Source organism: Schistocerca cancellata, chromosome 6 (genome assembly GCF_023864275.1).
Source record: "Schistocerca cancellata isolate TAMUIC-IGC-003103 chromosome 6, iqSchCanc2.1, whole genome shotgun sequence".
Classification (NCBI taxonomy): domain Eukaryota; kingdom Metazoa; phylum Arthropoda; class Insecta; order Orthoptera; family Acrididae; genus Schistocerca; species Schistocerca cancellata.
Window position 1 is genome coordinate 274,989,516 of NC_064631.1, and position 72,089 is coordinate 275,061,604.

Below are 72,089 nucleotides of genomic sequence, written 5' to 3' on the forward strand. Positions count from 1 at the left end.
GTTGGCAAGAGATCTGCTAGGAGAAGGAGATTTTCAGATAGTTTTACTATTGGTGTTTGCAATAGATGTGACCAACTGTCAGAGTCTAGTGGAGAGGAATCTCTAGTAGCTGTAGATGTAGGAAGTATGCAGCAGACCTCAGCAGTTACGGTGGCTAGGACAGTTGCAAAGTCTAAGAGAAAGAAGAAAGTTCTGCTGTTACGTAGTTCTCATGGTAGAGGTGTAGGCCAGCAGTTGCAGGAAGTGTTGGGGAGTGAGTACCAGGTCACCAGCATTGTGAAGCCTAATGCAGGATTGGCTCAGGTGACTGTTAACATAGGGAGATTATGTAGGGATTTTACTAAAGAGGATCAGGTAGTGATTGTGGGTGGGGCTGGTAATAGTATTGATAGGGATGGTGAGTATGACATAGATGGTGACCAGGAAAAGATAGCCACTCAGACTGGCAACACGAATGTGCATTTCGTGGAGCTGTTTCAGCGTCACGATCGGCCTCATCTTAATACAGCCGTCAGGCGTAATAATATGAGACTTGAGGGTGCGCTGATGACAGAAAGCATGGGTCACATTTGAGTGGTGTCGGTGGAGTCTGTCAGCAGGACGGGTTTCACTAGACATGGCCTATACCTCAACAGGTATGGAAAAGGGAGGTTGGCAAAGCCTATAGGTGACAGCATAGGTGGGGGTGGTGGGATCACCCATGGGAAAATTCCGGTAGTTGTGGGTGTTAGAGCTGTACCTTTTTTAGAATGAAGTAAGCTGATAGGTATTCCTGCTTAAGGGAAGTCTCTCTAACAAAGAAACCACTTTCGACAAAGCTTAGGTATTCGATTAATGAGGGAATTAGTATATTTCATCAAAATATACAAGTTATTAGAGATGAAGTTAGTGAACTGCTTATAGATGTTGACTCTGGCGTTATTGGTATATCTGAACACTTCTTAAATAAGGAGATAATTCAGAGGCTTCCTTTACCAGGATACAGGTTGGCTGGCAGCTTTTCTAGGAGCTCTTTGCGGTGTGGGGGAGTAGCCATGTACGTGAAAAACGGTATCCCATTTGAGTCAATTGATGTTCCAAAGTACTGCACTGAAAAGGTGTATGAATGTTGTGCAGGTGTGGTTAAATGTAGTGGAGCTAAACTTCTTACTGTTGTTATTTATAGATCCCCAGACTCTGATTTCACAACGTTTTTGCTAAAGCTAGAGAAGGTTCTTGGTTCACTTTATAGGAAATACAAAAAGTTAGTTATATGTGGTGCCTTCAATATTAATTGTACAAGTGATTGTGCAAGGAAAAGGATGCTGGTAGACCTCCTTAATTCATATAATCTTATGCAAACCGTATTCTTTCCAACGAGAGTGCAAGGGAACAGTAGAACAACCATAGACAATATTTTTGTTCATTCCTCATTACTAGAAGGGCATTCTGTTAGCAAAAAGGTGAATGGCCTTACAGATCATGATGCACGAATTTTAACTCTAAAAGATTTTTGTGCTGCAACACATGTAAAATATAGTTATCAACTTTTTAGGAAAGCTGATCCAATTGCTGTAGAGACCTTTGTAAACCTTATCAAGGAACAAGAGTGGCAAGATGTTTATAGTTCTGATACAGTAGACGATAAATATAATGCTTTCTTCAAGACTTTTCTGGTGCTGTTTGAAAGTTGCTTTCCGTTAGAACGTTCAAAACAGGGTACTAGCACAAACAGGCAGCCTGGGTGGCTGACTAAAGGGATAAGAATATCTTGTAGAACAAAGTGGCAATTATATCAAAACGTTAGAAACAGTCACAATCTAAATGCAGCAGCCCATTACAAACAGTATTGTAAGGTGCTTAAAAAAGTTATTAGGAAGGCAAAAAGTATGTGGTATGCAGATAGAATAGCTAAGTCTCAGGATAAAATTAAAACCATATGGTCAGTCGTAAAGGCAGTGGCTGGTCTGTAGAGACAGGTCGAGGATATAGAATCAGTGCATAGTGGGAATGTCCGTGTTACTGATAAGTTGCATATATATACAGTATTTAATAATCATTTTCTGAATGTAGTAGGTGAACTAATAGAAACCTAGTCCCAACAGGGAATCATATAGCGCTCGTAGAAAAAGTGTTCCGAGACTGTTACCTGAAATGCTCCTCCATGATACTGACAAGAGGGAGATTGAGTTAATAACTAAATCACTAAAGACCAAGAACTCTCATGGATATGACGGGGTATCTAGCAGAATACTGAAGTATTGTTCTATGTATGTTAGCCCAGTACTTAGCCATATCTGCAACTTTTCCTTTAGGAGTGGTCGGTTTCCTGATCGATTAAAGTACTCGGTAGTGAAGCCAATTTATAAAAAGGGAGACAGGGATAATGTTGACAATTATAGACCCATTTCTATGCCATCGGTGTTTGCTAAAGTTTTCGAGAGGTTTGTATTTAAATTCACATAATTTGCTGTCGAATGTACAGTTTGGTTTTAGAAATGGCTTAACAACTGAAAATGCTATATTCTCTTTTCTCTGCGAGGTTTTGGACGGATTAAATAAAAGGTTGCGAACGTTAGGTGTTTTCTTTGATTTAACGAAGGCTTTTGACTGTGTTGACCACAAAATATTACTGCAGAACTTGGACCATTGTGGAGTAAGGGGAGTAGCTTACAATTGGTTCGCATCTTACTTTAAGAACAGAAAGCAGAAGGTAATTCTCCGCAATATTGAGTGTGGTAGTGATGTTCAGTCCCAATGGGGCACTGTTATGTGGGGCGTTCCCCAAGGGTCGGTGCTGGGGCCACTGCTGTTTCTTATATATATAAATGATATGCCTTCTAGTATTATAGGTGATTCAAAAATATTTCTGTTTGCTGATGACACCATCTTGGTAGTGAAGGATCTTGTGTGTAATATTGAAACATTATCAAAAAATATAGTTCATGAAATAACTTCATGGCTTGTGGAAAATAATTTGATGCTAAATCACAGTAAGACTCAGTTTCTATCTCACAATTCAACAAGAACTGATAGTTTGATCAGACAGAATGGGCATATTATAAGCGAGACGTAACAGTTCAAGTTCCTAGGCGTTCGGATAGATAGTAAGCTGTTGTGGAAAGCCCATGTTCAGGATCTTGTTCAGAAACTAAATGCTGCTTTATTTACCATTAGAACAGTATCTGAAATAAGTGACATTTCAACACGAAAAGTAGTCTACTTCGCATATTTTCATACGCGTATGTCATATGGTATTATTTTTTGGGGTAATTCTTCTGATTCAAAAAGGGTATTTTTGGCTCAAAAACGGGCTGTTCGAGCTATGTGTGGTGTAAGTTCGAGAACCTCTTGTCGACCCGTATTCAATAGTCTGGGAATTTTGACAGTGCCCTCACAGTATATATTTTCTTTAATGTCGTTTGTTGTTAGCAATATTAGCTTATTCCCAAGAGTTAGCAGCTTTCACTGAGTTAATACTAGGCAGAAATCAAATCTGCATGTGGAATGCACTTCCTTGACTCTTGTGCAGAAAGGAGTGCAGTATTCTGCTGCATCCATTTTCAGTAAGCTACCACAAGAACTCAAAAATCTTAGCAGTAGCGCAGACACTTTTAAGTCTAAACTGAAGAGTTTCCTCATGGCTCACTCCTTCTATTCTGTCGAGGAGCTCCTGGAAGAGCTAAAAAAATTAAGCAAATTCCAGTGTTACATTGTTGATTTTCTTTATTTAAACTTACGACTCGCCTGAATATGTTTCAATATGTTTCTTATGTTTCATTTTATCTGTTTCTACAATCGTGTTATAATTTCATGTATTGACTCGTTCCGTGACCATGGAGGCTTCTCCTTAATGTGGTCCCATGGAACAATAAATAAATAAATAAAACCATTAGAGAATACCAAAACCGCCAGCGCCATCTGTTGCCTAGATATAGAGGTACGTGTAGAAAAAAAAGTCCTGGGGTCGGTCAGACACCACTAGACCAGTTAAGGGTTAACAGACTTTGTTGGAGCTAGACACATGAGATAATCCAGTTCGGAAATTTTTAGGGAATTAGATATTCCGAGATTCATAGTGTCAATAGTGTGCCGAGATACCAAATTTCAGGTGTTGCCTCTCACCACGGACAACGGAGCGGCCGACAGCCTTCACTTAACGGTTGAAAGCAGCGGCTTTTGCCTAGAGTTGCCAGTGCTAACAGACAAGCAAAACAGCATGAAATAGCCACAAAAGTCAGTGTGAGACGGACGAGGAACATTAGGAGAGGCGTTAATGGACTATGGCAGCAGACGACCAACGCGAGTGCTTTTGCTAACAGCACGACATCACCTGCAGCGCCTCTGCTGTGCTTGTGACCATATCGGTTGGATCCTAGACGACTGGAAAACCATGGCGTGGTCAGATGAGTCCTGATGTCAGCTGGTAAGACTTGACTGTAGGATTCACGTGTGGAGCAGACCCTCGCGAAGCCGTGGACCCAGGTTACTGCCCGACATGAATCCAATTGAACATATATGGGACGCAGTCGGAAGTTCAGTTCACAAAGTCTTGCACCGGCAGCAGTTTCGCAGTTATGGATGGCCATACAGATAGTATGGCTCAGTATTCGTGCAAGAGATTTGAAAACGATTTGTTGAATCCATGCCACGTCGAGTTACTGCACTTTTTTTGTCATCAGTCTTCTGACTGCTCCTCTGTTAACCTCTTCATCTCAGAGTAGCACTTGCAACCTACGTCCTCAATTATTTGCTGGATGATATCTCTGTCTTCCTCTGCAGTTTTTGCCCTCTGCAGCTCCCTCTAGTACCATGAAAGTCATTCCCACATGTCTTAACAGATGTCCTATCATCCTGTCCCTTCCCCTTATCAGTGTTTCCACATGTTTCTTTCCTCTCCGGTTCTACGCAGAACCTCCTCATTCCTTACATGATCAGACCACCTCATTTTCAACATTCGTCTATAGCACCACATCTCAAATGCTTCGATTCTCTTCTGTTCCGGTTTTCCCACAGTCCGTGTTTCACTACCTAACAATGCTATACTCCAGACGTACATCGTCAGAAATTTTCGTCCTCAGATTAAGGCTAATATTTGACATTAGTAGACTTGTCTTGGCCAGGAATGCCCTTTATGCCATTGCTAGTCTACTTTTGATGTCCTCCTTGCTCCGTCCATCATTGGTTGTTTTACTGCCTAGGTAACGGAATTTCTTAACTTCATCTACTACGTGACCATCAATCCTGATGTTAAGTTTCTCGCTGTTCTCATTTCTACTATTTCTCATTACACCGGGCATGGAGGTGTGGCACGATATTAGGAGGTATCCAATGACTTCGGTCATCTCAGTGTGTGGCTTAATGCGTAAGCAGTCTTCCTTAAAGAAGAACTTGTTAGACGTAGGTATCGCATTCACTCATAAGCTCAATCATGTTTCCATATCATATTAATTCGACTAGTTAGGAACCTCCCCTTTCTTATGTAAATTAATCTGAATGTAACTGGCCTAAATCACACGATAGTGCTTTTACAAAACATTTATTTTATTGGTGTTTCTGTGGAGGCATTAAGTTTGAGGTTTTCAATGTGCAGCAGATGAACTGAAGTGTAGCTGTTGCTTCTGTTGATAGTAAACTCACATCCTATAGATTTGAGAACAGATGATTGTGGTTTAACTGCTAAATAGAACAGTCGGAGGATTATGCTGTCCCATTGCAATATGCTCATATTCATCCTCTTTTACCGTGATATCGATTTGTTGCTGACTTCTAGGTGTAATACTAATGTTTTGATCGAATCGGCTAGTAACAAATTAGCAGCATCTCTTATTTTTTGCGAGCCTTTCGAGAAACATGAAGGATGTATGTTATAGTTTCCTGATAATGCTTTACAATTGACACAGCATATGGAAGACCTGGGATCGAAGCCTGAAACAGCTGTACACCATAAGATGTGCTTGCTGGGGAGTCTCACCGTTTAAATAAGGGGACGGGAGGGGAGTGTCTCCCCCTTTTGCCCTGTCTGTAGGAAAATTAATTGAGGCGGTTAGAGAGAAAGGGGTGTAAGTGACAAAACTGAATATTGGGAGATATGTGCACCATACTGTAGCGGAAGAACGAGTCTATTTGATGGCTATGGGATGTAGGTGTATCGGGTGATTTGAACTGCTTCCAAGAGTTTATTTGAAGAATTATTTAACAAGAAGTGTTTATCTCTTTGGATGCAAAGAGGTTCAAGAGGAAATACATCTCGTTGGTTCCAATGTTTTGTGAAGTGTTGTGATCAGATGGTTTGCTTTATTAAAAATTGGCTGATTAGAAGATGTTTTTATATTCGAAACATTGAAATAGAGAAATGGAAGCAGGTGAACATATAAAGAAGAATGGAAGTAATGAACAGACAGGCAGTGAAAAGGGTAATGGTGATGGTTTGCTGAGATATGTACAAGAACGTCCACAGTCTGTGATGGACCTCACCGGCTTTGGTGATAATACAGTGGTCAGAACCAGACTAAAAACATAATTAAGGTTTGGATGTGTATCGCAAAGTAAACCTCACTGAATACCACTGAGCACAAGTTCCGTATCTCAGACCACTCCTGTGGGGAATGTTTTATAACCACCCTGAATGATCACATGAATTTTGATTCCATTGATTTAAAACGATGAAGCCTAGGATGCCGAAGATGAGCGACAGTACAGTTAAGTGCACTGTCACCACCAGCCATAACAGAGGAATATCAGAATCTGCAGCAGTTGAATCCATTTGTGCCTTCAGTTCAGCATCCATTCTTTAAAAATCTCAAAAACAAATGAGAAACATGTTTCCAAACCACATAGGGAGTCATCAGGAAGTGAAGGGCACAGCACATGATCTGTTAGTGACGTGGTGCCTTCTGGTGATGCTATTTGGAACCGTGATTTTTTCGCTTACACTTCTGCTTTTAACCGTCTCAGCTATGATTTCTGGTCTGTCTTGACTACGTAAGGCAATAGAATTCGTCCCTACTTAACTGATTATTTATGAAACAGATGAGGACATAAGACACAAAGAAAAATTTGTCATTAAAATTTAATTATGTTAGAACTAGGAACTTCCATATTGCCGAGAATAACCTTTAGAAAAGTACGGCTGCAGCCAAGATTGCAGTGAAAATAGCCATAAGCAAAACACCAGTACTTGAAGGGGAAAAGGCCTTGAAAATAAATTACAAAGCAAGTAGTTGGCACAGATACTTTCAAGACAAACCAGAGAGATAGGGAGATGACTGCACTCGTGAGAGTTCGATCGAGGCAACAAACAGAGGTGATTATAATGTCTCATTACTATGTGGCGTTGTCGAAAGTGGCTGGCAGCATGCAGCGAGCTGATACATATCTGCTGCCCGAAACAATATTGTTGTTCACGTCACGTTAAAGCTGCGGTGCTGCATCGCGGGCGTATTTACTTGTCTCTGTCCAAGATATTAAGAAGCAAAACTGCCCCGAGACTCTTGGAGCTAAGTGTCCACACCTCAGTGCCTTAACCATTGGCGTCGTTTGGACCTTGCAGTTAGATAACTGCAACCGCTGTTGTCCACACAAGGAGGATGCGACGAAATGGCCGCATTTTGAAGTTTTTGACTTCGGAGTGATGGCCTTGTAAGCCTCCGATGCCAAATAATAGGCCGCTTGACAAATGGTCCGAAAGGCATGGGCCAAGTTCTGCCTGCTGGGACGTAGGAAGCAGATAACGTGTTCGTTTCTCAGAGATTTCCCATCCTGCTTTGACACCAACCGACGAAAGGAAGGACTTATCTGTCTGAAGACACACATTTCAAGGGAAAGGAGCCGTTCTAAGGGGAAGGCAAGTCGAAAATAAAGTATAATATGCGCATTTTCTACTTCTCGCGGTTTCATGAGTAAAGCATAAAATTTCGGACATGCAACGGCGCAAATACTACAACTTTTATGGAAGACTTCGAGGAGAAGCACTGGACTCAGCACGTTTTAAACAAACGGTCTTCTGGAGGTACGTGGACGACACATTTGTGGAAATGCCTCACGGGAAGGGCGAATTCCATCGATTTCTTGAGCATCTGAATACTGTCTGCACTAGTATTACATTTACCATGGCAATAGCAAAAGATGGCTGCCTTTCTTTTGCGGATGTTTTCGTTTGTCGAAAAGTTGATGGTAGTTTAGAACATAATGTGAATCATGAACCAACATATACGAATTTATATTTACATGCCAGCTGTTGCCATCACCCTTCATAAATTGTATGTGTCCTTAAGACCTAAGTGCACAGGGCACACTGTTAATAACAATTTGCAAGAAGAGCTCACATACTACAGAGGGTTTCTGAAGCGAGTGGATATTCCTAGCAACTAATTCGCAGAGCATTTAATGTCAATTCTAGACTGAATGAAGAAGCTAACACCTTCACGTGAAGCGAGTTCGTCGTTATGTGGGTGCTCTTTCCTCGAAGTTATGTCGTACTCTCTCGAGAGTATCAGAGCGATCTCCCGGCCTTCCACGAAAATTGCGGCTTTACTCGGTTCTGTGAAGGATAATTTACTGCTTTGTAAGGCGGGTGTGTATCAGATTCCCTGCGAGAATCGTGATATGTCATATATAGGTCAGACAACAAGCACCTCTAATGAGAGGTGCGTGGAACACCGAAGGGTGCCGGCCGGGGTGGCCGAGCGGTTCTAGGCGCTACAGTCTGGAACCGCGCGACCCCTACGGTCGCAGGTTCGAATCCTGCCCCGGGCATTGATGTGTGTGATGTCCTTAGGTTAGTTCGGTTTAAGTAGTTCTAAGTTCTAGGGGACTGATGACCTCAGAGGTTAAGTCCCATAGTGCTCAGAGCCATTTAAACCATTTTTGAACACCGAAGGTACATACTCCGCCTACAGTCAAACAAGTCAGCTATGGAAGAATATTGTATCGATATGGGTCATTCGATGAACTACAGCGATTTGAAGACTTCAACATCCTCCTCTTCCTTTTGAGATCCTATTTTCAAGGATTCGCAACATTCAGGGCCAACATTTAACTCAAAGGTATTTTGTCACAGAATCAGATAGCGAACGTAAATTTTATTGAATTAAGATTTCTTTCTCGCAGTCCTATTGATTGGTCATTCGTTCTAATCCTGCTCTGTAATAGTCCAGTCAAACTGTCAGAAGAAAAGCCTGTACCTTGCAAAAGGTGGGGTAGAAGATTTTATTTTTTTAACTCGTTCATATGGTTGGAAAGGTTAGAAAACCAAGTGTTGCCAACAAAATTTCTCTTGGGAAAACTTTCTGCAGTCGAAAAACTTTGAAAATTTCGGACTTTTTTCAGTTTTTTAAACATATCTCAGTTTTATTTGCTCCTATCGCTTTGACGTCTTTTTTTGCTTTTTTAAAGAGCACAAAATTCTCTACAAATTTGATTCTTACCATTTTTTTCTACTCCCAGTATCTAAGGCGCTACAGCGCGTCAAAAAATACCAATTTTTCAAATTTTGAGCAAAGTGGCAAATTACCTAATTTTTGAACACTGTTATTTCAGTTTCCATTTGTGTAGTATTTACATATTACACATCATGTTATTCATTGGAATTTACCATCTCACTCTGGTGCAGGGCCAGGACAAAAAGCATCATATTCAGTAACTACGGACACATTCACGTCGGCTTGCGTGAAGTATATTTGTGTTACAATATGTAATACGATTGCATGCAGGTGCCGTACATTTTCTACAGTTGATTGAAACAAGATGCGTTTGATCACGCTTCTTAAAAAGGAATTTCTGGAGTGTAGCATTGAAGTGCACCAGACACAAGAAGAGGCTGACTTTATGATTGTAACATCTGCCATTTCAAGAACCAAAGATTTTGGAAGTGTTGTCATTGTAGGAGACGATGTTGAGCTGCTTGTGCTCATTACCGGTTTGGGGCAAGGCATTGAAAACTTATTTTTCTTAAAGCCAGGAAGAGGAAATGCAGAAGACAAGTGGTTTTCCATTGCATCTTACAAGTTTGACAGTGAATATATTCTGTTCACTCACGCCTTTAGCGGATGTGATGCAACATCTGCTTTTTTTGGTCAAGGAAAAATTAAGTGCTGCAATATTGTTGCGAAAAATGAACACCTAACCTCAGCGCTTTGCACGTTCAATAAACCACATGCTACCCGTGAAGAAATAATAAAAGCTGGAGAACAGGTTACTATCGCATTGTATAGTGGAGGTTTCAGCAGTTCCCACACACTAGACCATTTGCGGTACCAGCTAATCACCAAGTCTGCCACAAAAAGCAAACTGAATCTTACACAGTTGCCACCTACACAAGTTGCTGCACAACATCATTCGTTGCGGACTTACTAACAAGTCCAAAGTTGGATGGGAAACTGGAAACCTCCTGAGAAATGGGGCTGGAATCCAGTGACCACAGTCCAATAACCGTTATAATGAGCCAAGATCCAGCACCTGTAACACTTCTTCACATTGTTTCATGCTCATGCAAGCTGAACTGTGGCGGAGAGTGCTCCTGCAGAAAAGCGGGTTTGAAATGTTCTTCCATTTTGCAAGAAATGTATTGGGGTCAACTGTGAAAACGTGCCAAAATTTTTATATGAAGACAGTGAAGAAGATGTTATGGAGGATGTCGAGGAAACCGGTGACGCAATCAACGATCTTGCTGAGGCTGACTCGCTGTTTAAGGAAGAGGTCAATCTGGGATCAACTCTATGTACAGACCCTGAATCCGTAACTCAAGGTATTTCTGGTGACACTGAGGAACCTGGCCCATCAAAACGTTGGAAGTGATGCTCATATCTGTCTCAAGTGCGCTAAAGTGCGATATTACAAGTACTACACACCCGAAACTTTCAACTTTTTTAGTAACTGAGAATGCATTTTAATTGTAATAAAGCCACCTATTTTTAATGTCAACTGTGTGGCTTTTATACACAAAAATAATTACGCACCTAATTAGGTTGCTTATTGCAACTAATAATAGTTCAGTTTCCTGAGACAACTTACTTTGTGTGCGTGTGTATGTGTATGTGTGTGTGTGTGTGTGTGTGTGTGTGTGTGTGTGTCTATGTCTCTTAATGATGTATTTTTATATTAATAGTTTTACAAATACCAGGGCTGAGGTGGCCCATAGTTAACTTCAGGTAGTGATGTAAGAATAACAATAGTTGGGTGCCCAGCAATCCTCATGTTGCATACAGAGAAATTGAATACCTGAAAGTGAGGTGGTAAATTCCAACATATAACATGATGTATCATGTATTTATACCACACAAACAGAAACTGAAAAAATAGTGTTCAAAAATAAGGTATCTTGCCACTATGCTCAAAATTTGAAAAATTGTTATTTTTTGAGACGCCTAAGATATTGGGAGTAGAAAAAATGGCAAGAATCAAATTTGTAGAGAATTTTGTGCTCTTTAAAAAAGAAAATAGACGTCAAAGCGATAGGAGCAAATGAAACACATATTTTGAAAAAACTGAAAAAAGGCCGAAATTTTCCGAGTTTTTTGACTGCAGAAAGTTTTCCCAAGGGAAATTTTGTTGGCAAAACTCAGTTTTCTAATCTTTCCAACCATATGAACGAGTTGAAAAAATAAACTCTTCAACCCCACCTTTTGCAAGGTACTCGTATATTTGCTATTTGACTGGACTATAAGTCTCCCACGACTCGCGGTTCTGAGTGACTCTTGGGACTCAGCTGCTATTCCCCCGCGGTCTTTCTTTCTCACCCCGTCCGGTTAGTTTCAACTGTCCGGGGATTCTCGGTGAGTATTCTGAACCCTACCCTTTGTACGAAACTTTTCCAGTGCCTTTCCCGGCGGAGGTTCGAGTCCTCCCTCGGGTATGGGTGTGTGTGTGTGTGTGTGTTTGTCCTTAGGATAATTTAGGTTAAGTAGTGTATAAGCTTACGGACTGATGACCTTACCAGTTAAGTCCCATAAGATTTCACACACATTTGACCATTTTTGAAGTTCCTTTCCCCTCACTCCCCTTTAATCCCTCTGCCGCAAGAAGGAGCCACTAGCTCCGAAAGCTTGCCTAAGTAAAACCTTGTTTCATATGTGTCTTCTCCTGCCGCCGCTATCTAATTACGTTATGCTGTCGAATAAGTTCCAGATATTTTCGATCAACATTTCTCAATTACTCAGTTTTGCATATTTTACCGTCTTAATTCACAGTTATATGATTGTTGAAACATTTTAAAGGATACTTTTAATGGCTCTTGATAATGGTCGAGCACGTTCTGAAAGACAGTAGATAAAAAAGGGCGGGCTTGAGTCATAGAGTCAGAGTGACTTGCTGAGTAATTGATGAAGATGTGCCATCTGGGACTTTTTCATGGTAGGACGACTAGAATGGGGTGCTCAGAGACTCATGAGGGCAACAGACGAGAGCGGACAGTGGCTAGGAGGGGGGTGTCTCCACCACATGCGCGTCCATTCCACTGGCATAGGATCACGAGGCAGTCGATCAACAACAGGCGGTCCTCAGATTCTGATCACGGAGTTTTGTGCATTGAAACGACGTCATACATGCAATGCGATGAGCTTGCATTGCCTGCGTAATTAACAACGCGTGCGTCAGTACGAAGCGCGGAAAACTGCAGAAGTTACATTACGTACATTCTCTACAAACGACAGGGAAGGTCTCGGCAGAGTGTATTTAACACTGTACTACCTGTTAAGGTTTCTCTCGGTTGAGGTTCACTATGGAACACAGGAAGAATGAGTGCTTAAGTGCTCCTGTGCACACTGTCCAGTCTTCTCCTCCTGGACACTACGGCAGCCACGCGTAGGCTTCTGAAGCATGTTTCTAGATTCTTGACATGATACTGGATCTGAAACCTTTGTTTTCTGTGCTTTCGGGGAAAAACAGCGTCTCTCTTGAAGCGTTTGCTAATTCAGTTTTCTGTGTCAAACACGACTGTGTCCATTTTTGCTGGCCTTTTTTGTATGTTCAGTGTCCCCTTGTAGTCCTTTCATGTATGAGTCGGACAGACCTGAACAGTAATTCAGCATGGTACACCGAAGTGTTTTGAAAGCAGTCTCCTTTGTAAAGTGACAGCAGTTCCTTCTGGTGAAACGAAATGTGCCACTTTCCTTACGAACGACTCAAGTTGTTATAACCGGGTATTTGTATGAGTTGACGTAATAGTATTGTGACGATCATATTTTTATCATAGGACAGGTATTCTTTTTCTTTTGTGAAGTGCGCAATTTTCATTTCTGAACATTTTAAGCGAGTTACCAAACTTTCCACCACGTCGAAATCGCGCCATGGTCTGCCGGGATATTTCTGCAGCTTCATCTGCGTCAATATCTACATCATACTCCGCAAGCTATCTAACAGGGCGAGGCCGAGGGTGCTTCTGGTACTACTAGCTGATCCCCCCTACCCTCTTCCATTCGCGAATTGCGTGTGGGCAGAATGACAGTCGGTAAGCCTCTACTTTCTGGAATTTTCTCTTCGCCTCATTGGGCGAGATGTATGTGGGAGGAAGTAATATGTTGTCCAACTCTTTTTGGAAAGCGCTGTCTAGAAATTCCAGTAGTAAATCTGTCCATGATGCACAAAACCCCTCTTGTAATAATATCTAAGAACGGAGTTCGTTGAGCACCTCGCTGACGCTCTCGCGCCGTCTAAACGATCCCGTAACAGAACTTGCCGCTCTTTGTTGGATCTTCTCTATTTCTTCTATCAGTCCTCTCAGGTATGGATTCCATCGTGATGAAAAATAGTGAAGAATAGGTCAAACAAGCGCGTATAGGCCACTTCTTTCGCGGATGACTTGCATTTCCTTACGATTAGTCGTATGAAGCTGTTTGACATCTACTTTTCTTAATATTTGCTTCATGTGGTCATTCCACTTAAGGTCGCCCTGGGTAGCAACTCCTAGGTATTTTACGCTATAAACTGTTTGCAGCAGATTGTACGAGCGCTGATAACCACGCAGTTGAGCCCCACAAACCAAACATAATCAAACTGTTTGCAGCAGTTTCTCATCAATAGTGTAGTCGTGCAGTAGTGGCTTTCTTTTACTTTGCACGCGCAATACTTTACATTTACTTGAGTTGAGGGCCAACAGCCATAGCCTGCACCATTCATCAACAGTCTGCCGGTCATTCTGCAAATCGATACTGTCTTCTGGCGGTTATATTTCGTTACAGATAACCGCACCATCTGCGAACTATGTTAAAGACCATAGAATGCTTTCTGCTAGATCATTTATACAGAGTTAACTGTAATGAAAAAGACAAACCGTAAGGACGAATTTCTGTCCGGAAATTGAGGAAAAAAGTCCTACGAATATGTGTCCGGAAAAGCATCGTTGAACCGTAGATGGCGCTGATAAATGAAAGTTCCTCTGACGACGTGCCGTGTGTTCCTTCTGTGTCGCAAGCTCTGTCATTGACTATAAGCAATTGAATGGTCCGGTATTCATGTCGGGAACACGCCGAAATGGAGTATGGGAAAGCAGACGGAAATGGTCGAGAGGCAGTATGGCTAAACCAGTACAAGTATTCTCACAGAAACCAACCACAACACGCAGAATACATTCGCCGCGCGGGATTAGCAGAGCGGTCTCAGGCCCTCCAGTGCGGCTGGTCCCGGCGGAGGTTCGAGTCCTTCCTCGGGCATGGGTGTGTGGTTTGTCCTTAGGATAATTTAGGTTAAGTAGTGTGTAAGCTTAGGGACTGATGACCTTAGCAGTTAAGTCCCATAAGAATTGACACTCACACACAACACAACACATTTCCAAGCTCTTTTTGGACGTTTGTGAGATCATGGGTACTTTCAGACAGACGAACGTGCACGGAGGCTGCGGACTATGCGAACACGAGATTTGGAGGACCGGGTTCTACAGTATGTCGAGACGAACCATAGTACAAGCTCCAGGCAAGTGCCCATCCAACATGATGCAAACCAAAGTTCGATAATGTGTATCTGTATCACAAACGCTGCTATCCCTATCACCTGCAGTGGGTACAAGGATTATCAGCAGCGGATTTTCTTCCACGGGAAGGACTTTGTCGATGGTTTTTGCACCAGACCATCAGACTTATAGGATTCCTATCATCAGTCCTCTTTACTGTCGAAGCAACCTTTATCAGAACTGGCATGATCAGAGACTTCTCGGGCAATGGTTGAGGCGTCTCATCAGCATCGGTTCAGCATCGGTGTGTGTGCAGGGATTCTAGGCGACCACGTACTTAGACCGGTTTTTTATTCAATAACCACGTACCTGGACTTCCTGCGGAATACTGTGCCTGGGCTGCTTGAGAGTGTGCCTTTGGAAATACGACGGGTTATGTGGTTCCTGCATGACGGAGCACTACCTCACTTCCACATTACAGTTGTCCGACACTTAACAACATCTTCCGTGAACGTTGGATATGATCCGGAGTCCCTGCTAAACCACTGAATTTAAACCCCTGGGTTTTTAACTGTAGGGGCATCTGAAAAGCGTTATGGTTGCTGAACTAGGTCCTGACGTGCATACCTTTCAACAGCGTGTTCGCGACACCTGTGGAGCTATTCGGAAAGAGGTCGGAACCTGCAAAAGAGTGCGAAAGTCCATGATGCGACGTATGAACGTGGGCATTGCATGCCATGGACGTCACTTGAAACATATGTTGTGACGTGGATATGATGCAGCTTTGTACTGGATTCCGGGACGATTCGTTGTTGCACGCACACCTTTCCTTCCAGGCAGGAATCGGTCGCTGCAGTTTGTCAGTTTTATTAATGTTCACTCTGTATATATTGTTAATAGTTGCGATTCTATCTGATAGCCTTGGGGTAGTCACCGAGCGATGTTGGGCTGGCTCTGAGCACTATGGGACTTAACATCTGAGGTCATCAGTCCCCTAGAACTTAGAACTACTTAAACCTAACTAACCTAAGGACATCCCACACATCCATGCCCGAGGCAGGATTCGAACCTACGACCGTAGCAGTCGCCCGGTTCCGGACTGAAGCGCCTGGAAGCGCTCGGCCACCGCGGCCGGCCCGAGCGATGTTGCACAGGGGTTAGCACTCTGAACTCTCTTTCGGAAGGACGACGGTTCAAACTGCGTCCAGCCATCCAGATTTAGGTTTTCCGTGATTTCCCTAAATCGCCTCAGCCAAATGCCGGGATGGTTCCTTTGAAAGGGCGCGGCCGATTTCCTTCCCCATCCATCCCTATTCCGAGATCATACATCGTTTCTAGTGGTCCCATAGTCTCCTCCTCCTCCTCGGGGTGATCCGGAAATTACATTTACATCTGTCGATTTTGTCTCGTTAAGAATTTTGTATGCAGAGACGTCTTGAATGCATTCGGAAAGTTTCTTTCAGATATTAGTTCATTACAGACAGGTGCATCCTCTGGTAAAAGTCTGAGGTTCCAATAAACAATGTTTCTCAGGTCATCAACACGCTACATGAACAACACAAGTCCCACCACACTTTCCTCAAGACACCTGAATATACGTAGACTTCTGGCGATGAATCTTCATTCGAGATAACAGGCTGCCTCTTCCATAAGCAGAAACCGTCAAGCCGAACACAAAATTCGTTTGATACCCTATACGGTCATACTCTTGTAAATAAACTTGGTATGGTACTGAGACAAATGCTTTTCGTACGTCGTGAAGTGCTACGGACAACTGATTGCCTAAATCCGATCCATCGCTCGTAGGATGTCAAATGATAAGTGATGCTTTTAGAATCCGTGCTGGTTGGCGGGCTGTGTGGGGAGCGATGCGCCCACCTCGGCCTAGGACAACGAGGCGGCGCGGTGCGATGTCGCCAGCAGTCAGCTGGAGAGGTATCGAGCGGCTGGGAGCGATGCGCAAACGCGGACGCAGACGCGTCCCACAGCAGTAACCGGGCCCCGCCAACACGTCGCGGCGAGCGCCCAGCCGGCCGGCACTGGGTCAGCGGGACGGGCCGTCACGCACCGTGCTTTCGAACGTCGGGTTTCAAAATGGTTCAAATGGCTCTAAGCACTATGGGACTCAACTGCTGTGGTCATAAGTCCCCTAGAACTTAGAACTACTTAAACCTAACTATCCTAAGGACATCACACACATCCATGCCCGAGGCAGGATTCGAACCTGCGACCGTTGCGGTCGTGCGGTTCCAGACTGTAGCGCCTTTAACCGCTCGGCCACTCCGGCCGGCAAAACGTCGGGTTTGACTTACTGCTGAACACACACGATGTCTCACGCACCGTCCTCCAGGAGCGCTGTCGAATGTACCTGGTTCGCAAATCACACTGTTTACGAAATGGGCAGGAGTAAAATTACTACGTAAGCTCTACTAAAACGTACATTTCCTCCCTCGTCTATATGAGAGTCAAGGTGTTCTGGCTGTAGTATATTTCCAGAGAGCTTTTCAGGTCTCAGACATCTACTATTTTTTTTTTTTTTGGCGACATAGTTGGGTCGAGGTAACAGCGATTGATTTATGTTGTTGTCAATCCACATATGGTCATGGCGGAGAATCGTTATGGTACGCCCTTACCATAACAACGAACGCCGCGCAGAGATGATATTACAGCAGACGACTTACACGAAGCGGCTACCATGGTGACAGCGTCCCAACCACACAGGCTAGGGGGCACTTGATATATACTATCGCTCATAGCAACGGCGTCCCTACCACAAAAGATAGAGGGCTCTACTCTATCCACAAATGATGTGAAAAATGAATGGGACAACAGTTAACTGAATTCTAAATAATTGTAAATTTCTCGAGATTTAATTAGTTATAATTATTATTTATTATGTTTTATATTACAACTGGAACAAACTTTAAAATTTACGATTGCTTGCTTAAGCATGTAACTACCGTTGGTTACCGTGGAGGGCGTTACCGTCTGCCCACGTGTTGTTGGCCGTTATTTAAACTCATGCAGAGAACCAATCATCGCCCTATCCTTTGCTGCGCCCACCCTGCCTGGATCTCCACTCCCCCTACCTTTTACAAATCCATTCAGATCCTAGAACGCCATGCTCTTCGCCTCGCCTATCACATCCGTTTCCCCTCCTCCACGCGGATCCTGTTCGACCTTATTCCGTCCCCCCCCCCCCTCCTCCTTTTCCTCGAACGGATACGGATCCTCTACATCTGCCGCAAACTCGATCCTCCTCGCCCGCTTGTCTCTCCCATCCTCTCCCGCCCCCGTCCGCTGCCACGCCTGTATTTCCACGTTCGACCTGCTCTCCATCTCTCCACTCTCCATACCCTCTCCCAAGGTGGCTTCCGCCAGCTCCCCCTCCATGATGATGCCCTCCTCCCCTACATCTACCCCTCCTACCAACTTTGATACTCTCTCCCTCTTCCTGTGTTTGTTCCTATGGGTACCCTCTCTCCTTTCTCTCCCCCTTCCCTCCCTCCTCCCTCTCTCACTCCTTCTCCCTCAGGCTTCCCCTACCCCCATGCCTTCATTCCTCCCCCCATCTCCTCTGCCCTTGGCATCTTTTCTCTCCCCTCTACCTCCCTCACCACCTTCTTTCCCTCATGGCAGGTCCCCAGGCTCGCACACGCTAAGTGGACATTCGCGCGCCGGAGATCATCGCCATCAGTTTCTTGTGTGTGCCATCGTGTTTGCGTTTAGTGTTTTTCGCCGTCACGCTCCTTCGTTCACCTGTACCGTCTCAGTCATCAGTGTTTGTGCGCAGTTCCGACAGTTTTTCGTGTTTTTTCGTCGAGTGTGAAAGGCTTCGTGTTTTTTAATTTTTGTCTCTACTGTTTTTAACCACCAACTTGTTACATTTTTCTCTTCATTGTCTCTTTTATTGCAATGCTTGTGGCTGAAGAGCGGAGTAGACTTATCCGCTGCCAGCCCACCTTTGTCAAAGGTGCAAAATAACAATAAAAAAAAACCAACCATGCATAGTTACCAACCGTACACAGGCAGGGTGACGACTACAGCGAGCGACCAAATGGGTATAAAAATATGTTTATTTATGTGACTTTTACTAATTGATTGTAGATTACGTACATGATTAGTTACTAGTATTATAACTTTACAGTGTAAATTGCCTTGTAGATGACCCCATCACAGGTTGAAACCGGTTGGCAGCAAAATAAATATTGCGATTGTGACTGTCATTTTGAATAATTGGTCAGACATCTACAGTGTATACATTCAGACTTACGTGACACATGAAAATTTGTACCAAGGCAGGGATACGAACCCAGGTCTTCTGCTCACTAAGCAGGTGCACTAACCACTACGCCACCCTGGCACAGTGACTTTGCACAACTACACGGACTACCTTAGCACGCCTCCCTCCTCATCCCAGGTTCACAGCTCGTTGGTGAATCCCCTACACTCGAACAGCATACCAAATGGGTCGAGACGTGAACAGGAATTTTGATTGAGGAGGACGGCGTGCTAGGGTAGGCCGCGCAATTGCGCAAAGCCACTGTGCCAGGGTGGCGTAGTGGTTAGCGCATATGCCTAGAGGCCCGGGTTTGGATTCCAGCCTTGGTACAAATTTTCATTTGTCGCTTTTGTCTGAATATACACATAGTATAAGGCAAAAGGGGAAGTACCATGCTCAGTCAGTAAGGTCACTGGGTAATAAGGGTTCCTTTGTAAATACTGCGATGGAAATTTACAATAGCTCTTCACATAAAGATAAAAATTCACACTTGTAAGTATGATACTAACGTCATTCTTACTAGTTCACTTTTCCTATTCGGTGGCAGAAACTTTACAATATCTCAGATACAAAATTTGAAACGAGAAAGTGAAAATATTTTGCTGCAAGTACTGCAAGCTGTCTTGTAGATGAGTCAATCGAACAAATTCACTCCCCAGCAGTAGCGCAATTGCAGTTACAAAACATTGAATATACTTCTATTAAACTAACATGAAAGTATCAGACCCTTGTATAAAACGCGATGGGTAGTTAAAAAGTATGTGGATCCAATGGGACAGGAACCATCAACACACCGTTTGCTGTAACATTAATCTTCATCTCTTCTCATTATTCTACATCTACCAAACATGATTTACGATCATACTTACCTTATTACCATATCCTGAAAGCGTTAATCATAGACATGTTATTAACTGACATTTAATTACAACAAACTGTACCAATGACAATGGGTTTTTGATATATCCTCAATATTCTGTTGCTTTGAAACGGCTCACTTTCATAATTCGCAATTACAATAATTATTTAACCACGGACATGACATTTCCTGTCGTTATATTTGAACAAATCGTACTCGGCGGGTTTTGGAGAGATCAGCAGTTTGCTTGTGCTTAGAAGCGGTATATATACACATGGAATCGAAAGCCAAAATGGCGTCTCACGTCTCTGCACCAGAGAGAGATGGTGTCACCTGACGGTAGCATTCTCCCATGTCACTAGTCTACGTTCAAACGCATGTTCATAATATCTGACTTACTAAATATTGTCCTACACGTTCTGAAAGACTCCTCAGTACGCTTTTTCAACTTTATGACGTCAGAAACTCGGCGCACCCAATTGTCAACGTTCGAATGCATGGTCGGTGTGCCAACGGCTCTAAGCCGTCCCCAAAGTGCACGAGTTAGCTAACGTTGGCGGGGAGCAGTACTTGTTTTATGACATCACTTCCTGTTATTTAACTTTGAGGAGCCACTGCCTCGCGAGGAAAACGAAATAAGTTCTGCGATATTTTGGCAACGTGCTACTACATTCGAAGCAATAAGGGGCAAGAATGCTCTCTATGTCACAAGCAGAGATTGCAAGACGTCATATTGTATTTGTCGTTTTCTGTTGAAGCTCATATTTGGTGAGATTTGTATTATAACTTACACCCTATGAATCTGTCCTCTTTCTATGAACAAGCACATTAAGGATATCCCGAAAAATATGTCGAAACTGGTGCGATTTGTTGTTATAAAATGGCGAGAGACGTCACATTGCAGGTTCAAGAATTTTCCTATTTAGTTATTTTCGTGTTATAGCTCCCGTGTTATGAAGTATGTCGTTTCAAAGCAACAGAACACTGAAAAGTCATAAAAAAACCGTTGTTCTTCGTAGGATCTGTTATAATTAAACATTAATTAATAAAATATCAGCCAATAAGGCCTTTAGAAGATCATAATATGAAATACAGAGTCGTTTGTTGTAGAAGTTCAGTGTGGTATAATTGGTGGAGGCGTTAAGTTACAAAGCAACGCGTGGCCGATTAGCGTCATACTGTGCTCCAATTTTTTTCACCTTCGCGCTTTCTAAAATATTGTGGGACTTTCGTATTAAATTAATAGAAATACTTTTCGTAATATTCGATGTTATGTAAATGTAAGTACACACACACACTCTCTCTCAGGAGTGAGTTTTTCTGATTTTGTGAAATTATGAAAAATATGAGACTTTCATTTTTATCTTACGACGTGTTCATGGGTACCGATGTTTAAGTTTTTATTTAAGCCTACTACACAGAGATGTACGTGATTACCGTATGGACAAAGGAGGGAATGAGGCGCCGATAAACACAAGGGCCTCAAGTACACTCTCATCGATTTTGATATTGTAGCACGTGTGTATGCTTCTGACATATGTTGATCTTAGAGTGAAACAGCTTTATCAGCGCTGAACCCACAAACTGTATATAAAAACATCTGCGAAAAACTACCTCGCCGATTTGTTTGATATTCCATATGAGCCCAAGGCGGAAATTTTCATTGCTGTGGGATGGATACACGGACTCCCTTTCCTTCATAAAAGCTGAAAGCTCTTGAAGGAAAATTCCACCACAACCTCACGTTCCATGGTTACAGCATTCTAGTCTGTAAAACGAACGCAGAAGATTTCAGAAACTTGCACAGTGTTATCAACTTCACTACCAATCCGAAGTTGGTGTTCGTGATAACAATCCGCATTACAGAAATTTTACGTTGATGAAGTTTTCTATATGTTGCCATGAACTGTTATTTAATGCAACGTATTCTTCATCGGAATAGTGGGACGCTGACAGATCATTCAAGTCAATTGGGGTAGACCACAATTTGTTATTTCTGCACTCTGTGTAGATGTCTTTCTGCACTCTGTGTAGATGTCTTGCAAAATCTAGTGCCCAAATATCTACATGGAAGGAAAATATCAAACTTGAAACACAAAGAGTTAACAAAATTATTGGATCAAACTTGAAACACACAGACTAAACAAAACTACTCGATTTTCTGCCTGAAGTGAACGGACAGTACTATTTGGTCCTTAAGCCAGAGAGTGTCCTTATTGAAAATAATGTGTTGGGACAGGTCATACTTATATGTTTGGTGCGTGTAGTATCTGTTCTTCATATTCTGATTACAGTTCCAGATTAATTACAAACTATACGACTGCCAGGAAGACATTATTGCCATTAGCAATATGTGAAAATTTTGTGGCTTAACATTAATAATCATACAGTAACCCTAATTAATAATTAAAATTTCGTAAGATAAATTCCATTCATAATTCTTTATAGGGAATATAGGATGTTGAGACTTGTTACAAAATAAGTCAAACCCATGAGATTTGTCATTTCCTTAGAAACATCTATTTTTTCACACATCTATTTTTCTCAAAACTCTATGTCTGTGCTTTGTGCCTTTATGGTTATCAGAGCCTCAAATGTATATTTTAATAGAGCTAACGGAGGGATTTCACGTGCTTCCAATTCCGTAAACAAACTGTGTGGTTTGCAAGCCAGATACAGCAAACAGCTGTCACTGAGAACTTTACAGTCGCAAATCGCGTTAACTATAGTGCATACGGCGAGAGAAGAGCTCTAACCAGAATGAGATTTTCGCTCTGCAGCGGAGTGTCCGCTGATATGAAACTTCCTGGCAGATTAAAACTGTGTGCCGGACCGAGATTCAAACTCGGGACCTTTGCCTTTAGCGGGCAAGTGCAGTGGGGATGGGGCTTGAGTCGTGCTTGGGTAGCTCAGTTGGTAGAGCACTTGTCCGCAAAAGGCAGAGGTCCAGAGTTCAAGTCTCAGTTCGGCACACAGTTTTAATCTGCCAGGAAATTTCAAGAGCTCTAACAGTTGACGCAGTCTTGACGCACGTGCTTCGTGCAGCCACGACTGCCAATCAGATCGTGAGCTTTTGTTTATGTCACTGTGGCAACGCCCCAGTGTTGCCGTAGTGCTTGGCGACCGCTGCTGGATCGGTGCCTGTCTGTGTCGAATACTGGCAACTGCGCTGGCAGTTGTCAGAGCTCTTCTCTCGGCGTACGGAGTACAGCACGTCCCATACCACTCGGGCGCTGTGTCTCAACAATAGCTGCCTCGTCCCGTGCGAGTATGGAATACCAAAATAATACGAGTAGGGCCATTGCGTGGCAATTGGAGGGTTCAAAAAATGGTTCAAATGGCTCTGAGCACTATGGGACTTAACATCTGAGGTCATCAGTCCCCTAGAACTTAGAACTACTTAAACCTAACTAACCTAAGCACATCACACACATCCATGGGCGAGGCAGGATTCGAACCTGCGACCATAGCGGTCGCGCGTTTCCAGACTCAAGCGCCTAGAGCCGCTCGGCCACAGTGGCCGGCTACTTGTATCATATTGTGAGTTACACAGGAGAATTCCAAGGATTAAATAGGTGGACGGAACGACTGATTGAGAATTACCGGTTCGACCTGGGGAGGAAACTGTCTTATGACACAACTTAGTGGGATACCTCACAGGATACCAACACGATTCTGCATAGAGGATGCAAGAAAACTTATTCTTCTAGCAGCAGTGAACAATACGTGACTGCAGGAGCGAGGCGCCCTTGGTGACAGGAAAAATCGCAGTTCAGTCCCGTTTTCAAGAAAGGTTGTCGAACTGACCCGCAAAACAATAGGCCCATACCTCTGACGTCGGTCCGTTGCAGATTTTTTGAAAATGTTTTATGCCCAAGTATTATGCCATTTCTGGAGACCGAAAATCTCCTCTGTAGTAATCAACATGACTTCCGAAAAAACGATCGCGAGAAACCCAGCCCATTGTTGGTCCACGAGATCCAGAAAGCAGCAGATATCGGAGCGACGCCCAGGTTGACGCCGTATTCCTTGGCTTTAAGAAGGCGTACGTTACAGTTATGTGCTACAGGCTAATGCACAAAATATAAGGGGAGATCAAATCGCCTTGAGCATTGTGGCAATCAACCTACCGACGTACCAGGCTGAAGATACCCGTTTGGTAAAACCCTGCTGCCTGCCGCACAGCCTCGCCCGGCAGGAATCGTCGACCCATTAATGACATTTTTAAGGGACCCGGGCATGATAACCTCAGGGTTGAGGGGGGGGAGGGGGGGGAGACCTGGAGTATACGGCGGGTGCTAGTGTGTCTGCCTCATGAATTGCTGTAACTTCTGCGTTACGACATTTGCACACAAGTTAAAACACCATTCTACAACGGTAGTTCTCGACAGACATGATGTACCATGCACGATCTACTGCATTCGAGCTGCATTGCATATACTCTTCAGCAATGCCTTCAAACGGACATTTTTATCCCTCCTTAACAGACGCGTGGAACGTCAGACAAACTGGGTGAAAGGAGTAAAGGTTTTCTAGCAGATTCGATATTTTGAGAGTTGGTAGTAAGTGTCATAAGAAAGGAGAAAGAAAAAGATCCCGTAAACGTAAAATCTAAAATGCGTACCGTAGAAACTACACTACTGGCCATTAAAATTGCTACACTACGAAGATGCTACAGACGCGAAATTTAACCGACAGAATGAATATACTGTGATATGCAAATGATCAGCTTCCAAGAGCATTCACACAAGGTTGGCGCCGGTGGCGTCACGTACAACGTGCTGACATGAGAAAAGTTTCCAATAGATTTCTCATACACAAACAGCAGTTGACGGCGTTGCCTGGTAAAACGTTGTTGTGATGTCTCGTGTAAGGAGGAGAAATGCGTACCATCACGTTTCCGACATTGATAACGGTCGGATTGTAGCCTATCGCGATTGCGGTTTATCGTATCGCGTCATTGCTCCTCGCGTTGGTCGAGATCCAATGACTGTTAGCAGAATATGGAATCGGTGGGTTCAGGAGGGTAATACGGAACGCCGTGCTGGATCCCAATGGCCTCGTATCACTAGCAGTCGAGATGACAGGCATATTATTCGCGTGGCTGTAACGTATCGTGAAGCCACGTCTCGATCCCTGAGTCAACAGATGGGGACGTTTGCAAGACAACAACCATCTGCACGAACAGTTCGACGACGTTTGCAGCAGCATGGACTATCAACTCGGAGACCATGGCTGCTGTTACCCTTGACGCTCCATCACAGACAGGAGCGCCTGCGATGGTGTACTCATCGACGAACCTGGGAGAACGAATGGCAAAACGTCACTTTTTCGGATGAATCCATGTTCCGTTTACAGCATCATGATGGTCGCATCCGTGTTTGGCGAGATCGCGGTGAACGCACATTGGAAGCGCGTATTCGTCATCGCCATACTGGCGTATCACCTGGCGTGATGGTTTGGGGTGCGATTGATTACACGTCTCTGTCACTTCTTGTTCGCGTTGACGGCGCTTTGAACAGTGGACGTTACATTTCAGATGTGTTACGACCCGTGGCTCTACCCTTCATTCGATCCCTGCGAAACCCTACATTTCAGCAGGGTAATGCACGACCGCATGTTGCAGGTCCTGTACGGGCCTTTCTGGATGCAGAAAATGTTCGACTGCTGCCCTGGTCAGCACATTCACCAGATTTCTCACCAATTGAAAACCTCTGGTCAATGGTGGCCGAGCAACTGGCTCGTCACAATACGCCAGTCATTGCTCTTGATGAACTATGGTATCGTGTTGAAGCTGCATGGGCAGTTGTACCTGTACACGCCATCCAAGCTCTGTTTGACTCAGTGCCCAGGCGTATCAAGGCCGTTATTACGGCCAGAAGTGGTTGTTCTGGGTACTGATTTCTCTGGATCTATGCACCCAAATTGCGTGCAAATGTAATCACATGTCAGTTCTAGTATAATATATCTGTCCAATGAATACCCGTTTATCATCTGCATTTCTTCTTGGTGTAGCAATTTTAATGGCCAGTAGTGTATGTGCACTTGCTCATCTTCGAGACTGCGAACCACATCTGTTCTATTGCAAGCTGTTTACTATCTATGTTTCTGGAGGAGGCAGTGCAGAACAAAAGAAAAGAAATTCAATAAACGTATGCTCTAAAATGGTTGCTTTAAGAGTCATGCATACCTGTTAATCTTGCCCACTGTGAAATGACCTTTTCTTCTGAACAGGTGCTCATAGCTCTTTGCGTATTCATTTTAGAGTCTATATTTACTGGAAATTTTTACCCATTTTGGTCCATAATACCTCATCCCAATCTATAAAAACAAACAATTTACAGTAAATGATATGTTCAAGGGTTGAATGAAAAGTAATGCCTCCACCTCCGTTAATTGGGTTTGGATGGGAATATTTTAACAAATCAAACGCAGAAATAATTCTTAGAATGTGATCTTTGATTACCAATATTCACTTTTCCACTTAATCACCAGCCAACTGAACACATTTCTGCCAAAGGTGAACAAGTTTTCTGAAATCGTCACGGAAGAAGTTTCCGCAACCACAGTCTCACAGTTTTCTCAACGTCTTCATCAGAAGCAAAATGAAGTCCCTGCAGATAGTCTTTCATTATCGGGAACAGATGGTGCTCGTAACGCGAGAGGAGTTTCGTTTCAGGAGTCAGCATCCAGGGTACCGATCGTGCACAGATCTTCCGATAGCCAAGCAAAGCAAGAATGTGACCCACCCGTTCTTGTGAAATACCGATTGTGCTTGCAGTTTCTCTCTGAGTGATACGACGATCGTCCTGAATCAATCTGTCAACATTATGCTTTTGAAACTCGGTGTTTGCTGTCATAGGACGTCCAACACTTTGTTTGTCACGCACGTCAGATGTTCTCGCCTCAACATCTTCAACCATACTCGCCCAACGACGCACACTACTCACATCAACACAATCACCATAACCTGCTTTCATTCTCTGATGAATCTCCTTTGGGATGACACCTACTGCTGTCAAGAGTTCAGTTACTGCACGTTGCTTTAATCGCATAGACCGACCGTCTGCGCAGGGTTCCATACTTTACACTGTAACAACACAATCGTTCAATGCTAAGACTTCCCGACAACTGGAGCTGTAGAGAAGAGGCTGCGGAACAAGCCAGTACCTGCCACATACCAGTGCCGCCAACTGTTGAGGAGTTACGAAGGTGGAGGCATTACTTTTCAGTCAACCCTCGTATTTCACTGTATCTAAGATAGGCTAGTGCTCATAGCTCTTAAGGTAAGCATTTTGGAGTCGATGTTGGACTTCTTTTCTTGTTTTGATGGCCCGCTTATCAAAATATTTGACTTTTTAACACCCTGCATAGAGAAGTCTTGACGCTAGAAATTGTACCGAAATTCTTGAAGTCGTGCAGAAAGTCGACGCTTGGTGCAGGTATTGGCAGTTGATCAACATGAACAAATGTGGTGAATTTCGGATAAATAGGCAGAAAGGCTTATTATTATATGATCACACCATTGCAGAACGATGTTAGGAAACATTAAAGTACATGAAATATTTAGAAGCGTGCGTACGGAAGAATTTACAGTGGAGGGACCACATAAAACTAATCACAAGTGAGGCCCTTCCGGGACTGAGACACATTGGAAGAGCCCTAATTAGTTTTAGTCTACCGACAAAGGAGGTAGCCCGCAAAACACTCGTTCGACCAGTAACTGAGAATTTATCGTCGGCTTGATATCCGTACCAGACAGGAGTTCATAGAGAGAAGTTAGTCGTGGTTGCAATAAATATAGATTTATTATTTCTTCATTCCACGCGTTTCTCCTGTATTGAAAGACGTCTTCCGACAATCTAGGAAAATTACAAAACCCAGTAAAAATATAATGATGACATACAAAAAATTCTTCAGTTCTACAACAAAAAAGCTACAGATCCCAAACTGCGTGTAGAGGGAGAGGGGGATGGTACCTAAGAGTGTATTAGCTCGATTGGTACGAAATATAAAATTTTAAAACTTACCAAATTATGGGAAAATAATCATCTCGTGAAATAAGGAACCAAACGCATAAAATTACGCCCAAAAGCATGGGCCAAGTGCAAGTATAACGTTAAATTACAGAATAGTGCACATAGTCGCAATTTGTACCTAAAACAAGAACGACATTACGTCGTCTAGAAGATTGTTGGCAACAGCCATAAACGAGAAATAGCAAAAGGCTACCTTGTGAAGGTTTACAGTAAAGTGGTAACACGCTAGAAGTCAGTGATCGTAATAATAAAAGAGAACTCTCATACGGTAAGATTAAAGGTGACTTTTTTTTTAAAATACTGGTTCTGTCAACAGAATAAAAAAATCATCTGGAGAATTAAAATAACTATGTTAAAGTATATAAACCATGACTTTATACAACAGGAGAAAGCAAACTGCCTGCATGTCGAAAGAGCTAAAACACTGACATTGTTTGACTTTGAATTTTGGACGGATCGCTATTATCTCAGCTGCTTTTCTGAAAACTTTCATGTAATTTTATACACAATATGTTATATTTCAAGCTAAAGTTTATGAAAAGGAATAACTTTATTTTAGATGTTATAATCGATAAATACTAGTTCTTAATGTACAGTTAAAACTATTTTTTTCAGAAATATTTGAAATTACGAACTATTTGGCACACTTAAAATTTTTATTATTAATTACACATTCTAGAACTGTTATTATTTTTATTTCTGGATTAATTTAGAAAATAATAATCGAAACTAATAGACATTCATTTGTCAAGAAAAACTGTAAACCCTCTGGAATATGGTTCTTACAGAAGAGTGAAGCAGTAGTAAGCATCCCTCTGATGTGATTGGACGTATTTTTGTATTTTGGGTGAACAATGTAATTTCGGTTTTGTTAATGTGAAAATTCAAAAGACTGTATGATATGCTAAAATGTGATAAAATATATTAAAGTAACAACAAAAATTCTGCAACAAAAATCGTTGTATTTAGATCAATTCAACCATGAGGAACTAAAATGTGAGAATTACAGCTTCAAGAATCAGACCCCTAGGCAAGAACAACTGGAGCCAACTCTACATGAAAAGCTAAGTAAACTAAAAACTTCATTGTAATCCTTGCTCGTCCCAAATTTTTCATAAAAGGCTTTGCTTATTGTGGACAATAGCTGAAATTAGGAAGGAGGAGGAGATTACAATATGACGCCCCTTAAACGTAGAATAGTGCCTGTTTGCATCTGTCATATATGCACAACTTTACGTGCTCGCGTTGGTCTGACTAGACGAAAAGTAAGGCCTATGGTTGCGCAGTACCGGGAAGCTGGGATTTCTAACTATGGAAGGCTGTGTAAAGACTCGGGAAGAATCCTCAGTGACTGAACTGATATAAAGTGATATATTCATTTGGAGATGCGCATCATTACATCGAAGAACGCCTCATTTCTCGACAATATCTGTTCGTTTAAAAGCTTTGTAGATTTTAAGCGAATACTTTTCGAAATTTCAAATTCCTCAATCAAATTTAATTTTCGCCCTTTATTTTCTACGTGCAGGATTACAAGATTTTCCAAACTAGCCGAATGATGGCCTGAGGCTTTAAGATGTTCGACGAAGGGCGAATATTTCTTAATTTGCCCTTTTCTCGCTAGCAAGTGTTCGCTGAATCTAACGTTAAATGACCTCCAGTCTGTCCGATATATTCGGCCGGATATTCTGGACTCCTAATTTTATAAACCTCCGATTTCAAAAATAAATGATTAATATGTTGCTCATTGTGGGGAAGAGCATACTGAATCGAGCTACTCCGAGAAAAACAGTTTGGACTTTGGTCTCTTCAAACAACTTCGCTAAATTACAAGAATAGGACCTAAAAACGGAATCGTAAATCGTGTAACCTCACATACCTCAGAAGTGGGGGGTGGAGGAGTGGCCCTGGTTTGCATGGCATTTTTGCGTTCGGAATGTAACCGGTGCTCCAACGATGGACGGTATCCATTTTTCTGTGCTACATAACAGAGATTGTTCAATTCTTTCGTAATCGGATTGTCAGTAAGGGGAAGTTCACAACTTCTTACAACACCAGCTCGAAAATGACAAAGCTTGTAGAGCCTTAGATGACTGGAAGAGGAATGTATAGCAGACACACTAGTGGAATAATTCCTAAAGATATCGGAAATCCTACTTTCCTTAAACTACTGCAACTCATGGAAAATAGGATTTCCTTCGACATTGTTAGGAATCCTTCCACTAGTGTGTCTGCTATACATTCCGCCTCCAACAATTCGAGGCGTTACATGCTTTATCATTTTCGAGCTGCTGTTGTAAGAACAAGAGGGTACAAAATTTGAGATATAGAAGAAAGCAGCGGTCACGTACGTAAAACAGGCGCACATTTCAGAAACCCTACGGTATGGAATCCACACATTAGGGTCTTTACACCACATAGTTGATACTTTTGTATGTTTAACAGTCTAAAGCAGAATGATTTCGTTAGAAATTTTTACGAAGGCTGTGGACCCATCATCATCAAACTTGTGGGATTTTATTATTGTTGGGAGGCAAAAGTCATTAATAGTCATGTATATGTTTATCATTTTTCTGTAAGTCACCTGACGTTTCAGCTTGCGGTACCACAACTTTCTGCAATAATTTTACTGTGCAGAAACACACATGTTGTTTGGTAACGTAGTTTTCGACACAAAAGACCAAAGACTAAAGTGCTTCCTTGTACCTATAACTCATGAGAAGTAACTTGTCTGTACACGCTGTACGTGTATCACTGCGTTTAACAACTTTCTTTCTAACATGAAGCTTTTGCCGATAAATGTTCTTTGTTTATACGATTACGAGAATGCGAAGTTGTCAGAAGCGTTTGCAGTGGTGGATGTAAGCAGGGACTGAGGAGTGGCAGGAGAGCGGAGAGGCACATGTGAGGTGTGGTATGAACAAGACAGGAGGAACGAGTGTATCATGGAAAATTAAAAGTTCAGAAAAATTTGCATTTCATCTCATTGATAATCCTGTTTACCAACAAATCAATAAATTTATCATATTTTCTATGGTTTAGCTGACTAATGTGATGGGGAATTACGTTCTGAATAACTTAATTTTTAGAAACAAATTATTCATTGTGGAAAATTGTGCTAATGAAATAATGTATGAAGCCCGTCCACAGCTGGATATCAGTCGCCTCTATTGGCAGTTCAGCATTATAATAGTACTGTACATTTCTGGGTTGAACCAGAACTCCAGAGAGGCTGTTCAGGGATATTTATGATTCTGAATATTTCCATGTACATTACCTGTGGTCCCCAATGTCTCATTACAGAATAATTTCATTTCCAATGATTTCTTACCATAATTTTTCTTTGTATTTGTATTACAGTGAGAACATCTGCGCAACAGTGCAAATGTCGACAGTATGCAAAGAGGTGTTGGGGCCTGTAGTCCACCGGCATAACGAACCACCGACGCGGGTTGCTGAAGTGAGTCCCTGTAAACACCGTGGCATTGCGAGACGAAGAGAAAGAGTTCTGAAAAAGACGACAGCACGAACGCCCTTTTGTCATGGGAAATTCCGGCTACGATCAGAGGTTCTCGCTTCGCCAAGAGGTGACATCGACTCAGCCATTAGAAAGGGCAGCTGCGGCAGCAATGTCACGTCGCCACAAGTAGTCCACACTGTATCCTTCTTCTGCGGTTGTATGTGGTAAGCCAAAAAGATTTTACAACTTTGGAATGATATAGAAATTTATTAAGCTAATTTACGTAATCGGTAGATGTGCTATTTTGTAGCAAGCAATCTCAAGTTTGTTTAACGTAGTGGATCAGCAATTATTTCACCACCAGGAGTGCTAGCGTTGTGCACAGTTAAAACGGCTACTTTCACTGGCGCGGATTGTGCTTGCTATGTGTTTTTGTATCATGAAACGAACTCTACAACAACTGTCGTCGTAAATTTCGCACCGAATACGCTAAAGGACCTCCAAGCAGGCCTACTATTTACTCTTGGCACAAGAACTTTGTTGAGACAGACTGTTCACTGCGACATGATAAATCACGAAGTACGGTCCTTTCTTCTTCGTGTATAAAACTTTTAATGGTATTGTGTATCTGAATATGGTTGAAAACTTTTTAATTTCACAGATCGATTAATATAGTGGGTTGGTTTACTACCAGGAAGACGGTGCACCACCTCATTTTCTTACGGAAGTTTGAGGTTTCCTCGACAATCGCTTCGCAGTTCGGTGGATTGGCCGTGAAGGGCCAATTGCATGGCCGCCTCGCTCCCTAGAGGTGACACAACTGGATTTCTTCCTCACGGGTTTGATTAAAGGCCACCCTACTGAACAATTTAGCCGACCTGAAAAATAGAATCTACACTGCTGCTGCACGAGTTATGCCCGATTTGCAGCAACAAGCATGGGAAGAAATTGATTACCGGCGGGATGTTTGGCCGCATTAGACATGGTAATCACATCGACCCAAAATGATACTTTAAACTTTTATGTGAAATCTGAGATTGTTTGCTACAAAATGACACATCTGCCGATTCTGTAAGTTATCTCAATAAATTTCTATATCATTCCAAAGTAGTAAAGTACTTTTTGACTTACTCCTTATTTAGGATGCCACATTTTCACAACCAGGCTGGCTGAAGCCGACTCACCTTTCTGGATACTATCGCCTTTGGAGCCCTCTAGATGCCACGGTGTGCAGCGCTCAGCGACTGTGGCTTCTACTGACTCCAGCGGCGAGACCTAACCAACCGACTTGGACTCTTCTGTGGTTGTGACTCCTGGACATGCGTCCAAGCAGTGGTCCGTCTGGGCATAGAAATTATACTGTTAGGTTCACAATGTTCCACTATGTTACTGTGACTGAATTAACTGTATTATTTGTCGATTAATGGGCAGTGTTCCATTCATGTTATTGCTAATAATTCATTGTTATTCGTCTACCTGGAATCTGATTCTTGCTTAGTGAGCTCTTTTCAGGTCACTTCATGCACTGAATGTCTTGTTCGCAAACAAACTTGTTCCATTTATTCATGGTACATGCTGTTGACTATAGTAATGCCCTCTCTACCTTTTGCCCTCAAGCTTGCGTTCAATACTGCTCAGTTCTATCCTCGAGTTCGTACTTCTGGCAGCGTTTGTTGCACGTTAACAGTGATGTGCAGCACTATAGATCAGCTTGCCCATTGATATGCACCACGTGTTTGCGTTAAACGAATGCAATGCAGCAAATGGCTCAACTAGGCTATGCTCAGCTGTTCCCGCAGGAATAGCAACCACATCGCAGTACTTTTGCGTTTGAGGACTGATGAATTACTTTGGGTTTGTGTTGTATGCTTTGCTGACTGAATATTACAGGCTTTTTCCCTGTTGTGAAAGTATTTTACAGAAACTTAAGTAACTGGTATACTAAATCATAATTACATTATTAATCTTTAACGAACCACACAAGACCACGTTTCTGTCATACGGAGATATTCAGAAAATACCCCTGAATAAATTCCGCAATTATTGGCAAAAAATTATTGTGTTGCGACAGGTTTTTCCATCACCAGTCAAATAATGTGAAACCGCTAACAAATAAAAAGTTACATTTAAAACAAACGGAAAATAATTTTTATTTAGTGACGTGCAGGACATGCAGTTTGTTGAAATAACACGCATATTTCCCTTAACTAAACGCGTTGTACAATTTGGCGAGATTCGGACCATGAAACCTTCTAATGTATTATTTTCACAGACCTTATATTCATTAGGACACAGGTGTTATAACAGATCGTGTGCTCGGAATTGAATCTAATACTCGGAAAAAAATAATGGTTGCACCTGAAACAGTAACATCTATAAAAGAAGAGAATTCAATTTTTTTATGAAAAGTTCGATAGTTCAGATATTTAACAGGCAGACTGATTAATGGGAGATGAAGCAAAAGAGAAATGGGAGGAACTATAACAAATGAAAGGAGAAAACGAAACAGGAAGACGTAATTGACCAAAAATGGAAAGAAAGAGTTACGTACCGTAAATAGTTCAAATGGCTCTGAGCACTATGGGACTTAGCATCTATGGTCATCAGTCCCCTAGAACTTAGAACTACTTAAACCTAACTAACCTAAGGACATCACACAACACCCAGTCATCACGAGGCAGAGAAACCCGTAAATGAAAAAGTAAATTATCATTTGTTTAAGATAGACATACAGAAATAATCATTATGTTATGTTTGTTGGGAAAAATTGCGGAGCGGAAATGAAAACTGGAAGTGCTTCAGATGTATCTTAACTGTAACTCAGTATGGAATTTTGAATAGAGTGCCAGGCAGCTTTTCCAGAGGGGATATGGAGGACATACACTCCTGGAAATTGAAATAAGAACACCGTGAATTCATTGTCCCAGGAAGGGGAAACTTTATTGACACATTCCTGGGGTCAGATACATCACATGATCACACTGACAGAACCACAGGCACATAGACACAGACAACAGAGCATGCACATTGTCGGCACTAGTACAGTGTATATCCACCTTTCGCAGCAATGCAGGCTGCTATTCTCCCATGGAAACGATCGTAGAGATGCTGGATGTAGTCCTGTGGAACGACTTGCCATGCCATTTCCACCTGGCGCCTCAGTTGGACCAGCGTTCGTGCTGGACGTGCAGACCGCGTGAGACGACGCTTCATCCAGTCCCAAACATGCTCAATGGGGGACAGATCCGGAGATCTTGCTGGCCAGGGTAGTTGACTTACACCTTCTAGAGCACGTTGGGTGGCACGGGATACATGCGGACGTGCATTGTCTTGTTGGAACAGCAAGTTCCCTTGCCGGTCTACGAATGGTAGAACGATGGGTTCGATGACGGTTTGGATGTACTGTGCACTATTCAGTGTCCCCTCGACGATCACCAGTGGTGTACAGCCAGTGTAGGAGATCGCTCCCCACACCATGATGCCGGGTGTTGGCCCTGTGTGCCTCGGTCGTATGTAGTCTTGATTGTGGCGCTCACCTGCACGGCGCCAAACACGCATACGACCATCATTGGCACCAAGGCAGAAGCGAATCTCATCGCTGAAGACGACACGTCTCCATTCGTCCCTCCATTCACGCCTGTCGCGACACCACGGGAGGCGGGCTGCACGATGTTGGGGCGTGAGCGGAAGACGGCCTAACGGTGTGCGGGACCGTAGCCCAGCTTCATGGAGACGGTTGCGAATGGTCCTCGCCGGTACCCCAGGAGCAACAGTGTCCCTAATTTGCTGGGAAGTGGCGGTGCGGTCCCCTACGGCACTGCGTAGGATCCTACGGTCTTGGCGTGCATCCGTGCGTCGCTGCGGTCCGGTCCCAGGTCGACGGGCACGTGCACCTTCCGCCGACCACTGGCGACAACATCGATGTACTGTGGAGACCTCACGCCCCACGTGTTGAGCAATTCGGCGGTACGTCCACCCGGCCTCACGCATGCCCACTATACGCCCTCGCTCAAAGTCCGTCAACTGCACATACGGTTCACGTCCACACTGTCGCGGCATGCTACCAGTGTTAAAGACTGCGATGGAGCTCCGTATGCCACGGCAAACTGGCTGACACTGACGGCGGCGGTGCACAAATGCTGCGCAGCTAGCGCCATTCGACGGCCAACACCGCGGTTCCTGGTGTGTCCGCTGTGCCGTGCGTGTGATCATTGCTTGTACAGCCCTCTCGCAGTGTCCGGAGCAAGTATGGTGGGTCTGACACATCGGTGTCAATGTGTTCTTTTTTCCATTTCCAGGAGTGTATTTTAGAATGTTTTCATTTTAAGAAATGATACAACCGGCTTACAGAATAAGTTAGATCTTGTGTTGTGAGAATGATGATATAATAGCTACTTTATCCTGAGCCAAAGTACTCAAGGTCGTGCACGCTGAGAAACGGTTAAAGTAGACACAGATTATGATTCTTAACTAATTTCTCTAACGTAAACAGAACATAAGACACTATATGATCAAACTGTTGGATATCGCAGATGTAATGCACACGAGTTTTCATAATTATCGCTGTTTACAGTGCTGGTGTCCTCAATGTGAGTTTTCTGCTTTTTGTTGTTTTTTTTGGTAAATGGCTGTTTGGTCATCTCGATAGGACGGAGGACATAGGTGCCCCAGTTCTGGCTTTTTACGGTTATTATTGTGAAGAGACAATGTGCAAACCTCCAAAACATCCGAAGTAATACTTTGCACTATATATGCTTCACACCTTTTCACAGTGATGAGAGCGTCATCATGAAACCAATAAAAAGTTGATATATTGATAATACACTTTACTGAGAAATAAATACTTTGAATCAATCTTCTTCCGTATGACATAAAATATTAATTGAGCAACTGTTTCAAGATGAGTTCCTGTACATAAAATACAAGCATATATTTTACATTTTCCTCATTCTGTTATCATGTGAATCATCAACACGGATCCGCCAAACTCTTATATAGCCTTGCAAAATCTTCTGATGCCAGTCACACATTATGTTTAGGACGTAGCCTAAGTGAAGACAATTATTCATGCAACAGTTTGTTCTTGTTTCATATTGAAATATTTCAATTTCTTGACGTGAATTTTTCTCAGGTTCAGTTGCATGAAATGTTCATCCACAACACTCACTAACTGCCCCAACTGCAATCAAAGCACTTCGAGACACAATTCAGTAGTTAGTTGATGGCAATACTTGCTGAACTTTGAACCACATTCGATGTCACTAAAGTGAAATATTACGTCTTGGAGCTGTTGCAACACTATGGTAATACGGCCACCGAAATCAGAAACGGATTTTCTAAAATGGCATCATATTCCTTCTTTGTGAAACATGAGTGTGTTTCCTGAGCAGCAGAGTTTCCGGTAAACATTACGTGGAGGCCATTAACAGAATGTAGCAGTAAACCTCTAGCTAAGACTCGCGAGGAAGAAATAAATCTCACGAGTTTCAGACGCAGCGAAATTTGTTAGAAGACAATAGCTGCGGGCGTCATATTTCCAGAGAAGTGGAGCAAATCGAAGAGAGCGCATTACAGCGTCCTCCTCAGAGCTCAGCTCTGGGTGCGGTGATTTATGAAATTCGCCCAACTCGGAGAAACTATTGCGGACAGAAAGGACTCGGCTGTCGTAAGCCGTGAGAAATGCTACGTCCGGCGGCTAAGGAGAAAACCTCAAAGTTTGCTGATGGGATCTCGTCCGGATCTCGGAAAATGTACCAAGCGCAGCTACGGCGAGAAAAATCTCAAGACACGTCCTAGTCACAGTTTTTAAAACTATCTGTAATTGAGAAACTTTTTCGTTAGCACGATTAAACGGCGCTTAAAACGTAGAGTTTTGTTACCCTGTCTGCTCTTCTTCAAATCAATCATTGCTCCATAAAGAATTAAATTAACGAAGGTTCCAATATAAGAAGACGAACGTTATTTTATTTAGTAGCCAAGTACCCGGTGTTGGTTGGGTATGTATTCCAGAATGAGATTTTCTCTCTACAGCGGAGTGTGCGCTGATATGAAACTTCCTGGCAGATTAAAACTGTGTGCCGGACCGAGACTCGAACTCGGGACCTTTGCCTTTCGAGGGCAAGTGCTCTACCAATTTTTTTTTTTTTTTTTTGTTCGTTATTGATCGTTGTGTTTCGTTGTGTTCGGTCGCAAGACATCCTGTTCAAGTTCGGTGGTTGATCCTTCCACTCAGTTTTTTATTACAGAGGCCAACCGGCTCTCTGACCGAACACGCTGAGCAACCGTGCGGGCACCAACTGAGCTACCCAAGTACGACTCACGCCCCGTCCTCACAGCTTTACTTCTGCCAGTACCTCGTCTCCTACCTTCCAAACTTCACAGAAGCTCTCCTGCGAACCTTGCTGAACTAGCACTCCTGAAAGAAAGGATATTGCAGAGTGAAAATCTCATTCTGGAAACATCCCCCAGGCTGTGGCTAAGCCATGGCTCCACAATATCCTTTCTTTCAGGAGTGCTGTTTCTGCAAGGTTCGCAGGAGAGCTTCTGTAAAGTTTGGAAGGTAGGAGGGGAGGTACTGGCAAAAGTAAAGCTGTGAGGACGGGGCGTGACTCGTGCTTGGGTAGCTCAGTTGGTAGTGCACTTGCCCGCGAAAGGCAAAGGTCCCGAGTTCGAGTCTCGGTCCGGCACACAGTTTTAATCTGCCAGGAAATTTGGTTATGTATTTTTTGTAATCTTCTAGCAGTCCATTTCCCCCTTCCCGCTCAATCTGTCTATCTCCTCCACCCTCACACTCTGTTCATCTCTCCTCCTGTCTCTGTTCCTTTCTACCTCCTCCTGTTTCTGTCCATCTCCTTCTCTCTTCTCTCTCCGTCTATTTCTCCCTTCGCTTATCACTGTCTATTTAATCCTTCTCCGTGTATGTGTGCTTAACTCCTCCGGCCCCTCGCTGTCTGTCTATGTCGTCATCCTCCCTTCTCTCTCCACACTATCACACTCACTCCAATAAGAGGCTGATGTTTCTTACCTCTAAAGTATTTCTATCCAGATTGTAACTAATATGTATACCAAATTTGATTGAAATCGTTCCGAGGATTTAGGATGAGCGTCTTAACTGTGGCTTTACCCGCATACGCACATGGCAAATATATTTCACATATGTTTAACATACACTCCTGGAAATGGAAAAAAGAACACATTGACACCGGTGTGTCAGACCCACCATACTTGCTCCGGACACTGCGAGAGGGCTGTACAAGCAATGATCACACGCACGGCACAGCGGACACACCAGGAACCGCGGTGTTGGCCGTCGAATGGCGCTAGCTGCGCAGCATTTGTGCACCGCCGCCGTCAGTGTCAGCCAGTTTGCCGTGGCATACGGAGCTCCATCGCAGTCTTTAACACTGGTAGCATGCCGCGACAGCGTCGACGTGAACCGTATGTGCAGTTGACGGACTTTGAGCGAGGGCGTATAGTGGGCATGCGGGAGGCCGGGTGGACGTACCGCCGAATTGCTCAACACGTGGGGCGTGAGGTCTCCACAGTACATCGATGTTGTCGCCAGTGGTCGGCGGAAGGTGCAAGTGCCCGTCGACCTGGGACCGGACCGCAGCGACGCATGGATGCACGCCAAGACCGTAGGATCCTACGCAGTGCCGTAGGGGACCGCACCGCCACTTCCCAGCAAATTAGGGACACTGTTGCTCCTGGGGTATCGGCGAGGACCATTCGCAACCGTCTCCATGAAGCTGGGCTACGGTCCCGCACACCGTTAGGCCGTCTTCCGCTCACGCCCCAACATCGTGCAGCCCGCCTCCAGTGGTGTCGCGACAGGCGTGAATGGAGGGACGAATGGAGACGTGTCGTCTTCAGCGATGAGAGTCGCTTCTGCCTTGGTGCCAATGATGGTCGTATGCGTGTTTGGCGCCGTGCAGGTGAGCGCCACAATCAGGACTGCATACGACCGAGGCACACAGGGCCAACACCCGGCATCATGGTGTGGGGAGCGATCTCCTACACTGGCCGTACACCACTGGTGATCGTCGAGGGGACACTGAATAGTGCACGGTACATCCAAACCGTCATCGAACCCATCGTTCTACCATTCCTAGACCGGCAAGGGAACTTGCTGTTCCAACAGGACAATGCACGTCCGCATGTATCCCGTGCCACCCAACGTGCTCTAGAAGGTGTAAGTCAACTACCCTGGCCAGCAAGATCTCCGGATCTGTCCCCCATTGAGCATGTTTGGGACTGGATGAAGCGTCGTCTCACGCGGTCTGCACGTCCAGCACGAACGTTGGTCCAACTGAGGCGCCAGGTGGAAATGGCATGGCAAGCCGTTCCACAGGACTACATCCAGCATCTCTACGATCGTCTCCATGGGAGAATAGCAGCCTGCATTGCTGCGAAAGGTGGATATACACTGTACTAGTGCCGACATTGTGCATGCTCTGTTGCCTGTGTCTATGTGCCTGTGGTTCTGTCAGTGTGATCATGTGATGTATCTGACCCCAGGAATGTGTCAATAAAGTTTCCCCTTCCTGGGACAATGAATTCACGGTGTTCTTATTTCAATTTCCAGGAGTGTATTTGAAATAGGTACATATAATAAAACTTGTTAATTTTAACGTATTATCCAGGAGCGTAAGTGATATATCGATTACAAAGATGTACATGTGAAAGAACGCTGCGAGGTAGCTATCGCTGAGGCAGAGTATGTGTAACAGTGAGCTTATGTTAGGTCGGGCAGGAGCAGACAGTGGTTGCTCGGGAGTAGCAGGAGCAGCGCGCCAGAGGATGGCAGGATCTGTTGCGATGCTCCGGACTGGGCAGTCGTTTAGTATTAAACATTAAGTGTAATAATTTCAGTGTTGTGCATTAATGATTTATGGAATAAGTAAGAATTGAAATTAAGTTAATTGAGAAAATGGTACAAATATTATTATGAAATCTTGTTAATGAATCTTTCTACACATTTTTACATAGATCTACAATAAGGTAATCAATATTCAAGTATTTATGCGCTTTTGCTGTAGAACGAATTTAAATGAGACCAGCTTTATATGTATCTCCACGCTTTTTATTGTATTTTTTGTAAAGATCATTTGTATGCGTAAATGTAATTTTTATGGTATGGCTAACCAATTGCAAGTCAGTTTCACAATATAGTAAGATTTTCAAGTAAGATATCACAGTCATTCTCCTCAGTCATGTTCTGCCTCCCAACACCAAGTCGTTTTTATTCAAAGAAATTCTACATCCTCAGTGAAAAATATTGATCTTTGGCTTTTGCAACTGTAATTAGTTTAGTAGTACTAAGAGCGGAACAACGCGTTATCCAAGGCGACACCAATACGAGGTAAGAAGTTTATTTCACACAGTTTCTGGATTTTCTCATAGGGACCACTTTTGTACTTACCTATATTTTCAGGGCCGTAGTAAGATCGAGTAGATGTATTTACCTCTAATTCGCCATTATCGCGCACGGGTTTTAATTAGTATTGCTTTCTTGCTAGCAGACAGATTATTTAAAACATGTTAGGTAAATATACGGATGCACGTAATCAGATACACAGTCAGCACACCACTTGATATAACTGTTCTTTGTTAGACATAAACATCACACCTTCCATTAGACTTAAACGTTACACATTTTCGTGTATTTGTACACCTATTTCACCTGTTCGTCTAGCGGGTTTCATCCTGAAGTTTCATTTTCACGCAGCTCAGCGTTAACGACGCTGTTTCTCCTGTACCAAATGCTGTACGTTGAATAATTTTGAAGGTACATCCAGTGGCATATGTGCCTACTGACAGTGAAATGTGTTGTGAATAAAGTTTGTAGTAAGGAACTAATAAATTAAAACATCATGCATGATGTGGCTGTTTCCCACGCAGCTCAGTGATTATGACGTCATATCTTCTGAACAGTGTGTCGTGCAATAATATATTTTTCTAGGTACGTTCTGCGGCTTATGTGGATACCGTTGTGAAACGTGTTGCCAGTAAAGTTAGTAGGAAAGTAGCAATAAATTAAAAAGGCATGCATGATGTCTGGTGGCTTCATTGGTATATGCTTGTACCGTCTGAAAGTATGTCACGAATATAGTTAGTAGTAAAGAAATAATTAATTACGAGGGGCATTCAAAAAGCAAAGCAACACCTTTTTTTCTGAAATTAGACTGGTTTTATTAAGGATTATAATATACCATATTATCCCTCAATCTTTTCGCTACAAAACCCTATTTTTCAACATAATCTCCGTTTAATCCGTCGGCCTTACGCAACCTTACAGGGTTGGCCTGTATGCCCGCGTGGTACCACTCTATTGGTTGACGTCGGAGCCAGGGTCTTGCTGCACCAATGACCTCCCCATCATCCACGTGTTGCTTCCCTCCGAGTGCATCCTTCTTCGAGTCAAAAAGATGGACGTCCGAAGGTGCGACATCCGGGTTGTAGGACGGATGAGGAAGAACAGTTCAGTGAATTTTGGTGAGCTCCTCTCGAGTATTCAGGCTTGCGCGACCTTGTTCCGATGATGAGAGATGCCTCGCCCATAGCCTCGCCGTGCTTTTGTTCACTGCAAGGTCTCTGTAGACGTTTTGCAAGCGCCTGTCTGCCATGCTCTGGTTTTCTGTCAAAAGAAACTCAATGAAAGCTCTTTGCTTGAATCGCACCTCTGTTACTAACGCCATTTTGAAGGCTGCGACAGCACTCCCACCAATCGGGACTTTATGAAATGATAAGGGTTGAAGCAGGAATATTGCATAATATCGCACAACAAATTCCGCATGTTTTCAATCAAAACTGGTCGTGTAAAAAACAGGCGTTGCAGTACTTACTAAACGCCCCTCGTAAACGCTTCATGTAGAAGTTTTACTGCATGAGTAGCGAAAATGTAACAAGCTTTTCTGTCATAAATTTGTGGAGGTCATCTGCGAGAAAAAGTTTAGTAGAGGCTTGAAATAGGGCGCAAAGTTTTTTGTAAGTCTCTAAGTGGTCCCACTCTCAAATACTACATGACTAGAGTATGGGTAGTAGCGTCGTTGAGTAGACTGCTTCTTCACTTCCACCCCCTCCCCTTTGATATGTGTGTAGTTCCTACCTCCATAGCGATTCTTTCCAGACAGTAAATAATATGTGTACCAAATGTGGTTGAAATCGGTCCACACAAACACACACACACACACACACACACACACACACACACTCATACAAAAGGACATACGTAGATCCATTTTCATAATTTGTATGGCTTTGTTATCCAGTGCAGGACACGTTTAATATCGTATGGCGCCTGTAGCAGTGAGATCGTATTCAGCAAAAAGTACCCGTATTTACTTTCAAAATATGCGTTAAGGTATTTCACTGACATGAGCACTTACAAATGCTGTAGATCTATATTTTTGAACCATTATGTGCTAAATATAATAAAAATTGCTCAAGGCATCAAAACTGTCCGTCACAGTTTTCTCTAATTAGCAAGCAGCACAACAAGGAGAACAGCTAGGACAAATTACAGTTACGAATAATCAATCTGTATTAATATAAGATTTTGGACTGCTTTGTTATTAGACAATTTATCACTGAAAAAAGCGGCCGTCGCGTTCTTACTCTCGTTTCAAATGAGTGGTAAGAAAGGCAAACACACTGTTTCTCATTTTTACTCTCGTTACAATTATTGACAAGCACAAGAGACAGTAATCGCCATTGCAGGCGCCGAACTGTGCAAACTATTTAGAAACAGATTTTTTTTTAGTATCGGTCTTCTGACTGGTTTGATGCTATGCCGGTCACCTAGCTATTCCGAATGGTATTTAAATTTTTTATATTGTTTATTCACTTTAAATTTTTCTGTAAAGTTTAAGTAAAGTGTGTTCCAAAATTAATGATTCATTTTCACGAAACGCATGTATAATATAGAAAAAAATATATCTGTACAACAACGCGCATGTGAGGCATTAGAAATCATTACAGTTCAACGTGGCCACCCTGTATTTCATTACAAACAGACGATCTTTCTGCTGTAGCCTGGAATACGTTTCATACTGCGTCAAGTGTGATGTTGTTAAGTGCCTTCACAATCCGATCACGCAGCTGACACAGGGTACTGATTTTAACCTTGTGCACATGGGAATTGATGAAACCTCAAGTGAAGAAGTCAGGTGGTAATATCACGTGCCCAAACCTGCAGTGAACCTCTATCGATTCACTGTCGATGCAATATACGGTTGAGGTAATCTCGAAGAGTGAGAGAAAAATGGGGAGCAGCGCCGACCTGCTCATACACAGCGGAATTCAGAATTCCATCAGACTCCAGTTGAAGTTCCAGGAAAAAGTAACTGTGGCCTGTTGTCGTCTGCTCTGCAAAAATGAATGGTTCATAAATCATAGTCTTGGTCATAGACTAATATCCGGAAGTTGTGGAGGTGCACAATATGTGTCCTCGTCTGAGCAGAGGAGCTTACCTAATACGTTTTGATTTTCCACACCCTACAGAATGTCAGCGCCCATTTCCAGAAAGGTGGACAATCTTCCTCCTCCAGAGAATGCACTACCAATGTGCGATACGCCGTCTTTTTCAGCGTAAAACAAAAAGTACATCGGACAATGGATAGTGGGATGTCCAACTCAGGACCCAACCGACGAACGGAAGTGCGTGGGGTTTCTTTGAATGGCCTCCTCAATGCTCCGGATTACGTCGTCAGATACTGATGGTCATCCAGGACGTTTCTCCGAATTTGTCGACTAGAAACTCTATTTCCATATTTTTGACAATACAGCTCACGCACATTCTCGGATATTTTAGCATAAAGTTTTCAGTAAACAAATGGCTGTTGTTTCTTCTACAGACAGCATCTCAAAGACCACTGTAATAAGCTTTGATCACATTCATTCTTTCATGAAAATGAATCGTTAGTTTTGGGATACCCTGTATAATGCATTGTGGCCTACGTGTCGAGCAGGATTCGACAAAGTCTTTTCCGTCCTGTGGAACGTGATCTGCTGAAACATGCTCACTATGCTCCTACTGTGGACAACCAATAGCAAGCATGGGAAAGAAATCACGTGTCAGCTCCTGGTCATTGCCAGACAGAACACTGGCTATGGCCCCTCCTTCCAGCTATCGAAGATGTGAATCCTCTCCTGCACTTTTCTTGGACTTGGTTGTGGCACCGTAATTAACTTCATGATCACCGTGGTTGGCTGCTGGCCTCAATACCGACAAGGCTCGCACGCCTATAGCTCATAAACTGCATATGTTGAACTTTTTTCATTTGAAAAAAAAATCCCTTCAGTTACCCAGATCCTTGCCAATTTGACCAGTATCTTTCGACTCCTGAAAAATAGGGCCCACCACTAATTCCTCTCCTGTGCCTTCATCACAGAGTAACTCTTGCACCAATTTCTTTCTGTCCCTACAGGTTTACATCTACTGTTCTCTCTGGTGCCATGGAAGTTATTGACTAGTACCGCGGGAGTTACTCTCTGATGTCTTAACACATGTCCTACCGTATTGTCCCTTTTTCTCATCAGTGTTATGCAATCCTACCTCTAGTAACATGGAAGCTATTTTCTGTTGGTTTAAAACATATCCTACCTCCAGAATGAGATTTTCACTCAGCAGCCGAGTGTGCGCTGACATGAAACTTCCTGGCAGATTAAAACCGTGTGCCGGACCGAGACTCGAACTCGGGACCGTTGCCTTTCGGGGCAAGTGTTCTACTATCTGAGCTACCCAAGCACGACTCACGCCCCGTCCACACAGTTTTACTTCTGCCAGTATCTCGTCTCCTGCCTTTCAAACTTCACAGAAGCTCTTCTGCGAACCTAGCAGAACTAGCACTCCTGGCAGAAGTACAGCTGTGAGGACGGGCCGTGAGTCGTGCTTGGGTAGCTCAGATAGTAGAGCACTTGCCCGCGAAAGGCAAAGGTCCCGAGTTCGAGTCTCGGTCCGGCACACAGTTTTAATCTGCCAGGAAGTTTCATATCCTATCTTCCTGTCCCTTATTGTCAGTGTTATCCTCTTGGTCCACTCCTCGCCGATTTTTCGGCAGAACCCCTCACTTCTCATCTGTCCGCTTAATTTTCAAAATTCAGCTGTAGCACCTCTTCCCAAACGCTTCGAGTCTCTTTTCTCCGATTTTCTTCCAGTCCACGAGTCAATTTCTTACAATGCTGTGCTGCAAACGTACATTCTCGGAAGTATCTTTCTCAAATTAAGAGTGTTGTCTGATACCAGTAGACTTCTCTTAGCCATGAATGCCCACTTTGCCTATTCTAGTCTGCTTTTTATGTCTTCCTTACGTCGTTTGTAATGTGTTGCTTCCAACATAGTTGAATTCCTTCTTTTCGTAGTCACCAATTTTGATGTTGAGTCTAAAACTAAAGTGGAACTGCGCCAAGCCGTGAAATGTTACCGCGTACCGAATGCGAAAGCACGATCTGCGTCATGCTTAGTAGTGGTGTCTGGAAACTTAACACTGTTACATTTTGCTAGAGAATGGGACTGAGAGTGAACCTACTGGCACATCGGAACATGTGAAACACAGAATCACGTATGAAAAGTTTACAGAAATTCGTTGAAACGTGGTAAAGAAAGATATTTTTAAGGCACATTGTGAAAGAAACGTAAAACAATATTGTCAAAATAGGTACAACTGATCTGTACTATCTCTACTCTTAACTCAAACGTATATGCCAGGTTATATTAAGTATTCTGGTTGTCTAACTTCTTCACTCGATGGACAGCGTCGTTAGTGAGAGAGTATGTCGGCACTATTATTATTATTATCATTATTATTAGTAGTAGTAGCAGCAATAGTAGTAGTAGCTGTTGTGCTGTAGTTGTAGGTGTAGTAGTAGCAGTTGTTCCTGTATTCATCCGTAAATCACTTTTGCAAAGATATTGAACATGTCATGGTATTACAATTTAAGAACAATAAGAATAACATAATTTGTGTATACAGACATTTACGTACTGACAAGGAATGGGAGGGTAGTGGGCCTTGCGTTTGTTATAGGAACTATCGCAGTGTTTGCTTGGAGAGATGTAGGGAAGCAACGGAAACACTAAATCAGGATGGTCGGATGAAGACTGGAGCCGCCACCATTCCGAATACAAGGCAAGCCTGTTTAAAACAATACCACTTCATTCGATTCATCCCTAGGACACAATACTGTTCTACAAATGAGTTGCCGGCTGCTGTGGCTGAGCGGTTCTAGGCGCTTCAATCCAGAACCACATGACTGCTACGGTCACTGGTTCGAATCCTGCCTCGGGCGTGGATGTGTGTGATGTCCTTAGGTTAGTTAGGTTTAAGTAGTTCTACGTTCTAGGGTACTGATGACCTCAGATGTTAAGTCCCATAGTGCTCAGAGTTATTTACATTTACAAATGGGTTCATTAATAGTGTAGAAAGGTAGTGGCACATTGTTCGTTTGTTTCTGCCTTCCAGTCAGTGCACACAGTACATGCACTACATACGTTATACAAATGTTTTTCATAAGATAACTATAAACACACTATCAGCTGATATCAGGACCATAGTGATGGTATTTGGTTTACATTTCCTGCACCACAACTTCCAAACTGCGAGTCTGAAAAACTGTGTCAATATGCATCTATAATGAGTGAGATGTTGAGCTTAGAAGAAGAAAATGTTCAAATGTGTGTGAAATCTTATGGGACTTAACTGCTAAGGTCATCAGTCCCTAAGCTTACACACTACTTACAGACAATCCCAAGAAATTAGTCTGTACCTTAGTCGCATGCAGGGTCAACAAATAAAAATAATTAAAGCTCCATGCTCCCTAGTGAGCCCTGCCTAGGTGCCTTCTGTTGTGGTTATAAAGACTGCGTTATTCATTGCCTTCCAATTTTTATGGGTAAATTAAACCCACCACTAAAAATTATTAATACCCCAGCCGTAACTCGCATGGGGCTGTATCTTCGTGGAATGCACGAGTTTTGTAAACCAGTACTGCAGAGGGTAACTTACAGAAGCGTTAGGACACGATAAGCGACTGTAAACATCCTACCTGGTAGAATTTTACCAGTTTCGTCGGTAGGTATGTTACGTTGCAGTGCGTACAACAACTGTCGCTTGGAACCAGAAGCAATGCAATCCCCGTCCGTTTCTTGACCAGCGCGAACCGCCATTCTTCGTGGAGCGGACTACAGCATTGACAATTGCACAATGAGGCCGATGACAGGCTAGGTCACTCTGCTCGTGCATTAATTACGCGCGTCTCCCCCTATGCATTTTTTCCAACTTAGTTTTTATGGTCACTAGATGTCCAGAACGGCGGCAACGAGCGGATTGAAAGGTACCACTGGTGGGGAAACCTCGGAGAGGGAACATAGCGCTTCAGACGGAGGCAGGTGGAACGCTTTAAATTACAAATCTAGTCCTCTCTGCGGGGAGAAGCGCTTGGAAATAATAACTTGTTGACACGATGTGAAGATATGTCTACTTCTATGTCTCTACTCCAGAAGCCACCTTAAGGTGTGTAGTTGAGGGTACTTTGTGCATCAGTAGCATGTCCCCATTTTTCTGTTCCACTCGCGTGTGATTCACGGGAAGAACGATCGCTGGCAAACCTCCTCTCTCTGATTTTATCTTCATGGTCTTTTCGCGAGATATATGTTAGAGGAAGCTATATATCTGTTGATTCTTCAAGAAATCTACGCTCTCCGAACTTTAACAGCAGACTATAATGTGATGCAGAACCCCTCTCTTGCAGTGTCTGTCTCTGGACGTGACGCTTTCACGCTTGCTAAATGAACCTGTAAGTAGGCTGTTTAGATATTTATATTGGTAACGCCATGTAGCGCTCCGTATGAAAATCACTGGCTGTGCTGTGTGCAGTCTGTGGCTAGTTTGGATTGTTGTTTGCTATTGTAGTGTTGGGCAGTTGGAGGTAAGCCGCCAGCAGTGGTGGATGTGGGGAGAGAGATGGCGGAGTGTGTCCATTAGAAAGAGTAAATTTGTATTATTGGATATCATGAACTGATATATATATATGTATATATATATATATATATATATATATATATATATATATATATATATATAATGACTTTTGAACACTATTAAGGTAAATACATTGTTTGTTCTCTATTAAAATCTTTCTTTTGCTAACTATGCCTATCAGTAGTTAGTGCCTTGAGTAGTTTAAATCTTTTATTTAGCTGGCAGTAGTGGCGCTCGCTGTCTTGCAGTAGCTTGAGTAACTAAGATTTTTGTGAGGTAAGTGATTTGTGAAAGGTATAGGTTAATGTTAGTCAGGGCCATTCTTTTGTAGGGATTATTGAAAGTCAGATTGCGTTGCGCTAAAAAAAAAAAAATATTGTGTGTCAGTTTAGTGTTGATCAGAATAGGTAAAGAGCGAAATGTCTGAGTACGTTCAGTTCTGCTCAGCTGTTTAAAAATCAAATAATGTAAGAGGTTTATCAGCACAGTAATTAATTAATTTTTTTAAGGGGACGTTTCATATGTCGACCCTTAGCCGAGGATACCTCACTGGAATCTTCTGATTTTTTCTTGTAGTTTGTGCAATTAGTGCAGCCTTTGTTTATTGCTAGCGCGTAATTGTAGAGAGAATTTCCTTTGTAGTTGTAGTTTTTCATTCTTGTACAGTAAAACAGTTGTGGCATGCATGTAGATTTGCACCAAGTATTTCCCAGCTGCGCTTGCAATTAACGAGATATTATTTTCAGTGCTATGTTAATGTGGTTTCTTATTTTGCTCTTCAAATTGTGCTTTTCTGTGTTGTCGTGTGGATTGTGACAATAATGGCGTGTGAAAAACGTAAGGCTCCAAAGTAAACTGAGAAATGACAGTGAAGACGAAAGCAGTGTGTTCGCGCCACCGTGTAATGAATTAACTAATGTTCAACGTAGTAATTTGGTAATTGTGCATAGGGAAATGGAGCGGGCTGCAAATAATGGTGTAGGCAGTGAAACAATTAGTGAACAGGGAAGCATTATCGATCGATCGGTCGGCAACAGCTTGCCTCAGGAATCCGAAATGACAGGACACAATCTTGCAAATACTGTAGATTCAGGTTTTGCGTCCTCACCATTTTCTCAAATAACTCAAGACACATTTTCTGCTTTTCAAAATGCGAATATTACCGGTTCAAATGCATTGCCGAATAGCACTGAGGAACATGTTTCAGACACCAGTGCATTGTTATTACAATTAATGCAACAAATGGGCCAAAAGTTTCAAAAATTAGACACAATGGAACAAAATCTTCAAAAGGTAGACACAATGGAACAACACCAGAGACAAACACAGCAACAGTTAGACACAATGGAACAAAATCAGAGACAAACACAGCAAAATCTTCAAAAGTTAGACACAATGGAACAAAATCAGAGACAAACACAGCAAAAGCTTCAAAAGTTAGGCACCACACTTGAACAAACACGTGAAGATTTAACTACTGAGTTACATAACATTGAATCGAAATGTCAAAAAGTCTGTAATGACGTAAAAACACAAATTTGTGAGCATTTTCAACCTATTTTTTCGCGGCATGAAAATGCATTACAGAACCACTAAGCAGCCATAAAAGAACTGCAAACCATTGTTCATGAAAATCATGAGACCTTGTGGGCTAAAATTGACTCAGTTGCATCTACCGATTCGGTTACGCAACTTGCAAAAACTCAGGAAAACTTAAAGGACACAGTAGATACGATTTCAACACAAATGGACACTCTGAAACTTGGTTCAGAAAAACACACTGAGGAAATAAGTACACTATCGGAGAAAGTAGCCGAACTTTCGGATCAGTTCACTAACTTATCTGCAAAGGTAGATGATGATCTGAATGACACAAGACCTGTAGCCATCACTGACACAGAAGAGTATGAACAAATTAAGAAAATAAAACAACATCAGAATCAAATTAATACGCAACACAAAAAGAGAAATCCAGGAAGTACAAGATCAGTTGGCACAAGTAATACAAAAATTACATATTTCAGAGGACACTCGCGCTCCAACACGGGAAGAGGGACTTATAAATACGGAAAAGCCGCAAAATAATAACACAGGGCATGTTGGATGTTATGAAAGAAATTGGCAATGTGCACCGAACTTTGAGATGGAACCGCCGACACGACGTAACAATGACCGATATGCGACTCGCCGACACGATGATTTTGACAATAAGCTGTTCTTTACTACACCTAAATTCAAAACATTTAAGAATTCCGGCAACGACATTCATCCACAAGCATGGTTCCATCAATTCTCTCATTGTTTTCCTCCCAACTGGTCATTATAGCACAGATTAGAATTTATGTGTGGCTACTTAGAGAATGAACCAGCTGAAAGAATGCGATCGGTCATTCACGATTGTCACAGTGAAGGAGAATTTTATCATGCCTTCCTCTCAGCATATTGGTCTCAAGCTACACAAGACCGAGTAAAACATAGCATCATAATGACGAAACATTTCGAACAATCTGAATTTTCCAGTCTTTTGAAATATTTTGAAGACATGTTGCACAAGAATCAGTACCTGTCAAACCCTTACAGCCCCTCAGAAAGCGTGACCAAAACAGACACCACCCATATGACAACCGTTGGCAGAGTAGTTATAATTACAGAGGAATATCGCATTTCCGTAGTAATGAATATGACAGAGACAATCATAGGAACAGACAATATGACAACCAGAACTATTATTATCACGGGAGACAGAATAACTTCAGACGCAACGGTCCACCGTGCAGCGATAATTCAGGGAGAAATTCTCCACCACTTTAACTGACAAGAAAGAAACTACAGGAACTACCGACATGACGACAGACGATATAATCGTAACGACAGATCTGAATTTCATCAGAACTGGTGGGATTCAAACAGGGCTGGGCCCTCTCGACAAGGTGAATTTGTAGAAGTTAGATCTCCAAATCCCAATAACGACACGCGCCAACAAAGAAACAGACAATGACTCGCACCACAGGCAGCCACGTGTGCCGGTTGGCTCAGAGAAAAATAACATAGATGCAGACCTTGAGAAAAATCACATATTCTTTACCGACGTATACCGCATGATAATTGCGTTCAAGTTGAAACTCTTGAGTACTATGAAGAGTAAAGGATTGCACCACATTTCACATGTAAAACCGTTTATTGAGAGATAATCTGTTTTTTAACTTAGTCTTTGCTATAAAACTTTTCACTTTACATTACTAGTATGCTTTGTCAGACTTAGAATCTGTTAATATGCAACAATGTTTGAAGTTAAATATCCAGTCAAGAATTAAGAGAACTTATTTAAACAGAAATTACGAATGCATTGTTATTGTGACAGACGACACAGTGTTATTGTGTGTGTACATTATTGCTTGTTAGTTGCACGATTACGTAACGACTATAAGGCTCACATACTTAGAACATTTACCAGTACTGCTAATGAGATTTTAATGCAACATTTTGGTTTACTTGAAAATACATTCTGGGTTTAAAGTACTTTCTGTGAGATACCAGATGACACAGTGGTTAGTTTATGTGACAGCTACACGATCTTATCATGACGCTACTAATGAGTGACAATTTACAATGTTGCTTTTGCGGTGTTTCTGTTTTATATCTGCACAGTTTTTCTGAATTATTCTGGAAAGTAAAACATGTTTTAGTAGTAACTTTTGTGGTATAGCTACAATGAGACAGCCCATTCTGTAGCACAACAATACGTTACAGCACAGTACTTTCTTCATCACGGCAATAAGCGTAATAACTAAGATATCAACACGCAAAGCATTTCACTTTTGTTTATCATGAGGTAAGTACATTGACTTCTGCAGAACATAGCTTTCGGAGGACGATAACTACGACACTTCCACAGAGATTATCTTACAACAAGACACACAGTTTAGCGCTACAGTACACGTATTTGAGTGATTGATTTTGTACTTAAAACATTTATTTTTAAAGTTATTTGAAGTACAATGATACAAAGGTTTTCCGTGATACATTTCATTCCATTCCTGTAATCTGTAACACCTGAGGGTATAATTATATTAATCCTCAGGGGGGTACACGCTTACTTTGTGTACCATGTGTTTGGCAAGCACAAGGAGCCCTAGCTAATATGGTATTTGTTTATACGACTTTACACATCGGTACCATATTTCTCTAACACATAAATTACACAGCTATCTGATCATTTCACTGAGAGAGACAAACATTTATTTTACTACATCAGTGACAGATGTTTACGTAATTACACTTTTGGATAACTTCACACTTACGAAATTGTATTTTGTCTGATTTTGTCTGTACTTTGTGAACCGTTCATATTTTTTCGGAACCATTGTGATATTATGAGAGCTTTGAATGATGTATTTGGTATGGGATCACGATTTTTAAAGTATGTTTAAGGTAGATGATACTATTGAAATGAGTAGAGGTTTTTTTTTGGGTTTTGACATAATTGCAGAGAGCTACGACGTTTTTGAGATTTGACTGAGGTGTCATGATGTTATTTTTACAACGACAATGTGTATTATGCTGTTGAGGTATGTTTATGATCAATAAGCTGATGCTATATGAGGAATTTGACTATGCTACGTATCTGTTATGATGAAATATTGAAGAAGTGTCGACGAATATGTATATGTATAATAAGGTAAGGAATAATGAGTAGTGGTTAGGGACTCTGATTTGTGTAAAAGGATGTTGGAAACCAAGAATCGTACTTTAGAATTATTAAATATGTGTACATGTGTGAATGTATCACAATGCCACTGAAAAGTTTTGGGACACTGTTGTATTTATAGGATTTTGTTTCTACACATTTGTAACTCAAGTTCTCGACCTCTGAAATTTTTTATATGAGACTGTCACTGTAGCGCAAACTGCTGTCATAAATATTTCGGTAGGAAAGTTACGTGACCTTCACGTAATGTGTGGTGGGCACCCAGCTGCGTGATAGTCGCCTGGGAAAAAGTCATTAGTGTGTGCCTTTCAGAGGCACAGGTGGAGAAAAAAAGAGACCATTAACCTCGCTATTGACATTCCTTTGTAGAAAGCATCGCAAATATGACACGCTCATTACTTCAAAACATATGATTACTTGTACTTTGTGCTACTTACTGTAATGCTTATGGATTGATGGGAAATATTCGTACATCTGTACACCTGATTATGACAAGTGTCTCTCTACGAGAATTGAGAGAATTTCTACTAACTTATGAAATGCCTCATGACTACTGAATGATTATTTTATGCTTTACTTTTGTACATAGTTGCTTATTTTATTTGATATCTGTTTTCCAGGTGTGTTGCATCATTGCTTTTATAAAATAAAATTAAATGCATTTGCTAATGTGAACACTTTCTGTCAACAGATCTGTTAGATAATAATTTTGTGATCCACATTCTTCACAAAAAAAAAAAATAATAAGGAGCACTTGGAAAGGAAAGAACAGTAAGAAGGGACTAATAACAGTAACTGCATACATAATTTACTTTTCAAGTACTTGGTAATATTTACGGTAGAATAAGTTGTGTGCACCACTTTAATTACATAGACATTAAGGGAACGAAGGGAGATCTCCAAGAAGTAAAGAAAGTTTTGTTTGCAAGATACTGCAGTAAAACAAACCCTGTCCTTTCCCTTTCTGTTATTCCGCTATGTGTTTGTGTACTGTTGTATATTTGTGTTCTTCCTGTCTTGATGTGTTTAGCTAATACGATTTATGTTGTAGAATTTTTCTAGTACTAAGGTACATTCGCTATGATGAGGAATACTGTTATCCTCAAATATAATTTGCATTAATAATATGTTATTCAGTTTGTAAAGATGTTTAGACATTATTAATGTTTCAATGCTCAAGTGTGAAATTAATGTTTTGAAAACTATTCTCATTATTTTATATATTTACTTATGTCATAATTCCTGTAACACTGATGTACATGTTTATTTCTATTCTTTTGTAAAGCCTGTTTTACTAAAAATGTTATCTGTATTGTTATATTCTTTAATGATGTATTTTGTACCTTTGTTATTGTATTCTTATGTTATAAAATTGTAATTGACACCAGTTCATCAAATTAAGTAACTTGACAATATGTGAGAAGTAGGAACTTATAGTGTTTGCACGTGTGTTAATAATTCAGCAACGGACTGGTTATGCACAAGTGGTGGTTTGTGGACTTGCTATATAGTACAAGACTCTTCGATGCTGATTGTGCACCTGCACAGTCGCAACAGATGGCTGCTAGCCATCTCTACAAGGACTGCAGTGGGTCTACACCTTTGATGACTCACCAACACCCTTATTTCTACAAGGACTGCAGTGGGTCTGCACCTCTGGTGGCCCACCAATACCATAACCTCAAACAAGACTACAGTGGTCTGTTCTGTGATGACCTACCTACCAATATTCTTTAAAACTTCGACTGACTCTGCTGTGGGTTTGCTCTGGTGTGGCCCATTACATGTCTGCATGTCAAGAGTCAGCACTGTCTTTCCGTTGGAAGGACAACACTACTTCTTCAAGACTGCATGGAAATCCACTACTTCCGTGTGCATTTTCTTTTACTGCTCAGACTTTGAGAAAAAAAAAACACTGCAATTTTACTGTGATGAATGATCAGGATTGTCTTTATGGACTGTGAGAAAATTTTAGCTTTTGACCAACATTGTATCAATAAGTATGTGCATTTGATTTCTTTGTCATTGTAATTATGAAAAAGTTTTCAAATCATTATTGGCCACTGCCCGAAACAATTTGTAAAATTTTTTGTGGGGAGCATGGGGGCTATGTAAGTAGGCTGTTTAGGTTTTTATATTGGTAACGCCATGTAGCGCTCCATATGAAAATCACTGGCTGTGCTGTGTGCAGTCTGTGGCTAGTTTGGATTGTTGTTTGCTATTGTAGTGTTGGGCAGTTGGAGGTAAGCCGCCAGCAGTGGTGGATGTGGGGAGAGAGATGGCGGAATGTGTCCATTAGAAAGAGTAAATTTGTATTATTGAATATCATGAACTGATATATATATATATATATATATATATATTATGACTTTTGAACACTATTAAGGTAAATACATTGTTCGTTCTCTATTAAAATCTTTCTTTTGCTAACTATGCCTATCAGTAGTTAGTGTCTTGAGTAGTTTAAATCTTTTATTTAGCTGGCAGTAGTGGCGCTCGCTGTATTGCAGTAGCTTGAGTAACTAAGATTTTTGTGAGGTAAGTGATTTGTGAAAGGTATAGGTTAATGTTAGTCAGGGCCAGTCTTTTGTAGGGATACACTGCTCGTCATTATAGGATCCGTATCAGATAGGACTAGTTGTTGTTGTTGTTATTGTTGTTGTGCAGTCCAGAGACTAGTTTGATGCAGCTCTCCATGCTACTCTCTCCTGTGCAAGCCTCTTCATCTCTGAGTAACTACTGCAACCCACATCCTTCTGAATCTGCTTAGTGTATTCAATTCTTGGTCTACGTCTACGATTTTTACTCTCCATGCTTCCCTCTAATACTAAATTGGTGATCCCGTGACACTTCAGAATGTGTCCCACCAACCAATCCCTACTTATAGTCAAGTTGAGCCACAAATTCCTAGGCCGTGCGGGGTTAGCAGAGCGGTCTAAGGCGCTGTAGTCATAGACTGTGCAGCTGCTCCCGGCGGAGGTTCGAGTCCTCCCTTGGGCATGGGTGTGTTTGTTTGTCCTTAGGCTAATTTAGGTTAAGTAGTGTGAAAGCTTAGGGACTGATGACCTTAGCAGTTAAGTCCCATAAGGTTTCACACATATTTGAACATTTGAACAAATTCCTCTTCTCCCCAATTCTGTTCAGTACCTCCTCATTAGTTTCGTGATCTACCCATCTAATTTTCTGCATTGTTCTGTACTACCACGTTTGCAAAGCTTCTATTCTCTTCTTGTCTAAACCAATTACCGTCGTTGTTTCACTTCGATACATTGCTACACTCCATATAAATACTTTCGGATAGGACTTCTTGACACTTAAATATATACTCGATGTTAATAATTTTTTCTTCTTCAGAAACGCTATCCTAGCCACTGCTAGTCTACACTTTATATCCTCTCTACTTCGGCCATCATCGGTTATTTTTCTGCCCAAATAGCAAACCTAATCTACTACTTTAAGTGCCTCATTTCCTAATTCCCTCAGCATCACCTGATTTAATTCGACTGCATTCCATTATCCTCGTTTTGCTTTTGTTAATGTTCATCTTATATCCTCCTTTCAAGACTTTGTCCATTCCGTTCAGCTGCTCTTCCAAGTCCTTTGCCGTCTCTGACAGAATTATAGTGTCATCGGCAAACTTCTAAGATTTTATTTCTTTCTCCATGGATTTTTATTCCTACTCCAAAATTTTCTTTTGTTTCCTTTACTGCTTGCTCAATATACAGATTGAATAACATCGGGGATAGGCTACAACTCCGTCTCACTCCCTTCTCAACCACTGCTCCCCTTTCGTGACCCTCGACTCTTATAGACGCCATCTGTTTTCTGTACAAACTGTAAATAGCCTTTCGCTCCCTGTATTTGACCTCGGCCATCTTCAGGATTTGAAAGAGATTATGCCAGTAAACATTGTCAAAAGCTTTCTCTAAGTCTACAAATGATAGAAACGTAGGTTTGTCTTTCCTTAATATTTCTTCTAAGATAAGTCGTACAGTCAATATTACCCCTCGTGGTCCACCATTTCTACGGAATCCAAACTGATCTTCCCTAAGGTCGGCTTCTACATGTTTTTCCATTCGTCTGTAAAGAATTCGTTTTAGTATTTTGAGACGTAACGTATTAAACTGATACTTCGTTAATTTTCACACCTGTGAACACCTGGTTTCTTTGGGATTGGAATTATTATATTCTTCTTGAAGTCTGAGGGTATTTCGCCTGTCTTATACATCTTGCTTACCAGATGGTTGAGTTTTGTCATGGCTGGCTCTCCCAAGGCTATTAGTAGTTCTAATGGAATGTTGTCTGCTCCTGGGGCCTTGTTTCGACTGAGGCCTTTCAGTGCTGTGTCAAACTCTTCATGCAGTATCATATCTCCCATTTTATCTTCATCCTGTTCCATTTCCATAATATTGCCCTCAAGTACATCGCCCTTGTATAGCCTCTCTATATACTCCTTCCACCTTTCTGCTTTCCCTTCTTTGCTTAGAACTGGTTTTCATACAGGTGGTTCTTTTCTCTCCAAAGGTCTCTATCTATCTTACTCTTAGTGATATATGCCTCTACATCCTAACATTTGTTCTCTAGCCACCCCTGCTTAGCCATTTTACACTTCCTGTCGATTTCATTTTTGAGACGTTTGTATTCCTTTTTGCCTACTTTATTTATTGTATTTTTTATTTTCTTTTTTCATTAATTAAATTCAGTATCTCTTCTGTTATCCAATTATTTCTCCTAGCCCTCTTCTTATTACCTACGTGATCCTCTGCTGCCTTTACTATTTCATCTCTCAAACCTATCAATTCTTCTTCTACTGTATTTCCTTCCCACGTTATTGTCAATCGTTTCCTTATGCTCCCTCTGAAATTCTCTACAACTTCTGGTATTTTCGGTTTATCCAGGACCCATCTCCTTAAATTCCCACCTTTTTGCAGTTTCTTCAGTTTTAGTCTACAGTTCATAACCAATAAATTGTGGTCAGAGTCCACATCTGCCTCTGGAAATGTCTTACAATTTAGAACCTTTTTCCTAAATCTCAGTCTGATCATTATGTAATCTATCTGAAATCTTACAGTGTCTTCAGGTCTCTTCCATGTATACAGCCTTCTTTCATGAAGTTTTAGCTATGATTAAGTTATGCTGTGTGCAAATTTCTACCAGGAGGCATCCTCTTCCATTCTTTACCCCATTCCATATTCATCTACTACTGTTGCTTCTCTTCCTTTTCCTACTGTCGAATTCTAGCCCCCCTTGACTATTAAATTTTAGTCTCCCTTCACTATCTGAATAATTTCTTTAATGTACCATACATTTCTTCAATCTCTTTATCTTCTGTGGAGCTGGTTGGCATATAGACTTGTATTACTGTGGTAGGCTTCTATCTTGAGTATAATAATGTGTTTACTATGTGCTCTTATTTTTTATTCAATATTACTTCACTGACTCCCACTATATCTAACTTTAATCTATCCATTCTCCTTTTTAAAGTTTCGAACCCACCTGCTCGATTAAGGGATCTGACATTCGATGTTCCGATCCGTACAACGCCAGTTTTCTTTCTCCTGATAATGACGACCTCCTGAGCAGTCCCCACCTAGATATTCGAATGGGGAATTATTTTACCTCTGGAATATTTTATCCAAGAGGACGCCATCATCATTTAATCATACAGTAAAGCTGCATGCCCTCAGGAAAAATTACAGCTTTTGTTTTCCCTTGCTTTCAGCCGTTTGCAGTACCAGCACAGCAAGGCCGTTTTGGTTAATGTTACAAGGCCAGATCAGTCAGTCATCCATAATATTGCCCCTGCAACTACTGAAAAGGCTGCTGCCTCTCCTCAGGAATCACCCGTTTTTCTGACCTCTCTACAGATACCCATCCATTGCGGTTGCCCTACGGTACGGCAATCTGTATCACTGAGGCACGCAAGCCTCCCCACCAACGGCTAGGTCCATGGTTAAGGGGGTGGGGGGTTGGACTTTTAGAGGAAACTTAAGATGCAAAGAGGATGTGCATGTTTCTCTGCAGTTTTGAAACGTCCCCTTAGAAAAAATTAATTAATTACTGTGCTGATAAACCTCTTACATTATTTGATTTTTAAACAGCTGAGCAGAACTGAACGTACTCAGACATTTCGCTCTTTACCTATTCTGATCAACACTAAACTGACACACAATATTTTTTTTTTTAGCGCAACGCAATCTGACTTTCAATTATGACGAGCAGTATTCAAGTATTGGTCGAACAAGTGTTTCGTAAGCGCCTTCCTTTGTTGATGTACTACTTCTGCTGAGGGTTCTTCCAGAGAGGCTCACTCTGGCATCTGCCTTACTCTGATTGATTTTATTTGGTCGTTGCACTTCAAATCGCTCCGTACGCATACTCGTGACATTTTATGAAAGTAACTGCTTCCAGTGAGTTTTCTGAAATTTTGTAAACGTGCAAAAAATGGTGTTTCTGTCTGTATATTGATAACACTTTACATCTGTTGATGTTGAGGGCCAATCGCCACTCCCTGCACGAAGATTCGGTTCTCTGCATGTTTTCCTGAATTTCTCTAAAATTTTCTAACATCGTGACTTGTCTGTGTACATCTTGCTTAGACGCTGGTCAACATCATGTAAAAATTTTACAAAATGCATAACACTGCTGTCTGTGATAATTTTATTTATTTTGCTACCGGTTTCGGTTTTAAAACATCATCAACGGCATCTGTACTACATACAATAGTGGACAATGTGACAATGCGAAACGAAATAAGATCAAAAACAGGAAAAACCGTTAAATCAGTCGAAATACTCGCAAAAATTATCGCAGATGTATGAGATGTCATACATGCTTTGACATAGGTTACCACTGAAAAACGTAATTGCCAATAAAAATGAAAAATTATAGCAAGAGTAAAATGTGATGGCCCATTGACAAAAGGGCAGAATGTGATGTAGAGCAACACAAGTCAAAGAACTGTACACTAGAAGATGACAGTCTTGACCAAATCCAAAGAAGATGCCATTAACACTCCTGATTAGAAAACAGAGGTATTAACAGTTCTACACTTGATTGGTATTACATAAAAACCTTAATAACAGGATTAACGAATGAAGGAATATGTAACATTTTACATTCCAGTCAAAAATGTAAGCATGTAAAATGCAGGCTACAGAGCAGACCATTAAATTACTTTCAGTCAAGGCATATCTGACGAAAATACACATTAAAGTAAACTACTATTAAGGAAATACAATTTTTAGGAGTGTAGGAAAAAACAAAAGCAATGTAGAATATTTTGATGGAAAACATCTAATTCTTTTTACATCTACATATTCTACATTGAACTGTCAAAAGCCTTCAGGAAATCTAGAAGTTTGGAATCAATTTGAGATCTCCTGCCGATAGCTCTCATTTCTTCGTGCGAATAAATAGCTAGTTGTGTTTCATAAGAACGATGTTTTCTGAATCCGTGCGAATTATGTAAGAATAAATAGTTTTCTTCGAGTTAATTCATAATATTCGAACACTATATACGTTACAAAATCCCACTGCAAATCGATGTCCCTGATATGGGACTGTAATTCTTAGGATTACTCTTATTTCCTTTCTTGAGTATCGATATTACTTGCGAAATAATCGAGGGCTTAGGTACGGATACTTCTAAGAGCGATTGGTTATTATGATTGCTAAGTACGGAGCTATTGCGCCAGCATAGCCTACTCCGAAAGGGATCTGGTATGAAGCCTGGACAGGAGGCCTTGTCTTTATTAAGTGATTGAGGCTTCTTCAGTACATCGAGGATACCTACTTCCAAGTTACTCATGTTGGCAGCCTTTCTTGATTCAAATTGTGGGATACTTACTCGGTCTTCTCTGTTGAAGGAATTGCGGAAAACTGTGTTTAATAACTCCACGAGGTATTGCCTTTGCCTTATTGCTGGTGTATTTTACATACTATCAGAATCTCTTTCGATTTTCAGCCAAATTTCGAGACAAGATTTTGATTTTCAGCCAGATTTCGAGACAGGGTTTCGTTGTGGAATCTGTCCTGCGACTGAACACAACTTTTTTAGAAACAGAATTGTGAAACGTAATATCCGTATAAACAATAGTTTATAAGATCACAATATTATTTTCTAATACTTCCTTGTATTGAGGGTGGTATGCAACATTATATTTCCTAGATTCTTTACTTCGTTACAAATGGTGTAAATGCATCTAACTGTACATGGCTTATTTTAATTTGAAAATTGTTTCGAACAGAGGTATTTGTAAATTTTTCCGAACACAGTGATAGGAAAAACAGTCATCTTTATAATATTATAAATCATTTCAATGCACACAGTTGTGATCGCATAAAGTTATTTATTTTTATTTTCAGATGACCGATTTCGATCTTCTAAGAAGTCATCTTCAGATCCTACATTCTGTGAACAGGAACAAAAAATAACGCTACAGTTACAATCGAAACGGACCTGAAATAAAATAATCGCGTAAAATTATATGTGATATACCCTTGATGACCGTAGGAGCCATCCGCTAGTACAGGTATGGAGAGCACTGATGGACATGGCTCGGCTGCCGGTAGTTAAATAGCGGAAATCCCCGCCCATTGTCTCTGGCGTAATGTCATTGGCAGCCAATGGACTTGAGATTCGATTAAATTGTGTGAAGAACATGACTACAAGGAGTTTGCTCTGTGAGGAAACAACGTGGGTTAGTATGATTTTATAGAGAAGAATATACGTCATAAAAAGCGACGAAATAGACAGTCACTACCCAATGACAGGGCTCATAAAACAGTGACATGGCCATCTCAATGATCAATATTACGTCTATTCAAACATAACGCTACAATAAACAGGAAATTATAGGTTGGTATATAAATATTTACCAAATGGCCATACAGGATAGCTTTTACTGTACCACCTTACTAATGTTATTAATTTTATTGCTCTTTGCGACTGAAATTTAAATCGGTCCGGAATCATGTACATTCCTTATATATGCATTTATCTTATCCTGGTGCAAGTGGCTGTGTGTCTTTTAATCCATAGTTTAGGTTTGTATTTTCCTTATAATCAGTGACTCGTTCATATAAACAAAGAAAAATTATATCTGGGAAAATGTAACGGCACAACAAGCAGCTAATTTACGTAAAATATGCATAACATAGAATGTGTTACAACAGCTACAGATAGTTACGTACATCTGTTGGCAGATGACGGTACTTACCAATTCCACATCGTTTCCGTGGTTACCAGCTGAATTCCTTCTTGCCGGTGTGAGTTCATACCATCTTTGACACGTGGTGGAACGCATACCACCTCCTTGTTGTGGTCCTACCTACCGTCTTTGCTACGTTCAAGTTAATCAGAAGGCCTGCAGAGTGGAGCCCATTTTTAAATGAGCTCTGTCATTGGGTAGTGACTATGCTTCTATTTAGACCCGTTTTTAACGTAAGTTCTTCTCTATAACATCATAATATCCTTCGTTGTTTTCTTAAAGGCCAAACTCCTTGTAATTATTCGTCTAATACATGTTCTTCACACAATGTAATCGAGTCTCACGTCCATTGGCTACCAATGTCGTTACACCAGAGACAGTGGATGGAGGTTCCGCTATTTAACTGCCTACAGTCGAGCCATGTCTAGCAATGTTCTCCACGCCTGCACAGATGGATGGTTCCTATCCTCACATCAGCTACAGTTTTTACGCCGGTATTTTATTTTATGTCCGTTCCGATTGAAATTGTAGCATTGTGTTTTATTCCTCCTCACAGAATGTAGGATCTGAAGACGATCTCTTAGAAGATCGAAACCGGTATTTTAAATACAAAAATAAACAATGTAAATACGCTCACGACTGAGTGTATTGGTAAAAGTTATAACATATAACAGTAATACATTTTCATAGAAGCAAACCAAGTCTCTATTGCATGTGAAGACACGCTTTCTTGGATGCACTGCTATATGGAAAGTGTAACTTGTGGAGTGTGTCACTGCAGTAACCTTTGTAGCTAGTGAAACTGAGATGTAGACATGTTAAAACACTCTTCTTTGTATTCGTGTCCTGGGAAGTTTTATAGTGCGTTGTATGGACCATTGGGACACGCAAGAATTGTACGACTGGCTTTCTCTGTCTGCGGCTAACGGAGTGAAAAGTTACTTCAAGTGATAAATCAATGACAAGCGGGAAGTTCGCAAGGTGGCAAGCGTCTGGAACTTTCCGGCAGAAGTGGCCCGAGATCCCCGGGCGGCCTTTCCCCCTCGGCTGACAGCGCGGAAAGCCGCCGGCTCCTCTCCCACTCCGAGGCCTCACTTTACTGTGTCTCCAACAGGAGGACACAGTCCACGCCATTTAAGCGTCAGTGTCGGCATCGACATTAAGTTGTTTTTGATAACATGTCTTGGAATAGGAATCGAGAAATCGATCAATTTTGATGTATTTTATTACTTCGTAGGCGACTCGGAATGTTGCCTTACAATCACAGAGTAAATATCAGTTAAAATACTTGAACAACAACAACAGTAATGTTCCATCAGTATATGATTTATGGTAAACAAGAATCTCAGAATTTATCTGGAAGACTGCTACTTAATCTAGGTCTAAAGTCACATATTTCTCATTTCAAAATTTTTACATGTGCCACCAGTTACGAGGAGAAAGGCGCTTATTAGTAACATGTCACAGATATATCGCCAGCATTTCGCCATTCACAATTCTGGTGCTGTAAATGGAAGAGTTGGAAAATCTGCCTATTATGAAACATGATAACTCAAATTTTAGTTGTGTTTCGGTTTCGTAATAGGCTAATGGTAATGAAATCCTCGCTTGACGTACGCCTTTCCGTAAGACAGATAAGAAGCGATAGCAAACGCGATGAACGGCTTCGTAAACGTAAAAAATATTCGTACAGTGGCCACAAACGTAGGTAATGGTTTCACTTACTGATAGTGACACGTAGGTACACTACAGGACATCAAAATTGCTACACCACGAAGACGACGTGCTACAGCCGCGAAATTTAACCGACAGGAAGACGATGCGGTGATATGCAAATGATTAGCTTTTCAGAGCATTCACACAAGGTTGGCGCCGGTGGCGACACCTACAACGTGCTGACATGAGGAAAGTTTCCAAGCGATTTCGCATACACAAACAGCAGTTGACTGGTGTTTCCTGGTGAAACGTTGTTGTGATGCCTTGTGTAAGGAGGAGAAATGCGTACCATCACGTTTCCGACGTTGATAACGGTCGGATTGTAGCCTATCGCGATTGCGGTTCATCGTATCGCAACAATGCTGCTCGCGTTGGTCGAGATCCAATGACTGTTAGCAGAATATGGAAACGGTGGGTTCAGGAGGGTAATACGGAACGCAGTTCTGGTTCCCAACGGCCTCGTAACACTAGCAGTCGAGATAACAGGCATCTTATCCGCATGGCTATAACGGATCGTGCAGCCACGTCTCGATCCCTGAGTCAACAGATGGAGACGTTTGCAAGACAACGACCATCTGCACGAACAGTTCGACGACGTTTGCAGCAGCATGGGCTATCAGCTCGGAGACCATGGCTGCGGTTACTCTTGACGCTGCATCATAGACAGGAGCGCCTGCGAAGATGTACTCAACGACGAACCTGGGTGCACGAATGGCAAAACGTCATTTTTTCGGATGAATCAAGGTTCTGTTTACAGCATCGAATTGCATCCGTGTTTGGCGACATCGCGGTGAACGCACATTGGAAGCGTGTATTCGTCATCGCCATACTGGCGTATCACCCGGCGTGATCGTATGGGGTGCCATTGGTTACTCGTCTCGATCACCTCTTTTTCGCATTGACGACCCTTTTAACAGTGGACGTGACATTTCAGATGTGTTACGACCCGTGGCTCTCTCCTTCATTCGATCCCTGCGAAACCCTACATTTCAGCAGGATAATGCACGACTGCATGTTGGAGGTCCTGTACGGGCCTTTCTGGATACAGAAAATGTTCGACTGCTGACCTGGCCAGCACATTCTCCAGATCTCTCACCAACTGAAAACGTCTGATCAATGGTGGCCGAGCAACTGGCTCGTGAAAATACGCCAGTTACTACTCTTGATGAACTGTGGTATCGTGTTGAAGCTGCATGGGCAGCTGTATCTGTATACCCCATCCAAGCTCTGTTTGACTCATGCCCAGGCGTATCAAGGCCGTTATTACGGCCGGAGGTGGTTGTTCTGGGTACTGTTTTCTCAGGATCTATGCACCCAAATTGCGTGAAAATGTAATCACATGTCAGTTCTAGTATAATATATTTGTCCAATGAATACCCGTTTATCATCTGCATTTCTTCTTGGTGTAGCAATTTTAATGGCCAGTCATGTAATTTTGTTCATCAAAGTATTAGTTTGTTAGTATATATAGGTTTGTCGTATACGATAATTCAAAGGAACTGTAATACATAGATTAAGGGGTGTTTTATCTTATCTACGAAGTCTTGCCCAAGAACAGGGAGGGACTGAAAATGAGTTATGTGTCTCACAGACAGGCCATGATTCACATTCTCACTGCTCACGGTCCTTATCCATAACACCTGCAATGAACCCAGTAACTACAGAGACCACAATATGACAGTGGTGTAAGTAATTTAATAACTGGGGCATGAAGCGTTCATTTGCCTGTGGTAACAGAAAATACCATAACAAAATTCGCATACACGTTATGTACTTTATTCACACTTAACTGTGGTATTACAACATTGCTTTGGGAGGAGGACTATCGCTTAACTGTATTCCCTTATTTCGTCGATCAACTGAAGTATTTGTTTTGTTATCTTTGTTTTTTTTTCGCAGTTACCTTCGTTGTATCTACGACTTCGTCTTCAATTGGCCATTTAAAGATGCCCATTCCTCTTCAACTGATCGAACTGTCTACTGAGATATTCATTATTGCTGAGTACATAGCCTCAGAGAACTTCAAGCGTACCTCTTCATTCCTTGATAACTTCCGTATTCCACTACTTTGGGCATTTATTCTTCCTGATTAATCTTTTAAACTTCAACTTAGTCCTTATTGCGCTTGGGTACGCCTTACGATCTGTACTGATTTCAGAATTTCTGCCTGGCCATGAAATCTTCTTGTATTTGTCGGCTTTTTCCAAGTATCTTGTCTTCTCTTCTGATTCTTGAATAGAGTCTTCGCTATTAATAGCTGAAACTTATTGCGGAACACAATTAGTTTTCCTCCTCTCTCATTCCTAGTACCAAACCCATAATTTTCCATAACTTTCTGTTGCGTCCTTCTCCTACATTCGCATGCCAATTCCTCATGACTATTAGATTTTCCACCTCCCTTTACGCACTCAATTATCCTGTCAATATCCTATCTCTTCATCTTCTGCTTGCGTCGTCATCATGTGTACCTCAACTATTGCCGTCGGTGTCAGTTCGACGACGATTCTGATGAGAACAACCCTATGACTGAACTGCTCACAGTAGCTCACCTTTTGTCCTATCTTCCTATTCATAACAAATCCTACACCCGTTATACCATTTTCTGCTGATGTTAATATTACCCAATGCTCGTCTGACCAGAAATCCTGGTCTTTTTCCATTTCATGTCATTGACGCCCACTACATCTAGGTTGAGCTTTAGCATTTTCCTTATCAGATTTTCTAGCTTCCCTACCATGTTCCGCCGGCCGCGGTGGTCTCGCGGTTAAGGCGCTCAGTCCGGAGCCGCGCGACTGCTACGGTCGCAGGTTCGAATCCTGCCTCGGGCATGGATGTGTGTGATGTCCTTAGGTTAGTTAGGTTTAAGTAGTTCTAAGTTCTAGGGGACTGATGACCACAGATGTTAAGTCCTATAGTACTCAGAGCCATTTGAACCAACCCTACCATGTTCAGACTTCTGACATTCCACGCACCAACCTTTCGTTGGTCATTCAGTCTTTTTCTCATGGACATATTCCCCTTTGCAGTCCAGTCCCAGAGATCGGAATGGGAGAATAGTCCTGAATGATATATTTTCAGTTACAGGTTACATATCCTGCGGAACAAGCTATGTGTCTTTAATGCAGTGGTTTCCATTGCGTCCTCCGACATCATGCCGTTGATAATAGCTGGTTCTTCCACCGCTTAGGACAGTTTTCCAGCCCAGGGCGTGTGCCCCGACCCCTGGCCACTCTTATGCTCTCTTTGACAACGCGTACACACCCATTTGATGATGATGAGAACGCTACCGCGAGACCATGAGCTGCGGACACATACCCCGTTTAATAATCATATAAAACACTCAGTATTTAACTTAAACCTGATAATTAAAAGCAATTTACTTCTTAAGCACTATCTAGACCTTTCCCCTTTAAATGGTCTGTTTCTAAAAACTTTAGCAATTGCTCTTCCTTTCTGACTTTACATGAACAAGACAACAATACCTAATAGAGATTATCAAATTACCAGCCGTCAGCTGCAGTAAGGCAAGAGTGCTGCTGCACTGACACTCAGATTCTACCGGTATTGAGTAGAACTATAATATACGTTGTCTTCGCGAGTACAATCACATGGCAAAAAATCGCTTCACTGATTATTAAATCTGCCAGTTCCTCAGATTCACGTACCATCTGTCTTAGCACGTAAGCTGCACGTTCCTCTGGCCACGCTATGCCTTTCCAGTCCACCCACGGCGATATACGATCAGTCTTTTGACTGGTTCGATGCGACAGGTAACGAATTCCTATCCTGTGCTAACCTCTTCATCTCAGAGTAGCACTTGCTACCCACGTCCTCAATTATTTGGTGAATGTATTTCAATCTCTGTCTTCATCTACTGTTTTTGCCCTCTACAGTTCCCTCTAGTACTATGAAAATCATTCCCTCATGTCTTAGCAGATATCCTATCATCTTGTCCCATCTCCTTATCAGTGTTTTCCACATATACCTTTCCTCTCCGATTCTGTGCAGAACCTCCTCGTTCCTTACATTATCAGTCTACCTAATTTTCAACATTCGTCTGTAGCACCACATTTCAGATACTTCGATTCTCATCTGTTCCGGTTTTCCCTCAGTCCATGTTTCACTACCATACAATGCTGTACTCCAGACATTCATTCTCAGAAATTACTACCTCAAATTAAGGCCAATATTTGATATTAGTAGACTTCTCTTGGCCAGTAATGCCATTTATGCCATTGCTAGTCTGCTTTTGATGTCGTCCTTGCTCCGTCCGTCATTGGTAGCAGAATTCGTTAACTTCACCTACTTCATGAGCATCAATCCAGATGCTAAGTTTCTCGCTGTTCTCGTTCCTGCTGCATCTCATTACTTTCGTCTTTCTTCAATTTACTCACAGTCCATAATCTGCACTCAGCTGATTGTTCTTTCAGTTCAGTAGGTCATGTAATTCTCCTTCACTTTCACCCAGGATAGCAATGTCATTTGCTAATCGTATCATTAATATCCTTTCTCCTTGAATTTTACTTCAACTCCTCAACCTTTCTTTTATTTGCAACATTGCTTCTTCGATATGCAGATCGAACATTAGGGGGGAAAGACTACACCCTGTCTTATACCCTTATTAATACTGGCACTTTTTTTCGTTCTTGGTCGTCCACTCTTATTATTCCCTCTTGGCTCTTGTACATATTGTATATTACCCGTCTCTCCCTATAGCTTAACCCTGTTTTACTCAGAATTTCGAACATCTTGCAACATTTTACATTGTCGAAGGCTTTTTCCAGGTCGACAAATCTTATGAACGTATCTTGATTTTTCTTTAGTATTGCTTCCATTATCAACTGCAACGTCAGTGTTGCCTCTCTCGTGCCTTTCCCTTTTCTAAACCCAAACTGATTGTCATCTAGCACATCCTCAAGTTTCTTTTCCATTCTTCTGTATATTATTCGTGTCAGCAACTTGGATGCATGAAATGTTAAGCTGATTGTACCATAATTCTCGCACTTGTCTGCTCCTGCAGTCTTCGAGATTGTGGCGATGTTGTTTTTTCGAAAATGATATGGTATGTCGTCAGACTCATACATTTTACAACCCAGCGTGAATAGTCGTTTTGTTGCCACTTCCCCAATGATTTTAGAAATTCTGATGGAATGTTATCTATCCCTTCCACCTTATTTTTTGATAAGTCCTGCAAAGCTCTTTTAAATTCTGATTCTAATACTTGGGTCCCCTATCTCTTCTAAATCGACTTCTGTTTCCTATCTTCCTCCTCATTGAGGCTTTCAATGTATTCTTTCCACCTATCCGCTCTCTCCCCTGCATTTAGCAGTGGAAATCCCATTGTACTCTTAATGTTGCCACACTTGTTTTTAATGTCACCGAAGATTGTTTTGACTTTTCCTGTATGCTGCCTCTGTCCTTCTGACAGTTATTTCTTTTTCGATTTTTTCACATTTTTCATGCAGCCATTTCATCTTAGCTTCCCTGCATTTCCTAATTATTTCATTCCTCAGCGACTTGTATTTCTGTATTCCTGAGTTTCCCGGAACATTTTTGTACTTCCTCCTTTCATCGATCAAATGAAGTATTTCTTCTGTTACCCACGGTTTCTTCGCAGTTACCTTCTTTGTACCTATGTTTTTCTTTACACCATCTCCGATAGCGCTTTTTAGAGACGTCCATTCCTCTTCATCTGCAGTGCCTACTGAGCTATTTGTTATTGCTGTATTTATAGCCTTAGAGAACTTCAAGCATATCTCGTCATTCCTTAGTACTTCGGTGTCCCACTTCTTTGCGTATTGATTCTTCCTAACTAATGTCTTAAACTTCAGTCTACTCTTCATCACTACTATATTGTGATCTGAGTCTCTATCTGCTCCTTGGTACGCCTTACAATCAAGTATCTGATTTCGGAATCTCTGCTTGACCATGATGTAATCTAACTGAAATCTTCCCGTATCACCCGGCCTTTTCAAAGTATACCTCCTCCCCTTGTGATTCTTGAACAGAGTATTCGCTATTACTAGCTGAAACTTGTTACAGAACTCCCTCATTCCTTGTCCCAAGCCGATATTCTCTTATAACCTTTTCTTCTACTCCTTCGCCTACAGCTGCATTCCAGTATCCCTCGAGTATTAGATTTTTGTCTCCCTTTACGTGTTGTATTACCCGTTCAATATTCTATCTCTTCACCTTGTGCTTACGTCGTTGGCATATATACCTGAAATATCATTGTCGGTGTTGGTTTGCTGTCGATTCTGATAAGAACAGCCCTGTCACTGAACAGTTCACAGTAACACACTCTCTGCCCTACCTTCCTATTCATTACGAATCCTTCTCCCGTTATACCATTTTCTGCTGCTGTTGATATTACCCTATAGTCATCTGACCAAAAATCCTTATCTTGTTTCCGTTTTACTTCACTGACCCCTACTATATCTAGATTAAGCCCTTGCATTTCTCTTTTCAGATTTTCTAGTTTCCCTACTACGTGCAAGCTTCTGGCATTACACGCCCCGATTCGTAGAACGTTATCCTTTCGTTGATTAAATCTTCGTTCCATGATCACCTCCCCCTTGGCAGTCCCCTCCCGGAGATCCGAATGGGAGACTATTCCGGAATTTTTTGCCAATGGAGAGATCGTCATGACACGTTTCAGCTACAGGCCACATGTCCTGTGGATAGACGTCATATGTGTTAAACACAGTGGTTTCCATTGCCTTCTTCATCCTCATGCCGTTGATCACTGCTGATTCTTCCGCGTTTAGGGGCAGTTTCCCGTCCTTAGGCCAAGAGAGTGCCCTGAATCTCTGTCCGCTCCTCCGCCCTCTTTTACAAGCCAGTTGGCAGAACGAGGGTCACTTCTTATACCAGAAGTCATCGGCCACCAATGCTCATTATTAATCAAAATTTAAGCAGTGGCGGGATTCGAACCTGGGACCAAAGACGTTTAGATTACTAATCAAAGACGCTGCCCCCCCTTTTTCTCATTTTGATCGTTATGATTCGTTGCATTTCGTCGTATCGGACGTCACATGATACCCGCTGAAGTTCGTTGTTGATCTTTTCACTCAGTTTTTTTTTTTATGACAGAGGCCAGGCAGCTCTCTGACCAAAAACGCTGAGCTACCGTGCCGGCACGCCTAGACCACGGGTGCGTTTATTGGATAACCGCCAGCAACTGACGGATACAACTAGCGTTCCCGAATGTTCGCCTCGCAACCAGCCGCCGAGTCCACCGTTCTCCTCGCTGCGTGAGTCGCTGCTCAGCGGTGCCGTACTTCTCGGTTCGACGCGCCCTCTCCCAGTGGCTACAGTTGCTAGCAAACAGCCACTCCACGCTCGTTCTGGCCCTCTCTCCACAACTCTGCTCTCCTGCTCAGCTCCCTTTGCTCCCCATCTAAAACGCCCAGATATCGACTATGTAGACCAGCTGTTTAGCCTGTGCCTCTGAAAAACAGTTGAAGAACTACAGCTCGACGCCGATCTAGCAAGGTCGATATCTCGTCACGGATCTATTTTGCACGCATAGTATCGGTTCCTAGTTCACATTTTACTCGATTCAGAACATGTAGTGATCTGAATTCGTCCTAGTGTTAGGCGTCTGTAAACTTAGATGACCTACAAGTGGACTTATCCACTTAAATCCAAGTTTTCTTGGGATCTGAAATAGAATTTCTTTTATGCATCTAAGATGCTGATAAAAAAAGAACATCAGCTATTCTTACTGACGTTAATTCATCCTCACCATGGAAAGGTTGTTCTACTGTTGAATTGCACTATTTTTTATTGCATAGTTTTCGTGATTTCATTAACTCACACTCTTTCCCGGTATTACCAACTGCATACACGTGTATTTGGTTTCTTGTTAGGAATCTCAGGCACTTTCATACCGTGGTGTGTTTCTTGATATTGCTTGGACTTGAATCCTGGGTCCCTTTTAGAACTTCTTGTTTTATAAATGATTTTCAG